Source organism: Ictidomys tridecemlineatus, chromosome 14, assembly GCF_052094955.1.
Source record: "Ictidomys tridecemlineatus isolate mIctTri1 chromosome 14, mIctTri1.hap1, whole genome shotgun sequence".
Classification (NCBI taxonomy): domain Eukaryota; kingdom Metazoa; phylum Chordata; class Mammalia; order Rodentia; family Sciuridae; genus Ictidomys; species Ictidomys tridecemlineatus.
In genome coordinates, this window is record NC_135490.1 from 16606273 (window position 1) to 16678361 (window position 72089).

The following is a 72089-nucleotide window of genomic DNA, read 5'->3' on the forward strand; positions in this document are numbered from 1 at the left end:
ATGAAAGAAACAAAAAACACATGGAAGTGAGAATATACAATGTTTGTCTTTCTGTATCTCGCTTATTTCACTTAGCATAACATTCTTCAATCCCATCCATGTTGTCACAAGTGACAGGAAGTCCTTCTTTCATAAGGCTGAATATGATTCCACCAGGTATATATGCCACATTTTCTTTATCCATTCAGATATTTATGAACACTTCAGTGGATTCTATAAATGGTTAACATGAATGGTTCTGAAATGAAGATGGACATTCAAACATTTCAACAAATTGATTTTAAATCTTTGGGGTAAACATCCAGAAGTAGGATTGTTGGATTACATAATTCCACTTTAATTTTTTAAGCAGGCTCCATCTGCTTACCCATAATAACTGTACTAATTCACCTCCCCACCCACAGTGTACAAAGCTTTCCTTTTCTCCACATTAATGCCTATTATCCTTCATATCTTCAATAATGGCCATTCTGACAGTCATGAGACAATGACTACATCATAATTTTAATTTGTTGTTCCCAAATAATGAGTGAAATAGAGAAATTCTCCTATGCCTACTGGTCATTTGTGTGTCTTCTTTTGAATAATGTCCATTTAGGTTACTATTTTTTTCTTTTGCTATTGAGTAGCTGGGGCTCCTTATATATTTTGGATATGAATACTAACTCCTTACTGGGCATATATCTTGCAAGTATATTCTCCCAATACATAGGGTGTCTCTGCACATTATTCATTGTCATGTAGAAGCTTTTTTTGGTTTGACGTAATCACATTTATCTATTTGTGTTGCTGCTGCCTGCCCGTTTGTAGTCAAATCCAAAAACCATTTCCCAGAGCAATGCCAATGTAGTATTTTCACAATGTTTTCTTCTATTAGTTTCGCAGTGTCTTGTCACATGTTTAAGTCTTTAATTCATTTGGGGTTGATTTTTTTATATGGTACAATATAGAAGTCTAGATTCATTTTTCGGCATGTGGGCATTGGGTTTTCCCAATATCTTTTATTGAAGGAACTATCCATTGCTTATTGTTGGCACCTTAGTCGATACATATAGGAGTCCATTTCTGGGCTCTTGATTTTATTCCATGGGTTGATATATCTGTTGTTGTTATTGTTTTTTTTTTTTTTTGACAGTACTCTGCTACTATAATTACTATGGTTTTTCAGTACAGTTGGAAATCAGGTGGTGTGATTTCCAACTTTGTTCTTTTTGCTCATGAAGGCTTTGACTCTTTAAAGTTTTTATGTGGTTTCATATAAATTTTAGGATTGCTTTTTATTTCTATAAAAATTGCTATTGGAATTTAGACAGAGATGGCATTAAATCTGTAGATCATTTTGAGTAGTATGGACACTTTTCATGAACATGGGATGTCTTTCCATTTGCTTTTTGTTTCTTTCATTAATATTTTATAGTTTCAGTGCGCAGATTTTTTTGTGTATTTGGTCAAATTTATTCCTAAGCATTTTATATTTTCTTTACCTATTCTCTTGATTTCTTTTCTGGATAGTGTCTTGCTATTGTATTGAAATGATAGTAATTTGGGGTTTATTTTGTGTACTGCAAATTTACTGTATTCATTTATTAGTTACAACAGATTTCTGGTGGACTCTTGTAAGGGTTTTTTATATATAAGAAAAAATGGAGACAATTTTGCTTTTTTGTTTTTCTATTGGGATAACTTTCATTTCTTTCTCTTGCCTGGTTGCTCAAATAACGACTTCCAATACAGTTGAGCACTGCCTAGCAATGTTTCTGTCAGTAACAGACTGTATATAGGGATGCTAGCTCCCTAAGATTATATTTTCTAGTGACATTGTATCTATCCTATCTTGTATAAGTACAAGCTATATTATTAACATAATGATGAAATCACCTAATAATGCATTTCTCATAATGTATCCCCATTATTGACACATGACTGTACTATTTTGAATAAAAGTGGTAAGAGGGGCATCCTTATTTTATTCCGAATCTGAAAGAATCACCATTGATTATGAAATCAGCTATGGGATTTTCATACATACCCTGTATTATGTTGAGTATGATAAGAATTTCTATCATAAAAGGATGTTGAAATTTGCCAAATGATTTTTAGGTATGTAATGAGATATTCATATTTTTAATTTCCATTTTGCTATAGTGATAATCACATTTATTGATTTGCCTGTGTTGAACCATCCTTGCATTTCAGGGATGACTCCTACTTGGTCATATTGAATGATCATTTTAATGTGCTGTTGAATTCAGTTTTTCAGTATTTTGTTGAGGATTTTGTATTTATGTTCATCAGGAATAATACCCTGTAATTTCCTTTTCTTGCAAAGTCCTAAATGGCTTTATCAGATTAATGTTGGTCTCACAGAGTTTGGAAGTGTTTCCTCCTTGCTTTTATTTTTCCCCAGAAGTCAAAGAAGGACTATTAGTTCTTTAAAATGTTTGATAGAATTCAGCAGTGAAACTAACAGGAATTAGGCTTTCCTTTGATGAAAGATTTTCTATTACTGATTCCTTCTGTTCAGATTTTCTACTTCTTCATGCCTTATTTTTGGTAGGTTGTAAATATGTAAGAATTCACCCATTTTTTTCTAGGTTATCCAATTTGTTGATGTACAGTTGTTTCTAGTAGTCTCATAATCTTTTTTTGTATTTCCATAATATTAATTGTAATGTTTTCCTTTTCATTTCTTAATTTTATTTAAATCATCACTCTTTTTTTTCTGTCTAGCTAAAAGTTCATAAATTGTTTCTTTTCAAAAACGTAGCCCTTCATAGTGTAGATCTATCCTACTGCTTTTCATACTGCTTGCTTTTGTTGTTATTATTTACTTCCTTCTGCTACCTTTGGGCTTGGCCTTTTCTTCTTTGCCGAGTTCCTTCTAGTGTAACACTAGGCTGCTTACTTGAGATCCTTCTTCTTTGTTATTATTATTTTTTATTTATATATGACAGTGGAATGCATTACAATTCTTATTACACATGTAGAGCACAATTTTTCATATCTCTGGTTGTATACATAGTATATTCACACCAATTCATGTCTTCATACCTGTACTTTGGATAATAATGATCATCACATTCCACCATCATTTATAACCCTCTGCCCCCTCCCTTCCCTTCCCACCCCTCTGCCCTATCTAGAATTTATCTATTCCTCCCATGCTCCCCCTCCCTACCCCACTATGAATCAGCCTCCTTATATCAGAGAAAACATTTGGCATTTGGCTTTTGGGGATTGGCTAACTTAAGCATTATCATCTCTAACTCCATCCATTTACCTGCAAATGCCATGATTTTATTCTCTTTCATTGCTGAGTAATATCCCATTGTGTATATATGCCATTTTTTTAATCCACTCATGTACCAAAGAGCATCTAGGTTGGTTCCACAGTTTAGCTATTGTGAATTGTGCTGCTATAAACATTATGTGGCTGTGTCCCTGTAGCATGCTGTTTTTAAATCCTTTGGGTATAGACCGAGGAGAGGGATAGCTGGGTCAAATGGTGGTTCCATTCTCAGTTTTCCAAGGAATCTCCATACTGCTTTCCATATTGGCTGCACCAATTTGCAGTCCCATCAGCAGTGTATGAGTGTGCCTTTTCCCCCACATCTTCGAACACTTCTTTTTGATGCAGCTGTTTATTGCTATGAACTTTCCTCTTAAAACTGCTTTTGTGTATCCCCTTAGTTATTATGTTTCCATTTTCAAATCCTTTCCATCTGGGGCTTTGCCAACACAGGGCAGAGAGAGAACAGCAACACAAGCAGGGTGAGACTCTTTCTCTTACCCTTTTAATTTCAATTTCATTCAGTTCTGCAGCCCACAAGAGAGTCTGAGGCTTGTCTTGGGAGTGCTTTGGTTTTGAAGAGGATGGTCTCCTCAGTGGGTAGCTGAAAACTGAACTTTCTGTGGGGAGGGAAGAGGAGCTGGAGAATTCCTACTCCACCACCTTGCTGAGGTTAGCTTAAACATTCAGCGGTTAAGTATATTATCTTACAGAAAAACACCTCTAAGTTGAACAACAACAAAAAAGACTAAATTAAAAAATCAGTGCCATTCTGATTTAACTTTTCTTCTTATTTGCCACATTTCTTTCAAGCTTCAAAGAAACACTTCTTTTCAAATGCTTCAGTTCTGATATATCAAGAGCTGACGAGCACTGATCTCTGCAATTTCCTTCCGAATAAACTCCTCAAGGTTTTATTTCATGCTGTAGGCTGTGATTTCAAACTCGGTTCATTCCTCTTTCATCGATCATAGGGTGAACTGCCAAAGAAAATAACTTCTCTCTTTTCTGATTGTAACTTCCTTTGACTTGACTTCCAATTTACGATTCAAAAAGAAGGACAGAGGGAAAAGAGAAAATAAGCTACAGCAATGTTTCAGCAGTAAAATGTCAAAAATCACTTAGGCCTAATCGCCTACAATTTAAAATGAGGCAATCATTCACAGGGAATTTATGTTTTTTTTTTCTTGTCAGTATTTCAGCTCACTTGAGTCCTTGTCAACCATTACATAAAAAGTGACAGCAGTTCTGCTTCATTTTGACTGAACTACACAAGTTGTGATTGCTAGAGTGGTTATGTATTTATTTGAAATGTTTGTTTCTTAACTATTTGTTTACAACTAAATTGTTGCTTGATGCAGATAAAGAATATACTTTCTGTCAAACTACTTTACATACAACGATAGGGGTACACATTGGGTGATTTCGAGTGATCCTTGGACAACATATAAATAAACATGTAGTTTAGGCTGCAGTTTCTACTAATGCAAACTCTGGTGCACTTAGCATCTCAAAAAAGTGAGTTTTCAAAAAAAAAACTGAATATACTTACTCAATGAAAAAAGATCCTACTGTAAAAGTGTCCATGAGCATAGCTAATATTTTACTATTTGCTGTTATATTTCATACATGTGATCTGATTTTTATTCCTCTTACTGATTTTATAACACAAACAAAACAGACCTAAGATGCTGATTTTCTTTCCTCCTCCTCCTCCTCTACCCCCCTTTCTTCCTGTGTGTGTGTGTGTGTGTGTGTGTGTGTGTGTGTGTGAGTGTGTGTGATTGGAACGCTGGGATACTCTACCACTGAGCTATATCCCCAGCTCTTTTAATTTACAGGGTCTTGCTAAGTTGCCAAGGCTGGCCTCCAATATGAGATCCTCTCCTGCTTCAGCCTCCAGAGTGGCTGGGATTACAGAAATGTGCCACTGCACCCAGAAGGATGTGGATATTTTTATTTCTAAATTTACTCAGCTGTGTTCCATTAACAAGGAGAGACACTTATATTTAAGGAGACTTACTCATCTCAGACTCTGAGCTCATGAATTTATTTGCCAGAGTTGTAATAAAAGATAACTAAGAAATAATTTACAACATGATGGAAATGCAATATTTCATTTTCTAAATAACCTCTGTGTAAGTGCTTCCCCTAAGAAGGCTGGCCGAGTCAAGCTTCAGCCTCAGGCCTTGTTGGTGGTGGCTGCAGGGTCCTTCAGGCTACATTTCCAAGATTCCCTCGCTAGCTGGTGTTTTATCCACGGGAGAATGAAAACAGGAGGGAGAGGCTGCTTCTTCTTCCGTTTCCAAATCCAGTCCTTCCACTTTGTATTCAGAAACAATTTGTATGCAATTCCCTACACTGAATCCCTTTCTGCTTGAAATACCCTGAGCTGTTTCTGTTTCCAAGAGAGACACACTGAGTCATCATTAAAGACAGGGAATGACAAGTCATATTTAAAATGGTATCGATGATTTCCATTTTAGAACAGCCAATCTCTGGTTGGATCTGATGCCTTTATCCTTCTTGCTACCTCATAGAGTGACTGACAAAGAGATCATTTTTGAAGCAAGAGAAGTATCAGTTCTTCCACATGTTATTCATATATATCTGATTTATTGGTATTATCTATGGTTCCTTCGTGAAACTCTTTTAAAGACATTTGCTCATTTTTGAGACTGAGTCTAGTTAATAAAAGGTATTATAACCTGTATATCTCAGAATTTAGTACCAAACACAAAAAGCTGACAACAAATAAAAATGTATGGGCAACACAGTTGAAAAAAAAAAAAAAAGAATACTGGCAGAGTGGATTTTCCAGTTTGAACAGTGAGCACTTGTTTTGTGAAATTCTGGATGACTTAGTATAAATGACCAGGAAAGCTATTTATGTTTAAGTCCAACTTAATGATATCCTCAGCTTAACAATTTGTTCTGTGCTTAGTCATGTGCTGGGAAATTACACGTCTCAAAAAACAAAACAACCCCCCCACACACACAAAAACCAGTAGCTGAGATTTTCATCTTTCTCCATCCCTGATATTAAAAGTTACTCTTGCAATATTATACCAAGACATTAGCATCCCGTCCTTTCTAATTGCTAGCTTTCAGGGTCCCTATTGTCCCTGACATGTGCTGTTATATGTCAGAAAATCCTTCAGAGGTAGTTGGTACAAAAGTCTCATGGGCTTGGGACTGAGTACAGCCTGATGCAGATGGTAACTCTTGCAATTTGCTGACTGTGTGAGCTTTGGTAAGCTTTGGTCAGTTGATCACTATGAGCTATCATGTATGCTATCATGTAGAAAATAATAGCTCTTATAACAAATCTATCAAATCTATCAAAATCTATCAAATTAGCACTTAATACTGTCTGATGTGTAGTTTTAAATGCTTAACTAGATGTGACCTACAACTGGATCACAAAGTGAAAATCGGAATAAAACATGGAACTGATCATTTTTATCTACTATATATAATCTCTATATATATAATCTATATATCTCACATATAATCATATTATCTATGATTCTTAACAATGTACTAGCTATTTAATATTAAACTAATTAATATTCTCATGTTGTCTCTAAAATTGAGAAGATATGCTGTCAGATTCTTTTGAAAGTGATAATATATATATATTTAAATTTGTTCTAATTAGTTACATCTGACAGTAAAATGCATTTTGACACATCATACATAAATGGAATATAACTTCTCATTCATCTGGTTGTATATGATGAAGAGTTACACAGGTCTTTTAATCATATATACACATAGGGTCATAATGTCCAATTCATTTTACTATTATTTCTGCCCCCATTCCCCCTCCCCTCCCTTCACTCCCCTCTGTCTAATCCAAAGTACCTCTATTCTTCCCCCACACCCTTATTGTGAATTAGCATATGCATATCTGAGAAAACATTCGGCCTTTGGTTTTTTGGTATTGGCTTATTTCGCTTAGCATAATATTCTCCAGCTCCATCCATTTACTGGCAAATACCATAATTTCATTCTTCTTTATGGCTGAGTAATATTTCATTGTATGTATATGTGTGTGTATATATATATGAAAATAGGAGGGAGGGTGATGTATTTATACACACACACACACACACACACACACACACACACACACACCACATTTTCTTTATCCATTCATCTGCTAAAGGACACCTAGGTTGGTTCCATAGTTTAGCTATTATGAATTGAGATGCTATAAACATTGATGTGGCTGAGTCACTACACTATACTGATTTTAACTCCTTTGGGCATAAACAAGGAGTGGGATGACTGGGTAAAATGGTGGTTCCATTCCAAGTTTTCTTAGGAATCTCCATACTGCTTGGAAATGATAATTTCTTAAGATAACAAATAAACTGGATTACATTTCACTTTTGTTATCAGCAAAATTTTATCCCACAAATAAAACATCTACTTCACATTTCCCAAAAGTGAAGTAACATAAAGTCTCTTTCCTTTGCAAGAGCTGGAGACGGCTAGGCCCCTGCTCACTCGCAGAGGCCGTCTCAGCCCATGCCTGCCCCTTTCCTTTGTGGGTGCAGGAACGCTGCGTTCTCCGTGTGCAATTTTCTCCCTGGGACAGAGCTTTCCCTGTTTCTGTTTCAGGTTCAGATGGTCTTGCAGGAACGACTGGACTTCAATTCCAATGAGAGTGACCTCACTTCAGCCTCAGATCTCAGCACATTCCATAAACAAGCTTTTACCTGAGAGTCCTGCTTTGGTTCAACCCTTTAAAAACTGGTCCCCACAGAGCTATTAGTTCTCTACAATTTGTTCCACTAGTCAGAACCTGGGAGAGGATGAAAATCTTCTATAAACTAAAAGCCAAATGTACAACAGTGTTTCCCAGCCCCTTTTGACATTGCTACTGCCCCTCCCAAGAGTCTTTATAGACTTTTTAAAAAATTCCCTCACCATAAAATTTAAATATTCTATGTATGCCGTATATATAATTACCATATGTATATCTCCGTTTAAAAAGAGTAAGAATTTTTCAGGAAGAATTAAAAATTATAAAACTTTATAACCCTGGGAGTAGTACTGCCTCCTTTGATAATGATTACCATATAGTAATTGAAAGATTAGATACTATTTTCAAGACCCTTTGCTAGATGTCTAGAAGATATCTAGATAAATGGTACATGGTACATTTTTAGTTTTCCAGTAGCCAATTTTTAAAACATATTAGTCAATTGTTTATACATATCTCTTTTGAAATCGCCTTTTTTGATAGTTGGCACCTGCAAAATATCTTTATTCCCTCAACCTCAATTATTAAAATCTCCCATCATTTCCTAAAAAGAAATTATTATTCAAATATTGAAGCACTGAATTCAATATGAGAAAGTCAGTCATACTTTCAAGTAATAATTGTTAAAAGATTTATACTAACCTGTGTTTTTTTCATTTAGTTGAACTTTTCTTCCTTCATATTAATTGATCAAGAAATCCTTATCCTATGCAGGGGTAGGCACATGCTTGTAATCTTAGTGACTCAGGAGGCTGAGACAGGAAGATCTCAAGTTGGAGGCCAGTCTCAGCAATTTAGCAAGACCCTCACTCAGTAACTTAGAGAAACCTGTCTCAAAGAAAAAAAAAAAAAGGACTAGAGATGTATAACTCAGAGGTGAAACACCCTTGGATTCAATCCCTAATACTAGAACAAAAAAGGAAAAGAAAAAAGTAATCTTTTAATTAAAGCAACTTATTTCATTATGCTTCATACAAGTAGTAAAAAAAAGGGGGGGGACTTAAAAGTGTCAAATAAAATATTACTAAGATAAATTCAATTAAATTAGCGCAGGCAACAATACACCCTTGCTGCAGCCCGGCTGGCTGGGCAAAATAACCAGGGGGTGATGAACAATTTGTGTACATTGACACAGCAGGAGTGGAAGCCATTTATTGTAGGACAACAGAGGTATTTATACATTCCACACAGTTTATCTAATTAACATAAACTAAATACATCAGTCAACCAATCAGGAATCTCCACACATAATGGCTCGCTGGCATTACTTCACAAACCACTCCCTCTGGCATTTTGCCAGGCGCCATCCAGACTTGTTTACAGACCTTAACATTTCCCCCTTTTGTTTAATTTAAATAACGACCACAGTGGTTTTTACACAAACACCATAAACAATCTGCTACAAGCGGAAGGGGAGGATACAAAATGCTACAATACCAAGCCAATTGATGGCTCCATGCAAGAAGCCCTTGGAAAAATTATACCAGCAATGACACCGTTTTAGCAAAGATACCAAGTTACAATTTGTTGCAGATTACAGTTTGTTGTCTCAGTCCAGGTAAAGCAGTGTCTCAATAGATTAACTCACAGTCCAGGTAAATCACAGTCCAGGTAAATTCTGCAGGCAGCTAGCTTAAATCACAGTCCAGGTAAGTTCTGCAGGCAGCTAGCTTGATCCGAAGTCTCGTCTGTTTGTCAGCCGAAATCTCCTCTGGTTTTCAGCAACACTGGAAATTCCTCCACCTTCGTCTTTACCGGCACTGGGACGAAGGCAGGAACTCTGGATGGCTAAAGAAAATCCTGTAGTATTCCACTAAGAAAACAAACTTCTGATCAATTTAGTACATTACCTCAAGGTTTTTTACATTTGAAATAGGCCTTAATGGCGCTCATTACTCATCAGCCTTCAGGTGTAGGAGAACCAATGTAGCTTAGTTATTGGCATTGAAAATGACAAAACATCAGGGACACTGCTAGCGTCCTCTGCCTGCTGTAGCATCCTGGGCAGCCCCAGATGGCCCCGGGGAGAGTCCGGGGAGTGTCCTGGACTCATACTGCCACTGGGCTCAGGAGACTGTGCTTCTGGGTCAGGTGTGGATTTGGGCTCTCAAAGTGGCGTCCCACTCCCTGGGTGGGGGATGGGGAAGAGCCTGCTGCCACCGCTTGGAAAGCCCTTGCTGCACCATGACCGGCTAGCGCACGTGGCAGCTGCCGCGCTGATTCATGCACCCTCCGGTAACAAAAAGTATTCAGTAATAGCCTTTTGCTGCAACTTTTTTCCTGATAATCCTTCTTCTTTTGAACTTTCCTTTTCTTTCTGACTAGAGTTCCTGGGCTTCCATCAACACATGCCCTAACTATTCTTGGTTCCACTGGGGTGCCTTCTTCCCTTAGTAATTTACTTCTCACCCCTTCCACATTCTCATCACAAAGACAATACAATACACTGAGACAAAACAAGACACAAACATACTGTGTCAATCTTCTCCATTTTCTCAAAATGGCCATTTTTCCTCTCTCCCTATCTGCCTAGGGACGAGCAGATTTGCTCCCGTCCTATCTATGGACGGGCAGCTTTTTTCGTCAACGTACCCCAGAGTGTCCTGGGACTCCCTGTACGGGCCACCATCTGCCACAGCCAGGCTGGCTGGGCAAAATAAGTGGGGGGTGATGAACAACTTGTGTACATTGATACAGCAGGAGTGGGAGCCATTTATTGCAGGACAACAGAGGTATTTATACATTCCACACAGTTTATCTAATTAACATAAACTAAATACATCAGTCAACCAATCAGGAATCTCCACACTTAATGGCTCGCTGGCATTACTTCACAAACCACTCCCTCTGGCATTTTGCCAGGCACCATCCAGACTTGTTTACACACCCTCTAATTTATTCTATCATTCATTCATTCATTCATTCATTTATTCAACAAATGCTCAATACTTAGACTCCCACATGCCAGACATTATGAGCCAGAGAAGTTGGTGCTAAGTGATCATTTCTGCCCATCTTTGTGTCCCCTCCTGTTCAGGTTAGCTCCTTACAAGAAAAGCCTTGGTGTTTTTTTTCTTTGATAAACTCCTTACTGAAAGACGGAAGACACGGCATTCCCTCCTTCCTCTCCCCAAATCTTTGCTATTATTGACAACAAACTATTAAAAACTCTCCATCTGTACCTTTTGCATTCCAAAGGATTTCTGTTTGGAGCACACACAAAGCTTCTCCTTGACACAACTCTAGCCACATTAAGATTTGGGGGCTTTCCTTCCCATATTTTTTTTTTCTTTTTTAAGTAGAGGCTTGGTCTTGCCAGGGATGAGAGAATACAGCTAGATTCAATTAGTTTGCTTCATATACCACTCAAGAATATTTCTTTCTTCTCTCTCCTCAATACCTTCTACTTGACATTGGTTATCATAACATAAAATTCATGAAGAATTTATAACATGAATTTCCTCAAGATGAGGTACCTAAAAGCTAATGTAGTTGAGCTAGAAGAAATCTGAAATCTTGGCCTACAATTGTTATTTGGGAAAGCAAGGAAAAACGTCTAACTTCCTAGCTTTCTAGTGTCTACACCATTGTGTCTAGAAAGAAAAAAAAATACTCTTATTATTATGAGGTTAATAATTGCTTAAAGTATTTATCTATGAATTAGTGAATAAAATACAGAAGGAGCCCAGGTGGGAACAAGAGAAGGTGATGTCACCCTAGGTCAGAGTCCAGAAGAAAGCCTAACACAACAGGTCCCCAGAGCTCACCTGGTGGAAGGGGAATTCCACGGGGTGGGCAGCCAAACCTGACATCCTTGTACATAGAAAAGTGTTTCTCAGAATCACCTCACACTCTGCAAGCTCTTGCCATCAAGAGGGGCCCCAAATAGCATCAGGTGAGGAGTGAAATAGCAACTAAATGTATCTGATCTTCTGATCCCAGAGGAAATGGAAACAAAATTTTTTACCACACCTGCACGCTCTTAGACTGCAGAGAGCAATCCTTATTTTTGCCTGTACTTACTGCAAATGGCATGTGAGGTGGCATCCTGCCTAGGTAGTAGGAACACAAGAAGATTACTAATTTCACAGGTAAGAATTCTTGTTTGCAAATACCAATATGTCAGCTTTAAAAGTAATTCGAATGTAAACGGATTTTGTCTACAATCCTCACTGCTCTGGAAACCTAAGGTTGAGCAAAAGTGGAACCTACGTATTTCAGTGCATTTCTATGGGGGCGGGAGGGGTGGGGAGGGTGGAAAGAATGTCAAGACAGATCTGCAGCTGCCTTGTATTTTGCCACCACCATGTCAAGACCTAGTATGGACTTTTGAAACCCAGAGTTGCTGCTCTTTAGCCACTTTATAACATAGATGTCTGTATTTTTAGTCCCAGGAATCAAGAACCACAATCTAAAGGGATTTATTCACAGTTAGAAGAACAGATTAAAGGCCTACATAAAAACTGATAGGGCTGCTTGAATTTGCTTTTCTCTCTACGATTACTAGGAGTTGAATCCCTTTAATATTAATTAAAAGAATTCCACATATTAAACCCAAGAAAAAAATTTTAAAGACATAAACCTTATTAATTATTTTTTGACAGTTCCTCAATAAACTCCTTACCTAAATGTATCTATCTGGCAAAAATTCCTTTTTAAAAAAGTAGATTTCTGGACATGACTCTCGTTGGTTGTATACCTACTCCTTCTTGTTTTTCCAAAGTGTCTTGTTGAGTATATTCCACTTATAAAGTTGAGAAATTGATTTGATGTTTAACAAAGAGATGAGTATTGGTCAAGTGAGGAAGAAAGGAATATCAGGGGAGAGAAGGTAGATGATAAGTTTGTAGTGACTTGATAGATTTCTGAGTTTGAAGTCTGGAAGAGATCTGTGCACAGAAAATACAGTTAGTCAAACACAAAGCCCTACAGCAACTCTTGCATTAAAAGGCAGGGAAAGGAGACGAGAAGTCGAGCCGCCTCACTGCATAATTCCGGGGCCACCATCTGTACTTTTGTGTAGGTCAGTGGCATCTCTTGGAATTGTGCCATTGGTAGCCCATTTTGAGAAAGAGCAATCAGTGAAATGAAGAAAAAAAACAAAAGACAGTCGATATAATAGAAACCAAGTGGGGAAAAAATGCAGAAATTAGAAAATTTTATCAACCATGCAAAATACTGAGTGTGATACTGAGTTCAGATCATCACAACTGATTTGCAGGTCACTGATGACATTGATGAGAGCAGTATCCATCAATCCGAGGGGGAAAAGGATGGGGTAGAATAAGCTAAAGAGAAAATGGAGAAGTGGAGACACAGTACAAATATTGTGAAAGTAATAAAGTGTTTTTTGTGTTTTTGTTTGTTTGTTTTCAAAAGAAAGCTGAGAAACAAGGTAGTAGCTGGTGATTAAATGATTAAAAATTGATTAAAATGATTAAAAAAATTATTAGAGAAATTTTCCAATAAGTGAAAATGATGATGTAGAAAGGAAGAAGGGAGAATTGCTAGAGTGACTCATATTAAACCAACCTTGAATTCCTGAAATAAACCCTACTTTTGGCAATGTTGTTGCACCTTCTCTTAAATACTTGCTGGATTTGTGTTGTTAATTCACTTCCTGAGGAGTATTTTTGTATCTATATTTGCAAGTGAGATCTTCCTGTAGTTTTTCTGTTTTGTAATTTCCTAGTCCGATGTGGGTGTCATGTTTATTCATGTCAGCCTGAGAAATAAGTGACCTTGTTTTTTGTTTGCCATTTTATAGAAAGATTTGTATGAAACTGCATATTTCTTACTAAAATATTTAATAGAATTCACTGCTAATCTACCTAAGCCTGGGGTATTCTCTGTTGATTTTTTTCCCCATTTGATTTGTATTTAAAAGTTAAGGGTCTTCTCTGTTATTTCTTTTTTCTTGTGTCAATTTTCATGTTTATTTTTCTAGAAAAGACTTTTAAATTGACATGAAATCATTTGTAACATCCTCTTATTTCCATATACATAGCATTATGCTTATTTTAATTACAAGAAAATATTTATCAAGTCGTTTTCCTTCATAATATCATCATAATATATAGCAAAAAGTAGAATTTCTAGGACCAAAGGTATGAAAAACTATACATTTTGCTGTTACTCTCCATAAAACTTAATACTAATAGTAGTGGAGAACAATGATAATTTTTGTAATTTCTGCCATACAAATGATATTTGTCTTTTTTGGCCAATTTAACATATTAAAAACTACTTAATTTTAATAGCATTTAAACATTTATTTGGAAGGCTAAGCATTTTTTGAAAATTTTTAGTTTGCCTACATTTTGTTGAAAGGCACATCCTATGGGTTTCATTTGATTTACATGCTTAAACACATAAAATTGTTTTTTCATTTGTTCTTTTTAAGATATACATGACTGGTATATTTTGACATATTATGCATACATGGCGTATAACTTACTCTAATTAGGATCCCATGTTTGTGACTGATTGCAAATGATGTGGTTTCAAAGGTTGTGTATTCATATATGAACATATGAAACTTATGTCTGATATGTTCTTTTTCCTATTTCCATCCTCCGCCCTTCCCTTCCCTTCATTCTCTTTTGTCTAATTTGATGAACTTCTATTCTCTGCACCCTTATTGTGTGTTATCATCCACATATTAGAGATAACATTCAGCTTTTGTTTTTTGTGGATTGGCTTACTTCACTTAGAATGATAATCTCCAGTTCCATCCATTTACTGGAAAATGCCATAATTTCATTCTTCTTCGTGGCTGAGTAACATTGCATTGTCCATATATGCTACATTTTCTTTATCCATTCATCTACTGAAAGGCACCTAGGTTGGTTCCAAAGCTTAGTTATAGTGAATTAACTGCTCAAAACATTGCTGTGGGTGAGTCACTGTAGTATGCTGATTTTAACTCCTTTGGATATGTATGGAGCAGTGGGATGACTGAGTCAAATGGTGGCTCCATTCCAAGTGTTCTGAGGAATCTCCATACTGCTTTCCAGAGTTTTTGTACCAATTTGCAGTCCCACCAGCAATGTATGAGTGAATACTTCCCCTGCATCCTCGCCAACATTTATTGTTACTTATATTCTTGATAACTGCCATTCTGACTGGAGTGAGATGAAATCTCAGTGTGGTTTTAATTTGCATTTCTCTAATTGCTAGAGATTTTGAACATTTTTTCATATATTTGTTGACCACTTGTATCTCTTCTTCTGTGAATTGCCTTGAACAGGTTAAAATCTGAAAAAAGGAAAAATGTCAAGTTCTTCAAATATGGCCACTGACCAAATAATGTTATTAATAGTGTGTGATATTCATTCTTATTTAAAACACTAAGTTGTACATTTTAAAATATGCATGAGTACAACAAAATTTTGCCATTGACTATTTTACATAACTCTTCCCTATCAACTTATTTGTAGAGATCTAATTGTATGAATGTTTTTTAAAGCAAAACAAAACACTACATGTAAATGTTTACCAAATCACAAGTAAAAATTGTTATATAAAATTGCCTCTTAAAGCAAAAATAGGCAAAATGAAGATGCAATAGATGCATACTAGTAAGTTTTGATGAAAAAATTCAAATAAATTCCTTAGAAGTCAAAGTTTTTGCTGAAAATTTTCAAAATAGATTCCTACAATAATTCAACACACCAACAACTACATCGTTAACAGTATGTGACTAATACTGGCGTTTGATCATTAACAACATGTACATGAATTTTTTATTAATTACATCTATTTTTGAAACCAGTAATTTACAAATTATTTTAAAAAACATTCTTTCTAACTAATTAATGGGTACCAGAACATGGAATTTTAACTCAATGGAGCACAGAAGAATGAAATACTTAATGATGAAATTAAACACTGAATGATGAAACTGCTATCAGAGATCCTTATTATGGAATTTTGAGAGCAACACGTAAAAATTGTAAGTGGATGAATAGAAAACTGTACTACTGAATTGGCCTTGAACTATTTAGTGTGTGATCTACACTAAGGTATGTAGGTATTGAATATGTCTCATAGAATTTCTTAACACCAGTGATTCTTTTTAATATATATTTAATAATTTTTATTTTACTAATCTTTTTGGTAACAGTTCTTTTTCTATTACTCAATTTAAACTTTTCAAAAATTTTGTAACTGATCATTGTCTTGTGAAGCAAATGCTGGTTAAGAGCTCAGATTCCAGAGTCAGACAACTCTGAGTTCAATATCATTTCATCAATTACTATCTGTAAAAAAATGGAGCAAAATTTCTTTTTTCCTTCTCTGTAAAATGGTGATAGCTATTTCCTATCTGACAAATTGCTGTTTAGGCTAAAATATTTAAAAGTGCAAAATACATCCCCTTTTCCTGAATGACAACTACCATAAGCCTACCATAAACCTACTCAAATCTGAGTCATTTCACATCTTTCTTTCTTTTCTTCTTCATACCTACCATTGTAAATCTTGTCAACTCCTGTTCCTCAACTCCCATCATCCACACTCATACATCCTCATCATCACCCCCCTGTCCTACTTTTATCAATAATTTCCAAATCTGCCTTCCTCCACCTTTGCCCCTCTAATTCATTCTCCAGGAGAGTAACATTTTCAAAACATAAAATAAAACATGTCAGTAAAGAAAAAAAACTTTAACAAAATTTAAAAAAAAAACATTTGAAATAAGAGAAAGTACATAAGTGGTGCTATGCTTGTGGCTCAGTGGTAGAGCACTTGCCTAGCATGTGTGAGGCACTGGGTTTGATCCTGAGCACCACATAAAAATTAATAAAATTCAGATCCCTTGATAATTAAAAAGTATTTTTTTTAAAAAAAGAAGTACATAAGTAATGAGACTCTCAAACCTCTACCAATTGTGACAATTACAATATAGTCAGATATAATTATGTTGATTCAAGTATCATGGATGACATCTCAATTGCATAATTTTCCAAAATGATGATCAGCACCTGGTAAAGTTCCAGACATTAACAGGGCAATTATTAATTAATTAGGTTATTACATTGTTAGAAAAAAATTAATGTATATTTAAACTGAAAAATCATCTGTTTACATATAAAATTAAATCAAATTTAAATTCAGATAATTGTAAATAAATTTTTATCTACATGTGCAAGGATAATTTCTTATTGTACAGAAATGTCCCTTCATTGTAGGATAAGAAATGCCAACATCATTTTCATCATTTTAATAAAAAAAAATGCCCTCCTTTGAAGCAAAAAAAAAAAAAACCAAAACATGTCGGTAAACAGTGTGGGACCTCGTGGATAGGGTTCTCCACTACTTCTAGAACAAAATACACTCCATAGTAAAGTCTCTAAAGAGGTCATCTGACTTTCAGTACCTTTCCAGTTTCAGGGACTGTTTTCTTCCATTCCATCTCCAAACCCCCTTCAGTCATACTTAACTGTCTGCTGGTTTCAAAATTTACTGAGCCATTTCGCAGTTCCACACCTGTCCTCAAGTTTATCTCAAAATTTTCTGTAATTCAGCCCAAGACATGTTCTTTGTGAATTATTTCCCTATCTTCTGTCATCTCTCACTTCTGTTCCCACTGTAGCCTAGACAAACGTATGTCTGTATGGTAGCACCTGGCATCTTTGTGTGTGTATTCCCTGATGTTGAACTCTAAGGATTGTATCATCTTTAACAAAGAGTCTGGTAGCCATATCTTGGAATCATCTAAAATCTGACTTCTTAAGAAATTTTATTATCCTGGGAAAAGACATTAATACTACTGTTCTAAAATGCTATGATTTCAAAATCAGAGTCGAAAAGGTCCTCCTACAACCTCTCCAGGAGGTCATCATATTAAATGGAATAAGCCAGGCACAGAAAGACAAATAGTGCATGATATTACTCAAGTGTGCAATATAAAATATGTTCATCTCATAGAAGTTGAGAGTGCAATGGTGGTCACCAGGGCCTGAGGAGAGTAGAAGATGAAGTGGGGAAAGGCTGATCAGTGGGTGCTAAGCTACAGTGAAATAGTGTCAAGAATTCTGGTGTGCATTGCAGAGTCGGGTGACTATAGATAACAATCATGTACTACGTATTTCAAAAAGCTAGAAGAAAGAATTCTGATATTTTTATTATAAAAATGATAAATGTTTCAGGAGATATATTTAATCTGATTTAAATATTACACAAAGCATACATATATTGAAACATCACATGGTACCCCATAAGCATGAACAATTTTTTATATTTTTGTGTCAGTCAAAAAATGCATTTTTAAAAATAAAGAATTCTGCCAAAATACATTCTACTGCTATGTATAATAACTAAAAATATTGTTTTAAAAAAAGTACATCTATTTCTACTGATCATTCGAAGTCATTTTGGGGAAATAAATGACATGGATTTCTATTGTAAAATAAGATTATGATACCCTAGAAATACTTTCAAGTCATTAACTGGAAAGACTTGTCTGTCACCAGTGTTTGCAGCAACCATATGATATCAGTAGACATAAACCATTCTACGTAGGCTCAAGAGGCTGAGGCATGAAGATTTGAAGTTCAAAGCCAGCCTCAGCAATGACCAGACGCTAAGCAACTCAAGTGAGACCCAGTCTCTAAATAAAATACAAAATAGGGGTGGGAAGGTAGCTCAGTGATCAAGTGCCCCTGAGTTCAATCCCCACCCAAGAAAAAAAAGAAACCCCCAAAATTGGCAAATTAGTATCTAGAAACAAGGTTTCAATGACTGTGTTTCTAATCATAGATAAGCTTGATTTGCTAGCCCATGAGAGAATACTCTTAATAAGGAAGACCAACATAAAGCAACCAATTATAATCAAGTGTTAGGACAATGATTGGAAGGAGAGCACTTTATGAGAACTATCTTCTGTTCTTATATCACATGCTGCATTCAGATAGAAATGAAGACTTTTTAAATGAGCTTTTGCAACAGGCCCAGGTACTTGTCCACACTGGGAATAACCATGAAAGTCTTCATGTTATTGACAGAGCTACATGTAAAAGTATCTGGAGATGTTGTCTAGAACTTTAGATAAATTAATAAAAGTATTAACTAGCGTGATTGAATCCACTTTTTTTGTAAGGGCTATCTATTACTTTTGCTTTTCTATGTAACTAGCAAACATAATTTATGCAGCTGTGGGAGTTGTATCTGCCAGGGCCTCTACCCAAGGACAGGAAAGGGAGAGCAGTGTTAGCCAGTTAGGCTGAAGGGCCTGATGGCATTCTGGTCTTGCCTATATTTCTCTTCTAAAATCTTTTCTGAATTATTTTCTGCATTTCACTACCTTTTTTCTTTTTAGTATTTGTAGAATGTCCTTAGATTTTGCGAACTTGTTGAAATTTCATTTGTGTCACAATATGGCTAGAATAAGTTCTGGAAAATGGAGACAATTCAATTTATTAAGCTGAAGTTAGTGCCTCTTGCTTTTTGTATAAGAATTTCTCTTCTACAGTCTGAACCTTAAATTTCCTTTCGGGCAGAAAAGGTATGCTAGAGATTGTCTAGATATCTAAGACCACTAATTATTTATCCTACTTATGGCTACCATCATTTGGAAGTTTTTCCTACAAAGCTATTGGAAACCTAACATTGTTTAGGCCAAGTTCTTTGAAGGCGTTCACACATAGGTTCTTACAGTTATGAAAATTCTACAAGAAATTGAAAAGACGTATTTATAGAATGGAATTTTGGTTTATTAACTTGATGTTTCCCAAACTGTGGTTTGTAGACATATTCTTGTGTGTCCATAACAAACATTAAGAAAAAAGATCTGTGTATCATCAAATTGGGAATATTTATATATGCTACCCATGCTCCAAAAGGGGGAAACCTTGAGAGGGATCCTCTGTGCATTTCAGCCCTTTTCTTTCTCTCCCTTCTGATATTACTAGAGACAAAATGAAAGCCAGACCCCCTCTGCCAGAAAAAAAAATGTGCATCTCACAGATTCGGGAACCAAAAAACTTCAGGTATGGAACCACAGACGTCACACTCAAGGACACAGGTTTCCCAATCTAAAACAAAAGACTGAGTATTTCTTCTGGGCCCGTGAGCCAATAATTGTCTTCTCAGCAAGATGAGGTATGTTTGAGATATGTATGCTACCATGAATTTCAGCCTGCTCCCCTCTATGAAAGCATTTCCCCAAGTGTGAGCTGTGGAATTATGGTACAGGAAGATGTTCCATTTGGAAAATAATATATCATAGTCTATACATTAGATTAAGCCATAAAAATAGTCCTTAATTCAAAAAAAACAATATTCAAAAGCATTAATTAAAGTAATGCCTAAAACTATTTTCTTCTCCCCTTAAATACTTTTCTGCCCATAATCTGATGAACAGATTTGAACTTACATTGTTGCCAACAAATATAGCAGCAATTACAGTCAAAAAACCAAAACCAAACCGTTGAAGAAAATTAATCATTTACTTTGAATGAATCAGACACTAAGACAGCTTCCATAATTGTGTCTGACAGTACCAAATCATGTCTGAGATAAAACACTGCATGACACATAATCAAACAAATAATTTGCAAGAGTTGTGGGAGGGGAGAGAACAAATGCTCCCCAGCTCTCTTGTACGTCATGGGAGCACATGACAAAGAGTGTTAAAGAGGTACAATAGGCTACTGGTACTGAGATCATTTTAGACCATCTTATCACTGGAATACTACAGAACACCATCGTCTATTTATCACATAGTAAGAAGGATTCTATGCTAATAGGATTTGTTTGTATTTGTTCTATTTTATTATTATTTGACTAACATCCTCTGTTAGAAACAATATTTAGCCCATTTATCCTCAATATAGAAAGCTTTTACCACATGAACAAAATCAATTTGTTCTGTTTGAAGGACAGAGTAATTTGATTAACTACAAAGTACTATAATGCAAAGTTTATTCCCATTTCATCAATCTAATATAAGCAGAAATGAAATGTAGTCAACAAGTAAAATATGCACAACAACCAGGCCTTTTTATACTAGCCTTCAAATGTATGTACATACAGATAGATATCATACATATAATGGTATACATATAATTTTGCAGAATATCCACAGCATTCAACATTTTTCTTCATTGTCAATTTTTTTTATTAAGTGTTTTACCATTTGATAAACAAATTTTATCCTCATTTCCAGGATCCTAAGTAATTGTACATGTTTAACCCAGTAATAACAATTTAGGTACCTAGTACACAAGATCAAAAATAAGAAGTCGTTGCTGGTAGTAGCTCAAAACAAGTACTTTGGTCCAATAAATAACATTATGAAAATGTTTTCAACTTTAATTTCAACTACAGTACAGAAAATGTTTTGTTTTTTTTCTAGAACATAATTCATATAATCCATATCCATAAGATATTTTTGACATTCATGATGTATTTTTCATATCCTAATTTGCATCCATATACATTCCAGATCAGACTAGGTGAAGAGTGAAAACAGACAGTAGAATATTTGCAATTTATCTGAAGAACACAAATGTGTAGGGGTTTTTTTTACACTGAATGTATTAAGTTATGAATAATGCAGTATTATCTGACAAGAATTCTCATAAATAACTACTTTTAAATTTCCCAGCTTGCATTCTACCAAAATTATTTTTCATATTTAGACCTCACAGCTTATCAACGCTGACAAATATGCAATGTCAAAATAAATCTTTTATAAACACATTGTATGAACACATAAATAATTCTATAAAATATTAATTTATCTTTTTGCCTCTTATTTAAAGACTGTAATACTATATGAACTTACTTTCCCTATACTTATGGAAGCATATGACTACAGATTTTTGAAAAATTCTAAAAACCCTGAGTACATAAGGATAGTGTCCTAAGTAAACAATCTTCTCAAGCCTTCCTTAGGTGCATTAGATTCACAGATTAGGAAAGAGTGAAAAGTAGACATGTTTTTAAGGATTTTTTCTCTTTTGCTCATATTCCCTGACTTGAGGCATCCAGTTGAGAGGGACTGCCATTTCTGTAACAGAAGCCAATAAAGGGAAATAGTGTAAAAGAACTAAAGACATTAAAATTAGTCTTAAATTTATAAATTGATAAAATCAAATAGAAATTCCAGCCATTATTATTAAAAGGAAATAAATAAAAATGACACTATGTCTGAGATGCTCCCTCAACAGCATCATTGCCATTTTAAGAAACCCTCCTTAAACATGCTAACATTTTTAGTGCCTGAAGATTTTAATATCACCTCTTTATAATTATTACATACCTTAAAGTTCCAGTGAATTGGAACTCAGAATTCTACTCATTTCTTACTCACCAAAATGACATATTAGTTTTTAAAAATATATGTCATCACCAGCTCTAACTAAGCTACATAAAGTAGCACAGGAAGAAGTAGGTGTGTATGTAGAGTGTAAAAATTACAACGTGGATGGGAAAAGCGAAAGAGAATGAGAAAGCGAGCTATACTTCTCATTGCCCCAAACAAGACTTCCATACAGACAACCTGCTGGGGCTTATGATTCACGTTACTCCCATGTCCCTTTAGTATTGATAACTTACGGTTATCACTACACAGACACATGACAATTTGACATAACCATACAAAATATTGCTTTTATAAAATGTACATGTTAGTCCCCTCCAAAGCTCACATTGAAATTGCCATTGTGGGAATGTTAAGAGGTGGGACTTCTAAGAGTTCTTAGCCTAAGAGGGTGTGCTCCACTTTCTGAATAAGATTGATGATGGTATAGATCAGCTTGTTTTTGCCACATGCTTATGTAGCAGTTAGCAGTAAGACCCTGGCTAGTTGTGAGCACCTTGATATGTTTCCCAGGCTCTGTAAATGTGAGCCAATACACTTCAGCTCATTGTAAATTACCCAGTCTGGGGTATTCGGTTACAGCAGCACAGAATGAAGTAAGATATGTCCTGTGGCTAAGTTCTAAAACTGCCTTACTATTTCTAGTAAGTTACTATGGGCCCATCTTTTCTAGAAAAAGGAAGGGAAGAAACAGTTATTCTTCTTTAAAAAAAAAAAAAAAACTAGCTTAGGTAGCCATTTTACAGTTGGAGTCTTCATGCTCCTCTAACAAAATCCAAACTCTGGGTAATTTATAAGCAATAGAAATTCAGTTTTCAGTTCTGGAAGCAGGGAGGCCAACATGAAGATATCAGCCTCTTTGGTGTCTGGTGAGGCCTGCTCTGCTTCCAAGGTGGTGTCTCACTGCCCCATCCTTGCCAGGGAAGAACATGGGGTCCTCACACAGTGGGAGAAATGGAAGAGCACAAGAGAACTAAGGCAGCCCTCAATCCTCCAGCCTTTTATAAGGCACTAATCCACTAATGAATGAAGCCTTCATGATACAATAGCATCCCCAAAGGTCTCATCTCTTAACACTCCTACGATGGGCATTAAGCTTAAACACATGCATTCTGGGAGGAAAACAATAAAATCATAGTAGTTGGATTCTTCTTTTTAAACTCCAAAGACAAATGTACTTGACAAAAGAGGACCAAAGATACAAATCCCCCCACCCACTGTGGTTTAAGTTTTTTTTTTTTTTTTTGCTGCCACAAACCCCACATCTCTACTACTAGCCAAACAGAACTCAATGAAGTTCCAGAATGAATGGGCACAAAGTTGAAGAAATTTATTTATCCTAAAATATTTGCAAACTAAGAACAAATTCAGGAGATAAAGTATAAGAATGTTATCTTTAACAAACTACTCAGGTATTTCTAGGTACCTCAAAGTTGCAAAAGCCCTGAATCAACTACAGGAAGAGAGGCATATTGGGCCTAAGTGGCTAAAGGTACCAAACTAAATGAAAACATGGGTTAATCTCATTTATTTCTATAACCAGACACATCTACCAACCAGAAAAAGGCAATGTCATAAATTAAAAAGCAAACTTCTAAAGAGAAGTTACAAAAACATTTTAGGAAGGAAAAATGAGGAAAATACAAATAGGATCAAGTCCAAGTATACCAAGGTGGCACTTCTCAACTTGTGTACTAAAAAATCCTGCAGAGTTCCCTTAGTTTACAGGGAAAGGTGGGATCTCAATGCAAGGTAAGTCCATGGGTTTGGGATAAGTGGCTTTCAGATCATGTGCCACACAAATATATATAAATATTTTCTAAGTATGTTAAGGAATGAAAATATTGTGAAGTATCAATTTAATGAAAGTGCTAACCTGAGGGAAAAACCTAGGTTCAACTTCTTGCTATCTCAGTAGCTAAATGACTTAAATTACTGAGCCTTTTGAAACCCTTAGTAAGGCTCATTTATTAAATGAAAAATAGTTTAGACTAATTTAGCTCTAAAATTCCATCATTTCCCATACATATACACTTGATGTAAAGTAACAGCCACACTTATTTAATTAAAAACTCTCAACTCCTTCAGTCATTCAATAAATATTTATCAAGCACCTAATCTGTGCCAGGTATGTGAAAATCTGGGAAAACATGGAAGACATAATTCCTAAATACATCTTAATGTGAAAGTGGTTAAATAGTAAATGCTTCTAAATAGAAACCTGCATATATAATGAAAGCTTACCTATGCATAATTAATAAATATTAACTTTAGTTATAGTCAGAGCTTCTGCCAGGATAATTTTCCTCCTCTATATACTCAATTGCTTTTAAAAAATTATTTATGTAAACAATTACTGCTAAACTGCATTTAAAATCAAAATCAATTCCAAAAGTATAAGTTTATAAAAATAGTTTATTTTTAAAGACTCTCAATAGGACTTCAACATCTTATTTTTAGATTATACCAAAAAAGGCAATTGAGTGTTCAGTATATTTTAATTCATGATGGAATCTGTTCCATATCGAAGACTATATATATATATGGTCTATTAGGTGGGGGAAAGCATGATTCAAAGTTTTAATTAAATATTACATAATTGGATTTCACCCCAAATATTTAAGCTGAAATTTTCCAATGAATACAATTTCACAAGTTACAAATATATATATCAACTTACAACTGAAACATTTAGTATTTTTACAGTGTTTTTAAAAATCTAGTTCCATAATCACTTTCTTTTCCTTAAAAAAAAATCCTCAGCATATGAGAAGTTTACATTTCGCTGGAAATGCATACATGCACCTAATAGTAAGATCCAAAATGAGAAGAATTACTATCTCCAGGAGTGGGTGGAGGAGGTAGTGGTGGAGGAGGGGGAGGCGGGGGCAAGGAGTATGGTAAGTTAAGCATTGGATGAGGTGCCATGTTAGGTGCAGCCCAACCCATGTTTACAGATGGAGGTGGTGGAGGGAGTGGAAAGTTATGCATGTCAAACACAGGCGGAGGAAAGGGGTATTGTGGCATAATAGGATTATCTTGTCTCTGAGGTGGAAATCCCAAAGTCTCTTGAGATACCATATGTTCTGAATTATAAAACTGCTGAGCTGGAGGCCTGCTGTGGCAAGATCGAGGGTATCTACCCCTAGAAAATCCTCGTGTGAATTCCCTGTTGCGATATCCTTTTGAATGTTCTGAAGAAGGGCTATAAGCATTCCAATTCTGATGAACTTCAGCAAAATCTTCACCTTTGAGTGGGGAAAAAAATATATACATAAAACCAAAATTAAAATACCAAAAAGCACGGTTTGAAATTTTAATAATGCCTTTTTAAAAAAATTACCAAAATACGGCAGTTAAAACAATGTTAAATTTGAAGTTGTCAATTTTAAATAAATTGAAAAAGTAAAACTTAAAGCCCAAGGATTGGGAGAAAGCAAGACAGAAAACACTGAAGACAGTGACTCCAGCCAAACACCACAGAAACAACCATAGCACCATGCCACTTATACTCTCAAAGGTGAGCAGACAGCCCGGACTTCTACCCTTGACCACCTGTAATGAAACACCCAATCATCCTGCCAGGACAGTGTCAGGGTCAGAGTGAGCATGGCCCTAGTAACAAAACCTCCTCAGAGTGATGGTGGAGAGCACACAGAGCCAAAACTTCCACCTTCACCAGCAGCAGCACTGTGTTCTTCCCTTTGTGCACTGAGGTGGTGTAGGAAAAGACTCAGCAGAGTCAGGACTTTCCCTCAGCCCAGTGGGAAAAGGTTATCCTTTACTGGTGTCAGTGACAACATAACTCCCTACTCCTACCAGGCACTGGAGAAGATCTAGTGGGGTGTCAGAACTTCACCCTTGTCTTACAGTAATGAGGCACCCCTTTCTACTTGAGTGTCAACAAAGGCTAAGAGGAAAACCTAGGCTCTGCTCTACTTCCTTTCCCTACTAGAACAGTATCTGAAAAACAGACAAATGTGAGCAAAACATATGATTTACATAAGATCCAAGTCTCATAAATACCCAACATACCCAAGCTTTAATAAAACATTAACTCACCATAAAAAAAAGGAAAATTTCACTCAAGAAAAAAAGGAAAAGCCAGCCAGAGCAATACAAAGATATTAGAATTAAGAAAGATAATGCCTTCACAGAAATGCTTCAACAAGAAATGTTATGCACACTTTTAAAAAATGAAAGTAAGAAAATCTCAGATAAAAAATAGAATAGAAATTTTAGATATGAACATTATAATAATCAAAATAAATAAAAGTGAACAATATTGAAGGAGAAGAACAATACTAGAGGATTAACACTACCCAACTTCAAGAGTTACTATGAACCTACAGTAGACACAACAATGTGCTATGGAGAAAGAACAAACAGATCAACAAGACAAAAGAGAGAGCCCAGAAATAGACCTATGCAAATATTTATAGTATATGAATTTATATACTCAGCTAATATTTGACAAAAGGTACTTTAATGGCCCAAAGGCGATTTTCAACAAATGGTGTTGAAACAGCTAGACATCTGTGAATGAAATAGAATCTGTGAAAGAAAGAAAAGACAGAAACCTTAACCCTTCATAAGATTTAATTCAACATGTACCACAGACCTAAATGTAAAAAAAAAAAAAAAATCACTGATAAGCTGAATTTCATTACAATTAAATTTTTCTGCTCTCTGAAAGACAATGTCAAGAAAATGATGTTAAAAAAACAACTTATAGACACAGTTGATTTTAAAAAACTATTATTAAAAATAGACAAAGAATTCTTAAAACTCAACAATAAGAATCTGATTAAAAAATAGGCCAAAGACCTTAACAGACACGAGACACCTAACCAAAGAAGATATACAGTTGGCAAATAAGCATATGAAAAGAGGCTGTTATACATCAACAGAGAAGTGCAAATTAAAACAATGAGATACCACTACACACTTATTAGAATTGTCAAAATCCAGAGCACTGAGAACATCAAATGTTGGCAAGGTTATGGAGTAACAGGAACTCCTATACATTGCTGACAGGAAAGCAAAATGGTACAGTCACTATGAAAGACAATTTGTAAGTTTTTCTCATAACTAAGCTTACTTTTAACATATGGTACAGCAATCTTGTTTCTTGGTATTTATTCAAATTAGTTGAAAACATATCCATCCACGCACAAACAACAACAACAAAAAAAAACTTGCACATGAATGTGTCTCTAGTCTTATTCACAAATCAATTTTATAATGAACCTAATACCGATATGTTAAAAAAAAAAGAAAGTCTTAAAAAATTGATGGATGAGTTCAAAAACAGAATACAGGGAACAAGGAAATATCAGAGAACTTGATGATAGATAAGTGCAAAACACTCAAGAAAATCAACTGGAAAAACGTTTTAGGGTTGTGTTCTGAAAACTACAAAATGCTAATGAAAAGAAATCAAACACCGTCTAAATAAACAAAACTGTGTACCATGTTCATGGAATGTCAGCGGAGCTTGGATGACAATTCTTTCAAAATTAATTAATATGTTTACTGCAATTGCTATTACAATTCCAGCAAGATTTTTTGTCAATACAGAGAAGATTATTTTAAAATTTGTAAGGATAGGCAAATGACCTAGAATAGCTAAAAATCATTCTAAAAAAGAGAAAGAAAGTAGGAGGTGTCACTCTAGCCAATTTCAAGACTTAGTATTAAGTACAATAATAAAGACTGTGGTATAGATACATAACAATGGAATAGAACAGAGAAGCCAGAAACAGATCAACACAATATAGCCAAATAATTTCTGATGAACCTCAAAAGGAATTCACTGGAGTAATCACAGTTTTTCAACAAATGATAAAGAAACAATTCGACATCTATAAGCAAAAGAACCAACATCAATCAAATCACTTATCCTATTCAAAATTTAACTCAAAATGGATCATGAATATAAAATGTGAAGCAGATGACTACAAAACTGTAGAGAAAAAAAGAAAAAATCTTTACTATGATTAGGCAAGAAGTTATTAGACTTTATAAAATGAAATCTGATATATTTGGCTTTCATAAAACTAAAGACTTTTGTTCTGTAAAAGACCCTTTTAAGAGGATGAAATGACAAGCTACAAACTGAAGAAATTATATATAAAGTACATATTTGCCAAAGGACTCAAATACAAAAATTTATTTTTAAAAACTTCAAATAATTCAAAAGGAAAATAACAGAAATACAATTAGAAAATAGAGAAAAACATGAATAAACATTACCATCAAAGAGGGTAAATAGTTAAAATTGACCACATGAAAAGACGGTCAATGTTATTAGCCATTAGAAAAGTGCAAATTGAAACCACAATTAAAGATCACTTACACCTAAAATTAAAAATGACAACACTAAATGTTGGTGAGAATGCAGAGAAGCTGAGTCACCAGTGTTACTACTGATGACAATATAAAATAGTACCACCAAACCAAAAAAAAAGGGCATGACAGTTTAAGAAACTAAGTATGTAATGCAACTATCATATAACTTAGCAATTACATTTTTGTGTATATGTCCCAGAAGAATGGAAATTTGTTTTCACACAAAAATCTATATACAAATATTTATAGCAGCTTTGCCCAAATGAACAAAAAATGCAAACAACTCAGATATCTTCAATTAGATGAATGTTTAAACAACCTGTGGTATAGTCCCAACATGGAATAGTACTATTCAATGAAAAGGAAAAAAATCTATTAAGTGTATCTATAATAATAACTATAACAACCTGGATGGATGCCAAGAAAATTACAGTCACTGGCAAAATCAAATCCCTAATTTTAACATGCTATATAGCTCCATTTACATAACATTCTTCACATGACACTTTTTTTTAGAGAAATGAATAACAGGTAAGTGGTATAAGCTAAGGAAGCAAGATAGCAGGAAATGGATATGACTATAAAAAGGAAACCTAGGGAGCTTGCTGGTGATGGAAATGTTATGTATGTTGACTGCATGAATGTCAAAAATCCTGGCTGTGATATTGTACTACCAAATTTTACAAGATGTCACAACTGGAGGAAACTGGGTAAAAAGTATGCAGCATGTCTCCTATTATTTCTTATATCACAAAAAGTTTAATTTTAAAAAGCTATCACTAACTATTCCCTTGTGACTCTCACCCACCCATATCCCATGTTGCACAATTTCTCCAATAATTCCTGGATGCCAGAAAGTAACACAGAACATAGAAATGTCTTTCAGCTTTATTACAGATAAACCTATATAGATCTAAATGAATGTAAATAAAGACTACATATTATATTCACTCACCTGGCTCATTAAATTCAGATTTGAGTTTTTTCCGGCCTTGAATCTGAGATTTTTTTCTCTGTTTGGCTTCTTTTTCTTTTTCATCATCACTGAAGTCTAAGGCCTTGCAGATGAAAGTAGATTTAAATCACACAGATTTGTCAATTCATACTTAGAGACTTAGAACAAACCTGTAAGACCTATTATTTAGCATAGCAACTGACCTTGACAAGTTTCTCCTTTCAGTACTTAATATTTTCCAGTAATATCTCAACTAATTAGAAATCTTAAAAAGTCAAGTTTCTTTGTTTTTGACAATTGCCTAAAGACTTCATTAATACAGGCCATTAATAAAGCTGCTTAATCATTAATCAAGCTGTTAAACCATCAATCAAGGTTTATTAATTCCTAGAAAGTTTTGGGTAGGTAACTTTACATCATCAGGTGTGGGTACTGCCTGGCCAGAAGACTGACCTCCAACTTACACTTAAGATTGATCATAATGCCAGTTGCCAAAGGATGTCAAAATAATAATTGATTAATTAAGATTAAGAAAATTTCACACACCATCAGATCCAATATAAAAATAAAACATTGCTTTGTGACTCATTTATTTAAAAACATTAATATAACCATTATATGCCAGTCTTATTCTACACTCTTAACAGGTTACAGTAAAACCAATAAATATAAAATAAGACAAAGTAAGGGCATAAAAAATCATGGGGATGTTATGTAGATCCACTCCCACCAGATGCAGCACTGTGTTCTTTCCCTTCCCTGGCTTTCAAAACCAGACACAGAACTATGTGATCTAAATTCTAAGAGGAAATTATTTCAAATTACTAGCGTAAAATTCACATTTTACGGGGAATTGGAATTCACCATTCTACACCTGTCAGAAAATCAAGATTTATGTCATGATATCTTTAGTTCAGGTATATTGCTTTTCTACTACCACTAGAAAACATGTAGGCGTATGTGCACACTTAAAGGAAGAAATATAATAGATGTAAATGTCTCTGTATGGCATTTTCAGTATGCTCTTGCTGAAATAATATAATATTTTCCAGATAAAATCCTCCATGAACCACTAAGACCATATACCTACCATTATCATTTTCAAACACATCAACTAAATTTTAGTACCTTCAAATATAAGATACATTTTTTTTTTATTACTGATCTTAATGTATTAAGATTTTAAAACTCAGGTTGAATCTGGCATCCATCAGACACCAGAAAGTACTAAGATCAGATGGAAGACGTTTATTTCTTTGAAACTATTTAGTCAAATGAGAAAACAAATAAACCAGCAATACAATGAGTAAGTATTATGGGGTTGGATAAAGAGGAAAAAAAGGAAGAAAGCCTTCTTGGTAAAAATAACCCAAGATAAACATCTCATGAGTTAGCTGGGAAAATAAGGGAAAGGAAATCTTCAGGAAGTGGGAATGATATGTGCAGAGGCACTGAAGTATATGGTGTGTAAAAAAAGTCAAAAGGATTCTGTAAGGCAAAGTGAAAGCTTCTTATACAGCAAAATCAAAGAGACAAGGTTGGAGAAGTTAATAACATTATTGTGCCATTTTAAATATCCATGCATCATCTCAAAGCAAGAGGGAAGAAATAAAGAATTTTAATTTGGAATAGTTTATTTTAGAGAGATTACGTTGGTAAAATTTTGCTAAGATTTACTTTTCCTTGTTTTCAAATCTGCATTCATTAAACATTTATTCAGTTACAAATTTCATATGTTTATGTTAGAAATGGATATAAAATAAGATGTATTCCTGAGTGATTTTTAGGACCTTAATGCATCTCCAACATTTTCATAGTACATTATCTCTCAAATTTTCTTTTATATGTTAAAGCTTCCTATTTTCAGGGCACATAATTTATTTTAGGCCTCACAAATTCTAATCAACCATCAATATCAGGCAATAATTCGGAACTACAAAATGTCATCAACAAATACTACAAAATCCAATCCCAACACAGTTCATGATCCAGCCTGCCACCTGGAAAAAATAAACATCATGAAGCACGTGGGATTTCATTTTGTCATTAATCTTTTATGAAACCAATTTCATAAACACTTTACATTATCACAATTAGTAACTTCCATGTTTAGTGTGGAAATAATAGGCATGTATTAGAATATCTGAATTTCACAAGAGATATATTTCAAGATCTGATTCAATCTCCAAAACACTTTTGAAACAGAATTTGAGAAACAAAATGCTCTAAACCTACCAGAGAATGTTAAGTGAGTATACAGAGCATTACATGTGTACATGTTAACTAGAAAACATAATCCCATTTCAATGTGGATAATAAGCTAAGATCCCTCCCTGGTCAAGTGACTCATACCTGTATAAAATTCTCTATGTGGGTATAAAACTACCTCAAAACAAAATTAGAAGTTAATACACACCATGAGTCTGGCATTACTTGAGAATATCTAAAATGATTATCTGAATCTTCAAATACCAAAAATCAATAATACTGAAAAAATTTTACAGAACTGAGTACAAGAAAATCTGCTTTAATATCTCCATGGAGAGTTAAACCAAATAACTCTACTAAATAATTAATTCATTTACATATTACCCCCAAATTAATTTCACATCTCTAAACAGACTAGAGTATCAACCCATCGTTCCATGCCTTGTTGGAATAGATATAAAAATATAAATCAAGGAGATCTTGTTTCGGAAAGGTAATTATGCTATAAAAAATGGGGAGGTAGGTAAGTCTCTAATGATTTTATATGAAGGGTGCATATTATCAAAAGCTTCACAATAATGTTTTCATGTCCCATTTGAAGAATTTACTAAAACAATGAAAAACTTACTAAAAATAAAAACTTTCAAAATAAAATAAAATAATGCCTTTACCAGTTACCAACAAAGTTAATACAACAGGAAACACAAGGTAAATGAGGGGATATTTTTTAAAAATGTATTAGACTTAAGTCATGCCTACTTTATAAAACATTCAGTAATAAGCTTAATACTTACATCTGGTGGTGGTTCCTGATCATTCTTCCATGATGCATCTGACCCCCTATCCCTGAAAAAAGAATTTTAATAAACAAATTTAAAAAGTACTTATCAAAAATATGCTGTTAGCAGTGCTTATATAACATTAATAGTATGGAAAATAAAGAAGATGAGCGCAACTGGCAATTTCGCAATACATGAAAATAGCAAAAAACAAAAGACCATTTATGTGTCCTTTACCTTATTTCAGATAATATGAGAATCTCATAAGAAAACTACAAAATTTGGACCCATTTAAGTATTAGAATTAGGGAATTAAGAAGAGAAACCAAGATTGTGGTGTGCAGATAAACATGGTTTTACTTTTGTGATACCTGAAGTTTGCATAAACTCTGTTCAGGAAATGTTTGTTCAACATCAATTACAAATCAGAAGTCACTCAAGCAGCTACAGATGCAAAGATATGAAGTGTTCCCTTTTCTAGCATTTTACAGATCTAATGCTAGAGCTATTGATTTAAATCCTTCTCTCCTCATTCTGACTGACTGTAAGTAACCCAGACTTATTTCAACAATTATTAAGTGGCCTAGACTTATTTCAACAGGGATTCTCAAAGTGAAAGAAAGACTAATTTGAGGAGGATGAGAAGAAACACTGAAAATTCAGAAGGACAGAATAATCAGAGGTGTATGTGGAAGGAGTAAATGGAGCTGAAACTTAATTACTCCTGGTGGAAAAGTTTCACATTCTATAAAACCAAGAAAAGTACATATAATGAATATGATTATAATTTCTTAAACCTCACTTTTAAATCTTACCTTTTTAATCTTATTACTTCCATGACTTCAGGCAATATAGTTATTCAAATGCACTAAAATATTATAAAGTACTGTGACTGGATGTTCTTTCTCATTGCTTTAAACTAGACAATGAGTGAGGGTCTCAGGAATTAATGCCACTAAAATCAATGCACAGATGTCAGTATGGTGGCACAAAATAAACATCAAGTTTGCTTTAAATATTTGACTTGAATCTTTGACATTATATATGATGTATTTTTTATCAGTTAAATAAGGTACTTATTTATTCAATTGTCATTTTACAATCTGTGCATTTAACACAGCTCCAATATTCCTTTTGGAATATATGACATCTCATGACCTGAAATGGCTTAGCCTGGAGTTCAAATATGTAATTGGGAAAAATTCCCCAACTAGTACATCTACCACAGGAAATCAAAAAGCCACTAAAGGAAAAATCAGACAACATTTCTGAAAGCACTTTTAACAGACAGTATATGGAAAGCTTAAATTAAATTAGCCTTTGTTAGGCTGGTAAGTTAAGTAGTGCACAGAGTTCCCATGAGAGACACCAAAGTGCACCATCAATGGGGTTTATGCAGGACGATCTAATTTCCAATTCTATAGTTTATTCCTATTTAATAAACATTTTCAGAAAACATTCCAACAACCTGTGTTAAGCTAAAATATTTATTGTTAAAGGCTAAGAATATCGTATAAACACAGCAGCATCTTGATATCCATAGCAGATGGAAATGTTAATTATTTAAAGCATTATTTTAAAACATATTAAAACCTTTATGACTTAATGTCTATTTAATTCATCTTTCCTGCTAGCAGTTATTTAGGGAAATTAACCTTACACAATCTGAAGAGATTGAACAAAATTATCTTTCAGATAATTATGATCTTCTTAAACATGAGTTTAATCAATTAAAGACTACAAATTTCACCTCTGAAATAACTAAAGAAATTCAGTGACTTAATTTAACTTGGAAGTGGAATAGAGACCTTAAGCTTTGCAGCATGTACTAATACTTTGGAGGAAGACCCAACGTTACCCACGGACTAAATTTCCTTGAAAAACTACATCTAAAAATACATAGCCTGTATTTCAGATTTCCTATAACAGGAGAGCTAAAACTTACAAATCTGTGTCAAAGTGCAAAGTCTTTTTGGATTTAAAACCCTCTCTGCCTCCCTCTTCTGTGGTCTTCTTCCATTCCTAATTTGACTATATTTTTGTAGTTAATTACAGCTTTCTCAAAGCACTCAACTTATTTTTATAGAAAAACCTATCCTACTTGAACTCATATACCATGTTTAGATAAAAAATTAAATTATGAGCTGGGCTTGCTGGCACATGCTGTAATCATAGACACGTAGGAAGCTGAGGCAGGAGGATTTCAATTTGACATGGGCCTGGGCAACTTAGTGAGATCTTTTCTCAAAATAAAAGTTAAAATAGGGTGGGCACAGTGGGAACCCCCTGAAGTTCAATCCTTATACCACCACTCTTCCAAAAAAAAGAGAAAATAAAAGAAGAGATTAAATTATATAATTATCACAGTAAGTTCTACTGATATAAATCAGCTATACAGCTAACACTTGCCAACACAATACTTGCAAAATAGACAATAAACCAGAAAGAGTACAATTAGGCAAAAATTTTGTGACTCACATACTACAGGGATCATTCTGCATATATATAGACAAAATGGAGGCCACTAATTTGTTGGAGAGGTCAATCTTTTTACCACAGCTTTACATTCAACTTCGCATTGACATATTTTAATTGTCTCTCTCCATAAATTTACAAATTATAAGCAATCTAAAATTTAGTCACTTTTTTTCTTGGTGAATATTTTAGTTTTATTAAATAGTTAACCCTATGAATGTAAACCAAACAGAATTTTATTTAAAATCTAAAGAAACATTTTAAAATCAAAATACCAATGTTGAAGTAGTTACATACAGAACATAATGAAAAAACAATGAACTAGAATTCATAAAATTTACACAATACAAATGTTCTCCCAGTGGGCTATCATTACATCTGGAACAAAAGATACAAACGATTTCTACCTATAAAATGTGATAACAAATCGTAGAATTATTCTTAAATGTTAGATAAATAAAGAACTAATATGTCAATAAAGTACTTACTGTTTTAGTTTTTCTGTGAATATATATTGGGTGAAATCTTTCATTGATGGAGCAAAATACATAGTCTCCCTGATTTTAATACCTTTACTTTCAATGTGATCTGAAGAATTAAATCGTAACACATAAAACGGATGTGCAACAGGTCCAAATATTTCAAATATCTACAAAATAGAAGAAGCATAAAGGTCCGTTTTAACATGGAAAATGATTTGAAATGTTAGCAATATTTCTTTTGAAAAATGCCACTTGTAGCTGCTAAAATAAGATAATTTTGAAAATGTTAGGGCAATGAACTTACCCTTATACTGTTTATATACTCAGTCTTCATATTTTGATTATAAATGCAGCTTATCCCAAATTTACTTATAAAAATTTTTTCTAAGCTTGTTTCTTAACAAATTAAAATCATTATAGTGGTTACCTTATAGATGTAAATAATGAAATTTAAAAAGTATTGTCCATTTAAGTTGTAAGGTACAAATATTATAACTGGTAACTTTTGAATTTAAGATGCTATCTGCATTTGTACTTTTATAATTGGGAAACTAAAGTAAGCTTCTGCAGATCAACTCTTCTGTTTCCATAGAGTGTTAGACATTTTAAAAAATTAAACCATGACTTTTTAAAAAGCAGTTAAGTATATAATTTTAATGGCTATATAGCACAATTTATTAATGTCTCATTACTATATCTTCAGGCAGCTTCCAAGTTGTCCAATAGAAGACATGATGCCATGATGGACGTCTTCATATGTACATCTCTCTCTAATTTTGAAAAACTTCTAAAAACTGATTTGGAAGAAGCTGAATTATCAGAACGAAATATGATAATTATTAAAGCTATTGATGTAAATTACTAAACAAATATGATAATTATTAAAACTACTGATGTGAATTACTAAATCCTTGGGCAATTTATACCAACTGGAAAGTGTCTATTTTATCAAATCTTTGATTCTGATATTAAGTCTTCTCATTTTGTAATACACAGTATAGTATTCCAGCTTTTGTTCATTTTCACTAAGGCATAAAACATCTAACACAGCAAGGTACACCATTCTGAAGGTTATTATACCCTAAAAACAAGTAGTAGCATTAAAAGCAATTAAAATGCCAATGTATTCTGAATTAACATAATTTAGAACTGATAAAAAATTTTAAAAGTAAAACAAATGATCTAATAAAACAACAAATCATCTTTGAGAGGTTTATATAAATACAAAAGACCTCTAGCTGACACAGTGGCACATGCCTATCTATAAAAAAAATTATGTCAACAGGGTTATAAAGAGTCTGGTTTGAACTAAAATGTAAATGACATTCAAATTCTTAGACAATGAAGTGCTTATGAGCCACAACTATAGTGAAATCATCATAAAGTTTTTAAGTGAAATAATACCACATTCAAGAGGAAACCGAAAGTTGAACTGTGAAATTGATATGTGGCATGCACCAATATTGACCTGTACCCCTACCTCAATCAGTCACAGGAAATTTGGCCAAGTCTACTTAAGCAATTTAGCAAACAGTTATTAAAAAAAAAAAAAAGAATTTGATAATATTTTAAGTAACTGTCAACTGCAAAATATAGATATATCTGATTGCTAAACTATGAGGAGAAACTTTAAACACAGCAGAGCTCAGACCAGCCCATGTCTTCTCATATAGTTCTACAATGAGTAATTTATATCCCTCCTTAGTAATTCCACTCAACTTTGGGAACTTTGTAATTTCCAAAAAACTTAATTTGAAATAAAAGCAAAACAAGTAACACACTGCAAGGAGAGTGTGAAAAGAAAAATTTAGGATAGTAACAATGGAGACATTTACTTTGAGGTGGTTGAGCAGCTTTATACCTTAATCAATAGTACATATTCTGTAGTAGAAGTGCTCATACAAAGGATTTCTGTCACACAGAGGTTAACATATACCACTACCACAACATGGTACAAATATAACATGGAATCTGCTGGGGAAAAACTGAGGAACACAGTATTAATGAAGTGTATGCAGTCCCTCAAATTCTCATTCCACAGGATAGACTGGGCTTAGACATTTTGTATACAGCATGGCCAAAGTCCCAGCAAGTGTATGTGCTGGGCCTGCCTGAGCCAGCAGACTGACAGGCACAGAAAACACTCTAGTAGGGAGAATGAACACCACCCTATTCTCCCTCTCTACAAACACACCATGTCACACACATAAAAGTCAGTCTAAGAGGGACTAGTAAGTCACAGATTCTCTAAGTAACAAGAAATACATCCAGCAATCTCCAGGACCAGGAATAGCACTGGAAGACTGTGCATGTAGAAGGCCAAGCCTTCTAATATGCTGCTGGCCTGTTCTACTGAGCCAATTTTTTACTACACTATGAGAAGGTGAATGAAAGTGAGGAAAATTAATCTCCACACCCTTTCAGGATTGTCTTATATCAATCATTTTGTGATTTTTTTTAAACATTAACAAAAATGAAAGAATGTAGACAGGCAGGGTATCCCAAGTCACTGGTCAAATCAAGTGATAACTTCAATCATTGTGTGTATCAGATCACAAGTTAACATGAAGTATCCATGAGAACTGAGAGAGGCAAAAAAAAAAAAAAAAAAAAAAACAACACTGCATCCATATAACATGGAGACCTTCAGGAACCCATCATATCCTACCTACAAAGACTGTCAATATAAACTGATCTTTTTAAAAAAAAAATCAGTAAAAGTTCCTTAGCCAATGGTATTTGAGAGGGAAATAGATCCCAATACTTACCAAAGAGAATCAATCATTACGGGAATCAAAGGGCAAATCTAGAAATAGTAATCTGAGATTGTCCTCCTGACATTAGTGGGGATGGAAGTGGGAGGTGGGAAGGAAATGAAATTGAGTTCTCAGGTCAATTTTGCTCAAATTTATCAAGTTTTCTCTCAGTTTTAAAATGTACTGAAGGAAAAAATATCCTTGCTTCTGAACTGCAGTGCAATGGATGGATTAATTGTGATAATTCCTTGTGACTTTTTTGGTAAATACCCAAAAAGTCTGGTTAAGAAATATTTCAATGATCAGGGAACTTGATAATTATCAAAATACAAAATTCTTTCTGGGAACAAAAAAGATCCCAGACAAGCTAAATGCAAAAAATAAATATTTATGATGTGGGTGTCAGTGAATTTTAAAAAGATAAAGAAGCTGGGTATAGTGGCACATGCCTGTAATCCTAGGGACTTGGGAGGATGAGTCAGGAGAATCTCAGATTTAAGGCCAGTCTGGGCAAGTTAGTGAGACCCTGTCTCAAAATAAAAAAATAAGGAGGGCTGGGGATGTGTTCAGTGATAGAGCACTTGCCTAGTATGCATAAAGTTATGGGTTCAATCTCCAATACAGGGTGGGGATGGGCTACAAAGAACATAAAATATCACTGTGGCTGATTAATTTTGTTGTTATTGAAGAGCAGAGGACAAAGAAAGCATGAGCAATGGCTCATGTTATGTATCTAGATAAGATAGCTAACAAGATTAAAGCACATCCATTTCATATCTTGGTCACTGGTTTGTTTTATATTCTAACCCTTCCTATCACCACCACTACTTTGGGGAATCATTTCAAGGTGCTCAGATTTATAATTGAATATTTTTTAATGATTTGTCATTTCTCAAATTTACAAAGCTTCCTGGGCATATTTAAAGATAGATTGAATTTTTGCTTGAAGCCTTATGCCAGCTAACTAAAGTTAGTGACCTAACTATTATATTTTTACACTGCTCCTTTCAAAAACAAATGACACAAGCTGATTATTATTAATCCCACTTAAAGGTCTGAAAATTCAAATATATCGGGGATATAAAATGTCAGTTTAGAGGGTTTAATTAGCAAAGTGTTTGGGTATTTTGAAATTAAAATTAGCTAGTAAGAGAGAAAGGCAACCATCATGAATATCATAATAAAAGAAATTAAGAAGTGCTCAGCTTCAATAATGTCCTATTCAGAAAATTAAGAAATATGTTTCCCTTGCCTCTTCTCCCCTCTTTTTACGGCTCTTCTTTTTCCTTTTCTTCCTCTCTAGAGCAGAAAGAAAACTTTGATTTTTGCCAGGGAAGAAAATAGGTTTCTCCTACAAAAGGGGACCAATGGGCATGGATAGCCTTTCCCATCATGATCATCTGTCAGGGGCTAGAAGGAAAGAATAGCCTGACAGCCCCCTGGGAGACATCCTGCCTGGGAGACATCCTGCAGCTACCTATCTCCCTGGAACATCCTGCGGTTATCAGGATCGTCAGACATCTTGCAGCTGGCAGTTTTACCACCCACATCCAGCAATTGCTGATTAGAGAGCTTCCCCATCCCCAGCATATAAATACCCCTGTGTGAACAATAAAAGTTTGCAGCTTGATCAGAATTTCTGTCTTGCTGTCATCCTTCCGTGTCTCTTGTCCCTTCATTCCTCCCCATCTAGGTTCCTTGCCCACGTTGATGTGTCCTGCTGGTGGGGACAATCATCTGCTCATTTCCCATTGCTTTTCTCTCTCAATCCACCCAGAGGTCAGTCTATCTCCAATCTTTTACAAAGGCATTGGCAGTAAGCAGAGTTTGTACTATATACTTCAGTACTTCTTTCTAAATTTGAAAATTCTGAGACCCATTTTCAAAAATAAAAGCCACACCACCATCCTTTAGACACTAACAAGTCCTCTTTCCCCTCACAAACTTTCTCAAAAAATGCCAAAAATATTAGTTCCTCACTCCAATTACTTCTTCTACCAACTGCTTTGCAATTGAGTGACTCACTGCTTCGGTTAACTGGCCAGTCAACCTAAAAAACACATTTAGGTGGTGAAAGGCAGCAGGATACTGATAAAAACCTGACCACTTTCTAAGTTGTGTTAGAATGGACAACAGAAAAAGTTACTGAAAACAAAAAGGCTGTGTAAGTTAAAAGCTTAAAATATTTGGTTTTTCTTGATTTAAAGTAAACTAAGTATAACTCCTGGAACAGAAAAAAAAAAAGAAGAAAAAGAATCCGCCAATTATTGCGCATTTGGGAAACCCCAATAAGTTATTTCACCAGAAAACAGCTGGTTACTTATCCCCCTCCCTCCCAAGTCAATACACATTTACTTATTAGCACATACACTTAGAAAGAACTATTATATTCATTGAAATATTGAGGTGAATAAAAAACTCTGTCCCTACTGTCACATAAAAAATGAACACTTGGTTAGTACTTACATTTTTCTTCCCGGTGCTGGGAACTGATCTCAGGGGTACATTCCCAGCCATTCTATAATTTTGAAACAGGATTTCAGTAAGTTAGTGAGGCTAGCAATGAACTTTGGATGCTCCTGCCTCAGCTTTCTGGACCACTGGGATTATAAGCATGTGCCACTATGCCTGATAGTACTTATATGCTTAATTTTATTAGATTTTATATCTTATGCTTATTGTCAAAACTGCCTATATGCTTAGTGAAGTATGTGGTTTTTCACATTAAGGATGAACATGCAGGTTGTTCCACTACTTAGATGTTAAAAGGCCTGGGCGTGATGGCACATGCCTGTAATCCTAGTGACTAGGAGGCCGAGATGGGAAGATCCCAAGTCAAGACCAGCCTCAGCAACTTAGAAAGGCCCTAAGCAACTTAGTTGGAACCTGTCTCAAAATAAAAAATAAAAAGAGCTGGGAACATACCTCATTGGTAAAATGCCCTGGGTTACATACTCTGTTCAAAAAAAGAAAAATGTTTAAAGGGACCGAACCTTATGGTGGCATTGAAAATACACATATTCATAGTTCCCTAGAGGGTACTTACAGTGACACTTCACTGCTGTCCCTGAAATCTTTTCCACTTGAAACAGACTCTGCTCTTGGCTTCTACCTGAGAAGGCCAAAATCTAAAAACTTTAAAAGAGTCACAAACTCACTGGGACTCACAAACCAAAATTGATTGAGAACTAATACCCTAAGGAAAGTCTTCCTCACTCAGCTCTGCAAACTAGGAGGGCAGGGAATTGTGTCTTATTCAGTATGTATACCTATAGCCTAGCAAAGTACCTGGTAAGAATGCTATGTGTGTGTCTTCGGTGACTCATGGAGCAAAGATAGCAGTATAAAACCAATTTACAGATTTATAAAGGACTGAAGGAAATCAAGAATATATTAAACATGAGAGCTCTAGATTGCTCATCTACTAAAATTAATAAACTCTTCTTAGCTCCAATAGGGGAAGTAAAAAAAAAAAAAAAGACACACAATAATTTGTAGGAATTGAATTTTACAAACCTTTCCTGCTGCTTGTCGATCACTTTTAAAAATCACAGTTTCCTCATTAACTGGAGGTAGGTTATTCATAGACTCAATTATTACTGAAAAACATAAAAAAAATTATTTCAAGATTTAATCCAAAGATAATGTAGAATTTTGGTGAGAATTTATGCTTTAATTACAACATAATTTAAAATAAAACTTAAGGTGGGATAACATACACATTAGCAACTATTTCTCTTCAGTAAACAAAATATAATCACAAAACACAGGCAGCTAACCTGTGATATTTAACACAAAACTTATAATTCCAAAAAGAAAAATATAATGGAAAATTCGAATAACTCATTAAGAAGTCAAAAAATCCAAGAGTAAATTTTGTCAATTTTTGCCAAAAATAGTAAAATCACATGTAGTAACAGAAGAAATCAGTGAGGTTTCTCACTCTGGAATTATTTCCTACAAAGCATTGATTATTTACTGATAAATAAAAATAAAAATGTTAAATTAAGTGGTTAACAAAACATTTTCCCTTGAACAGATGAAAAAAGGGCAAAAGAGTTCACAGTAATTTTTATCATTACATTTAAGTTCCCTTATCAAAAAAAAAAAAAAGCATTATCCCATTGGCCTATTCTTACTTGTTGCTCTAATCTTAAAGATTTGTCTCGTGTTTATTTTTCTTTTTGTGGTTGTATGTCAGTTATTTAACATTTTTGACAGTGATATTTCTCTGCTTCTATCTAGATGGATAATATCTAATTAGTCCCTATTTTTAAAATTCAAACAGAAAAACCCAGCATGGCTTTTAGAACTACACGGTACAATGTCAAATCCCTTTCTTTTCATCTAAGGTCTTACTTGAATTCATAGATTAATTTGCCTAATGTATTAATAGTTTTCCTTTTTTAAATTTGGTCAAAATTATGTTAGATATTTTAGGCTTTCAAAACAGGTTGGTATACAATAATAGCATGTGTTGATTTTGATTTCTTCACTCTTTATTACCCAGTAAAGTTGAAAATTTTATTAGTATATTTCATTGTGTTGGTCATATACATTAACAAAGCATTATTCCATGCACATCATACAGTTGACTTTTCCTTGAGGATCAACGCTATGACCTATAATATGTCTGCAAACATTAAAACTAATAAATGCTCGCCTGATACTATAAGAAATTAATTATCTACTTGATTTATCTATATATATTATTAAGAACCACAAGGTAAACTTAAAAACTAGTACATGTGATGGCGTGGGAACAATGAATAGAGTTTTAGTAACCCAAATTTTGATTAATAAATTGAAAACTATAAAATTAATTTTTAAAAACACTGACTGATACGGACACTGTAAGAAAGATCAAAAGATGGAGTCCTATTTCAACCAATGACTTAAGACAACTGATCTTAAGAGTAAGTGACTTGAATATATCTGTGATCCTTAGATTCTCTAAACTAAGAGGGCTCTTGGGCAATTTACTGCCTTCTCACAATTCAAAAATTCTATGATTTCATTAGCGTTGCATTCTACTCTCAGGTGTGTCTCATCATGAGAATTAATGATACCCACATGAACCTCAAGACTCTTACACGCCTTCCTCACATCTTTGAGCCAAACATATCTAAACTATCCCATTCTTTTCATATTTCATGTCATAAATATCCATTTTTTTAAAAGAGAGAGTGAGAGTAAGAGAGAGTGAGTGAGTGAGAGAGAGAGAGAGAGAGAGAGAGAGAGAGAGAGAATTTTTTAATATTTATTTTTTAGTTTTCGGCGGACACAACATCTTTGTTTGTATGTGGTGCTGAGGATCGAAACCAGGCCGCATGCCAGGCGAGTGCACTACCGCTTGAGCCACATCCCCAGCCCCATAAATATCCATTTTAAATCATAGAATTTCAAATTTACATGTTTGTGAGATAAAAATTTTGAGGTACTAGAAAGAATGGCTCCCCAAAGATATCCCCATGTTCCAATTTCTGAACTTAGAAATATGCTCCTTAAATTTAAAACAGAGACTTTGCAGATGTCATTAAATTTAAGGACCTTGTGATGGGGGTAGAATGCCATGGATTACAAAGGTAAGCCCAATCCAAGGAGTCCTTAAAAGAAGATAACCTTCCTGGAGTGTGGTCAGAAAGAGAGGTAATGATGGAAGAAGGGTCAAAAAAGGATGCTATTACTTTAAGCATGATGGAAGATAGCCCATGGGCTAAGAAATGTGGCCTGCACTAGTCCAAAAGAAACAAAGAAATGGATTCTCCCCAAGAGCCTACAGAAAGCAGCTCAGTCCTGCTGGACAATCTGATTTTAGCCCATTAAGACTCAAAGTCTCATAATAGATGTGTGGTCATGAGTGGTCTACAAGAACTGTAAGATAATAAATCTGAGCCGGGCATGGCAGCACACACCTGTAATTCCAGCTATTCTAGAGGCGAAGGCAGGAGGATAGCAAGTTTGAGACCAGCCTAAACAACTTAGCAAGACCCTGCTCAAAATAAAAGAATAAAAAGAACTGAATGTAGCTCAGTGATAGAGTTTGCGGAGCAAGCTTGGGGATCCAGAGTTCAACCCCCAGTTCTTTGAAAAACATATAATTAATAACAATAAAAAATTTATATGGTTGTAAGTCACTACATTTGTAGCAATGTTAGAATGGCAATATAAAACTAATAGAGGAAATTCTGAAGAGAGTATGTCAGTAAATGCAGACTTTAAATTTTTACAGAAAAAATGTACTTCTCTATCATTTAAGTAAAAACTGAATTTTGTACCTCAAACTTAATATAAACACAAGAGTTTATTAGTTACAAAGCCCTTGATTTAATTATTAGTATATGCTTGTGAACACAAGTAATTTTGTTAATAAAATTACTTACATACCTAATTGTTCAATTATACTTGAAACCATCCCAAGAGGTTTTAATTCAATATCTTCAGGCAGAATAATAGTGAGTTCTTCAACAGAAGGCAGCTCCTATAATAATATTTAAAGAGAGCATTAATCTTACTCCAACTTCAACAACTTAAACATTTTCCATTTAAAATGTTATACACATTTCTGAAGATGTAATATTAAGCACTTAAAACATCTCTATTGTGTTATCCTTTTTACTGGCTGCATGGACTTCTGATAGCACTTCTCCCATTTAAGTGACAAAGTATCTCCACAGGTCTACAATATACTCTCTACATCCAATCCGGTTAGAGTATAGAAATAAATATTCCAGACTTTCTCCAATCACATTTCAACAAGAGACACACAAACAAAGCCATTATCATTAAGGACCCCCGAGACATTCCATTAGAAGAGAAATAACTCTACTAGCAACTATAATTGCTCCAAAAAGAGTTCTCTCTGAGTTATCTTATCAACTTGATTAATTAACCTAGTGGTGACTAAACAGCAGACTATACAGCAGTCTTTTGGGGGCTATATGGAGAAGAGGTGAACATCTGGCCTCTTCAGGAAAAAAGCAATGAAAACTGTCAGGCAAACACAGAATTCCTGGAAACAGAATGTAGCCTGAGAAAGCTGTGAAAGTGTTACCTGGTATTTTCTCTAAATTACAAAATAAATTTCTTATTTTTAAAAAATAAAATAAATTTAAAAAATTTCTCTTCTTTGATAAGCTAAAACCTACAAAAATTCAGTTGCTAATCGAATAGAGATGAAGTTGAAGAGAAATCTACAAATAAAACTGACATTAGCCATTAAATTTAAAAAACAGAGCTTTTTGGTCTTGACCCTTGCCAAACTATATTAACTCTTGGAAGGAAGTTGTTCCTAAAGAAGTCTTGTTTGTTTGTTTTTTGGGGTATCAGGGATTGAACTCAGAGACACTCAACCACTGAGCCACATCCCCAGCCCTGTTTGATATTTTATTTTGAGATAAGGGTACAAAAACACTTCAGAGACAAGTAAATAAAACCAGCTTTGTACAATTTCAAGTTGCGAGTTTGCCTTTGAAAGTCCTAGTAAGTCAAGTAGTATGTATCTGCTTTGAAAACGGCAGATATTTTGGGAACTGAATTAAAGGAAAACAGATCTATTTTACTATAAATGAGCATGCTAGGAGAGGAGAAGTAGAGAAAAATATTCCAAGTTCCATCAATAGGAATTCAATCAAGAGAGATACTTTCAAGGAGATTTTTGGCAGATCCAAACATATAAAGCTTTAGAAGATGCAGAGGGTTCAAATCTCTCTGCAAGATTCGCTTGGATTACCACATCAGATAGGAATGAAAAAAAGACCTAAACCCTACCTTTTCAAAAATAAAATTAAAAAGGCAGATCTTCCAAGGAACATTAACTACCTAGGATGTATGCATGGATACCTCTGGTTTGCAGCAGCAAATATTACTATAATTATTAGATTAACACGTGGCTCCCTGATAACACAGCAGCTTCCCCTGGTACAATGTCAAGTAAATCTCTCAGCCATATAATCTCCTTTAATGGAAATAAAACTCACTTTGCTTTTCCATGTATCAGAAAAGAAGGTATATATGTGACAGAGAAGAGAACCACAGATACAATAATAAGAAAAACTGGCCAGAACACATACGGAGGGGCACTATGATTTTGACATTGCAGAGATGATGAGGGAACCCTGGGATAGAAAGACCTTCATTATTTAATAAGCAAAAAACCAAGTATGCTCAAAATGAGATAAGAAAGCTATCTCCCTAATGAAGGTCAGGGAGATTAAAGTATTTACCTAGATTACCCTACTAGCCTTGTGAAAAGAAGGATAAATGAGTGGAAAAGTCCCCTTTTAGTAAAATAAAAGGGGACTTAATATACAATTCTAGACACTTAACTACATTTGTAAATTTAATTAATTAAAATTCAGTCTCCAGTCACATTTGCCACATTTAAAGTGCTCAATAGCGGTAGTATTAATATAATAGAACATGGACATAAAACATTTCCATCTCTGCAGAAAGATCTATTAGCACTGCTACACACTCTCACACAACAAGAATCCTTCATTACAAAACATGTAGCAAAGTATCAACAGCATCAATATATTTCCTGCCATTAATACAGGTATAATTTTAAGATAACACTATAACAGCATGTATCCTAAGTCTTAATGCGATTCTAAATACTCCATTTGGGAAATAAAGATTTGTGATAAATCTGCATTATTATCTTGTTTTTGAAAATTAAAATACAACTAAACACTTGTCTTACATGTTCATTATCTGCAATTAGAATAAATGTTAATACTATCATTTAAAATTAGTATAAGTTGTTTACTGGCTCAATGTCAAAGAACAGTAAAAAATTTTTTCTGGACATAATCATCCACTACTTTTACATGTAATAACAAAAAGTAGTCATGGAAAGGAAGAAAAATATTCCATTGACATTGTCAACAAAAAGAAAAGACACATGGAAATAAAAATTGCCAGACATACCACATCACTTGGTAACTGAAATACCAAAATTATACATACTAAAGAAATTCATTTATTTCCTACACAGTCCAAATCAAAAGGTATTTTAAGAGGCAATCTAATCCACACAAATAAAATTTAAGAAAGCTGACATTAGATGATAAATGCATCCTTCATCTTGACAAAATATGCTACATTATTGTTATTCAAAAACTAAATAATCAGAAAGTTCAAGCGAACAGAATCCAATGTTGGTATAAACATTGCTAATAAAACCATGGAAATCTTTAGTATTATTCCCTATGAATCTGCTCCTCCCAACTGCTGTGTCCTCAGGCAAGTGACTTAATTTCTGATACCAGTTTTCTTATCCAAAAATAATGAAGAAATTCAGTAAAAGTTCTACATAGTACAAATGCTGATACAATTTTTAAAATGTTGAAGTGCAGGAATAGAAAAGACAGTACAATTAATAAAGAAATTATATACCAGACTTGAACAAAATAATTACTATAATCCTGTGATAAGACATCATAACTATGGCAGCCAAAAAAAGAAAAAAAAGCAAAATCTTAAACCACACTTTTGAAACATACATGAAAGCAATCATTGTCTGTGTCGTAAGAATATTATTAAATTCTCATTCTCTAAATATTTGTATGAGCTACAAGATTACTCTGTGAAGTAAAATATTCAAATAAGTAGTATACAACATTAAAAATCTATCCTATTGAAAAGTAAATTATAGACATGCCAGTCAAAAATGAGTATCTAAAACTTCCAGCACAAAAATGGAAGGAGCTATTATGTACAAAAAGGCCCTCTAGAAAATGACATTCATGCTTTATAATTTGGCCTTGACTTCCCTAGCTCTTCTGAAGGCTTACCAATTGGGCGGGGAGTGGGGGGGGGGGGCAATCAGTAATTTGGGTATCTTCTAAAGCAAAATTATCTAAAGAACATGAATTTAGATTTTTACTCATGAAAGCAGAATAAAGGCAGCACAGGGTGGTGTGTAAAGGAATCAAACATTCGAAATGGAAACTAATTCTTTTTGGTATTCATTTGGGAAGAATTGAGAAAAGTGGGGAAGATAGAATAAAATTATTTGACCACTTTTTCTCCTATTACCCAAGAATAGAGGACATGCACATGGCAGCCAATTACCTGATGCTACTGGGTGAGCCTTCACTTTTCAGATATGGTTGGAAAGTAGGATCCCATCCCTGGAGTATTGAGAGCCATGATTGGATTTTTTCCCTATAGCTGGTAAGACATATTGGAAAAAAGAATGGATTAGGTCTGTATACTTTGTGCAAAGTCTGACCACATTTTATATTTAATTTCTAACTAATCAACTTCTCCAGGGAAGAGTAATTTTACAAGTTTCCATGGATTGCAGCTATTTTTGTAGCTATCACCAACAGCATTAATTTTGCCCTCATTTATTACCCTATTGTTTCTGACACTAACTGTAAGCTGGTCCATTAAATATTATCACCTAAAAAATTAAAATCAACAATTCTTTGAAACGTCTTTATATTTTTCATTTAATGAATATGTTTCTACCCTGTTCTTCTCCAAAATTACAGTCATAGAAACAAAGTTTATAAAAATATCTTCAAAAAGCTGAAATAAAATTATAGTCCATTTCAATAAGAAAAAAAATCCAACTGTAAATGTAACTCAAAGTCTATCTTTTATGTTAAATGAGGAGTCTATATTTCATGAACTACAAAATTCCATAGTCCAAATTTCTTAAAAAGTTGAAAGATGAAAAAAGTGCTTGTTTAGAACTAAAAACATTAATTGTATGGATGATAAATGAATGAACAATAAACATTTCCTGGCTCCTACAATGTTAAATGACATTGAGAATAAAACTGTCATGTAACACACTTGTTCTTTTCCTTTTAAGTCCACATGCTCTTCATTGTCACTTTCCCAACCACAGCCATCTTTCAATCTCGGTCGTGCCTTCCTTAATCACTGCAATGCAAATCATCTCCCCTTCCACTCAATCCTATGGCTTCTTCCACCCTTCTGACATTCTGCATTAACTCTGATGTTACTTTTCTCTCAGCCTAATTATGGAGGCTCACCCTTCAGCTACATTCTCTTTTAATTTACATTTGTCTTTATCCAGTACAGTAATCAGGAGAAATCACTTATTAAAATCTACTGGGGAATGGAGGAATCTAAAATATAGAATGTTTTTGTATAGTAATAATCCCATATATATATATACACAGGACATATGTGGACATTACAGTGAATAAAACAGTATGTATTTGAGACTTAAAGACATCATCCATGCTTCCCATAAACTCTTTAGAAAGTGTTGTACAGTGAAAAACAAAATTTCATTTTGTAAAAAATATGAATATTGAAGAGCACAAAGTATTAATAAAAATAATCTCAAGTATATATGCAATTCCCTAAATTTCAGGCATTTTGAGAAGAATATTAGTAAGTACCATCACATTCTAGGATAGAATGTAATTCCTAATTTATCTACAGTCATAAAAGGCTTAAATTTAAAGAGGCCTGCATTTAGGACAAAACTTACAAAAAAGATATCTGTCCTTGAAAACAACACATTCAATTAATCTTAGGTGCAGAGCGAAGTATAATACAATTTCATAGCACTGGGAGATCAAGTAGATACAAAATATTTCAATAAAACTTCTAACCACGAAAGGTGACCCAAGACATTTCCTAATATCCATTATCAGGATGTTTTAGAATGTGTGTCTATGCTGCAACATCAGCAAGAGAATATATTATATAAATAATATAAATTATATAAATATTATATAAATATATAAAGTGTACTTTTTTGATATAACACAAGTAATCTATAAATTACGAAAATTTCTCACAAATTGTTTATCAGGATTAAATTTTTTCTTCACTATACTACATTATATGCATAAATATACATTATCATCATTATTATACTTTTTTTAAACTCCCATAAGCACTGGGTCATAATTTAAAAATATTAGGTACAGGCTTTCAGAAAAGAAAACAATAGACATGATTTATAAAATTCATTTCTGGTTAAGACTTCAGAAAAACACAAACCCAAATGCTTTTATGATTCAAAATTTTCAGTTACATTTGATATATTCGAATAAAGAGTTCAGGGCATAAACTGCTGAGAAAAACTTGAAAAAGGACCTAATTTTCTAATTCATCGAAACATCAATAAATTCTATGTAGTTTAATATAAGTCCAAAGCTATAGTATGTGCTGCCTTACAGTTACACTCTGAGTTATATATAAACCTCAGTATTAAAGAAAAGTTTATGTTTAAAAGAATAGTTCCACTTGGTTAAATTAAGACCACATTACATAATTGAAGAAAGCCAATTAAGACTCCATTTTCAAGGTCTTTGTGGCTCACCAATCCCTCTCGAAGCCCCCATTCCCCTCACCACTTCCTCACACTGTTTTTTTTTTTTTTTTGGTTTGTTTGTTTTAATTGGGTTAAAATCAGATCTTCTTGAGAAGACAAGATTTAGTTATAAGCCAATACAGGGTGAGGGATTATATTTTGTAAGGTTTAATCTTAAAAGAACAATCTTAATGTTACTTCACTGTAACTCCTATGCATCTATAACTAAAGATCTGCACAATTAGTACAGAATAAGTACCTCTTATCTGAAATGACTGGTACCAGAAACGTTTCAGATTTTTCTTTTCAGATTTTGGAATATTTGCATATACATAATAAGATATTTTGGGGATGGAAACTAAGCCCAAAGATTAAATTCATTTGTTTCATTCATACCTTATACAAGTAGCTTAAAGAAAATTTTCTACAATATTTTCAATAATTTTGTATGTGAACCAAAGTTTCATGATGTAGAATTTTGACATTCAAAGTCTCATTACGGTGGTGTGTCTCGTTGACATTCAAAAAGTCTCAGACTGACTATCTATCTATACCTTCAGATTAAGGATAATTAATTCTAAGTGCAATCAGATTGCTAGACTCTAACTTTCTAAGAATGAAAAAGCTATAAAGAGACAGGCCCTCAAAGGCAATTCCTGCTGGATGAGCAGACTAAACAAAGGTAAAAATGAGGCTCAGAATCTCTAAATAACTACAGAAAAATGCCTAGAACACTGCAGAAAGACATGGCATGAAACAGTTAAATTGGGCATGTCAAAGTTCTAAAGATCCCTGAAGGTCTAACACAAACTCTAAAATTGCTATTAACTATTTGGAGCATTTTAATTCATGTGTACCTTTTTGCAAAAACAACACAGCTAGGAGAGTTCATTAATTTTCTTCAGAATTTCATAAGGTTATTAAATTAATAAGACTGTACAGAGCAAGCAGTTCCCAAAAGCCAAGTGCTACATCAAGAGTTCTGAACACAACAGCACACACTACACTAAGTAGAGCTAGTTGTAGCAAAAGAGGGGGTTGTCATTTTTCTATAAGAACAAATCTAAGTTGGAGCTGGGGATGTGGCTCAAGCAGTAGCGCGCTCGCCTGGCATGCGAGGGGCGCTGGGTTTGATCCTCAGCACCACATAAAATAAAATAAAGATGTTGTGTCCACCGAAAACTGAAAAATAAATATTAAAAAACTCTCTCTCTCTAAAAAAAAAAAAAAAAGAAAAAAAAAAAAAAGAAAAGAACAAGACTGTACCAAAGCAGGCAAAGAAATATAAAACTAATCAGTTCATGGGAAAGTTGAAAGTAAAATATGCCTTATTTAGAACCAGGGACACTGAAATCCAGAAAGCTAATATTTAAAAAAGTCAACCTACAGGTAAATAGAGGAAGCTAGTCAATAAAAAAAGAATAACACTGAACAAGAATGTTCAAGAGGCACTGAAAAGAAACAGTGTGGCCAGCACTAATAGCTGCCTTAGTTCTCAGGGCTTTCTCACCCAAGCAAGTTTGCTATAATTCTGTTCTCTTGAAGTAATTTGAGTCTCTTCCTCACAAATATAAACACTTCTAAGTATTCCCTCTATAGAGTAGAACTAATATGCTGACTACCCAGCCTCCCCTAAAATGGATATAAGCCTTCCTTTTCCTGCAAGAAAGAAACCATTCCATATGGTTTATATGGGGCTGGTAACACGCACCCCCATCCTCCTCAAAATACACACATTCACACTCCCTTCCTGTCAACTGGCTCTTAGACATTCCCACCCTCTCTCACTAGCCCATGAGTTCTTTTAATCTTCTACTCTCCTACACAGGCTCTCACACTCTCTCCTACACACTAACCTACACAAACAGATTTATACTCAAGCAATCCAAATACTCATTCCACTGGCCTCAATGCTTTGTTCAAGGCTGTGTACCAGGTCCCCAGGAAGCTAGAAAAAGTCCTCCCCATGACTTGCCCATACTAACATTACTGGCCAAACTGCCAGCCCTACAGAGCAACACAAAAAGAGGTAGTAGAGTCCTAAAGACCCGGAGAACTTGTAGGCATACATACCACTCTTGGTATTCAGGACCAAATCCTCTTCCCTTGAACTTTGGAGCTGAAATCCTGAAGGAGTCCTGATACATCCTTTCAGGGCTCTAAGTCAGAGATTTTACAGCATCCCCAGGAACTCATCATACCTCTACCTGTTTCTACCAGCAGAAAGGACTAAAAACTTTGTAGTAAGTGTCCTTCCTAATTTTTGTAAACATAAAGTGAACAGCTAATTAAGAATTCAACATTAAAAACTGAAATTGTTTCTTCCATCCTACTCAAAAATTCTCTGAGTAGCACAAAAAGGAACAGACCAGTTCACTGTTCCAAGTTTTAAAATCTAACAAAACATTTTCTTAGTAAAGATGGAATTTTCTGATGAGGTGAACACATACACACAAAATTCAACAGCACTCTGGCAATTAAAATTTGTCTGTGTCAGAATCCATTAGATATTACAAAAGTAGAAATTGAACTAGTCTTATTTACAGCCTCTGGCACATGGCAGGTGTGCTACAATTTCTTAAACGAATGAATAAATGTACCATGCCTATTCAGACACTCATTCTATAATCATTGCTAGTTTTCACTTAGATACCATTATCTGTAAAGCACTTTACTGGGCACAGAGAAAATGCAAAGATCAGATAGGAACTCAGTTCTCAAAGAACATCCAAGCATTTTTGTGGCCAAAGACCCTTTATGAATTTTGGTGAAAATATGAGCACTCTATTCAGCAAAATACCTAAGCAGATACAATAAGATTCTGCATAAATTTCTAGGGATTCCCACAGTAAGAATTCCAGACTTAGTAAGATAAATAACACAATGATATAAATGCATTCACAAAACACTGTGGTTTTTTATTTGTTGGTTTTTATACACTAAGAAGAAACTTCTGAAAGATGAAACAATACTTTCAGAAATTAATTATATAAATTGGGAGCCTTTGTATAAGAAATATTAACATGCTGTGTAGCATGAAAATATGAACAACTATATACAAATGCAAAGGTTTTCTTTCAACACATAAAGCATAAATGAGATTAGAAACTTTTTATTATGAGAAAAAAATAACAAATATTGGCAGAATCCAGTCATGAGAAAGACACTGACTGCCCTTAGGTTTTACAGATTTTGAAGTCTAACATTTTAACTATCTTTATTGATTTAAGTATTACATAATTAGGACTAGTGATCGTTAAACTTTTAAATAGCATCAATAATAACTAAAATATATGGATGAATGGAGTAAGAACATGCAGCAATGTAATCTACATTTTGAAATTCTGAGACAAAATTTCCTCTTGGGTTACAGGTTTCAATTAGATGACTAGCATACTCCTCAGCTTAAGAGGACATAATCTCACAAGACTAACTTTGCTACCCAAATTTATCAAGCACCAAAATATACCATTCTACAATAAACAAGTTTTCTCCAACTATAATTTTAGAAAAACTTTACAATTTCAAGTGAATAGAAATCCTAAAAAGCTTAAGCTATTGAATTTTGTTACTACCTCTCTAAAAACAACCAATTAAAAATAAGTCAATTACTATTAAGAAAAATTTTCAGACTTGTGGACAAAACACAAAGCAAGCCTATAAACCTGCATCAGTAATATCTTTTTTTTCCTTTTTCTTAAGTGCTTTACCACTGAGTTATACTCTCACACAGAAATATTTTCCAAAGCAAGTGAAAAAAACAAAAATCACCAGAATGAAGTTGATGTCCCAACAAGATCAATCGACAAATGTCAAAGTTAGAAGCAACCTCAGAAATTACCCAAACCATTCCTCTCTTTTATGTATGAAAGTCAAAGCACAGCAAAAGCATGCTCAATAAATTAAGAACAGATTCCAAATTTATGGAAAGACATAGGCCAAACATAACCAATAAGTACCACAATAATGTATTTTAAAACATGAAAATTAAATTTAACAAATCTAAGTACTTACATTAAGAAGTAATTCATCTTTTGTTTTAAGAGGAAAATTCTTATTTTCTTTTTCAACTTGTAAATCATCATCTCCATCAGACAACACTGGAGGAAGTGATATATGAGAGGAAGAGGAAGATGAGGAAGAAGATGAGGAAGAAGAGGAGCTTGAACTATCTGAATCTGTTTCACTGTTGGAGGAAAAAAGTTGAAAATTTGGTCAGTATTATTATAATGCTATCAAAATAAGATCATTCATCTACTTTACCCTGCTTACTACTCCAAGTCTAATTCAAAAGCTAGCATTTCAAAGCTTATTATAATATTGAGAAAGTAGTCTTTATTCTACCAATAACATTTTTCAAAATCTCTGCTATAATTCAGACCCTTACTGCCATAGTTTCACACATTACATGTCTATCTAAGTATAGTTAAGTAAGTGACAATCACTGCCTAAAGGATGCTCTAGGCAGGGCACCTTTCTTGGTCACCAATGAAAGAGTTTCTTCTGTCTTTAGACTACTGGGGAACCTTGTCTTCTCTAGTAGCTGAACAGCCTCTCCCCACAGTAATCACCCCTTCATCCCACTGCTGTTATTTTCAGAATTTTATGACCCTCCATCCTAATCAGTTCATGCTCTTGCTTTTAAAGAATTGTTTGAGTACACATTAGATAAGAGGGAATTATTAATTTTATATAAACAGTATTTATGTATTAGTATTTTATAACAGTATTGTGTTTATGAGAATGTTTCCCTTCAAGAACATATGCTGAAATATTTAAAATTTCATGATGTCTATTAATAAAATTAAAATGGTTCAGCGACATATTAAACAGTTAAAAAATGTTAAAACTGTTAAATCAATGTGATGGCTATACTGGTTTGTACTAGTGTATGTGTGTGTGTTTGTGTATACACGCATGCACACATGTGCGTATTGGGGATTAAACCCATGGGCACTGAATTGCATCCCCATCCCTTATTTTGAGACAGGGTGTTAAGTGGCCCATACTGGCCTTGAACTTGTGATCAGGACTCCTGTCTCAGTCTTCCAAGTAGCTGGGATTATAATAAGCATGCATCATTGTGCCCAGCTTCTTCCACTTTTCACTAGAAAATATTCAATCATATAGAAAAGTTTTAAAAGTTTTTCTATAAATTTATACTACATCCAAGATAAAAATCAATGACATTCTTCACAGGACAGTCCTAAAATTCATTTAGAAGAATAAAAGACAGAGAATAGCCAAAATCAATTCTAAGCCAAAAAAGCAATACTAGAGACATCATAATACCTGACTTCAAATTACACTGCAGAGCTATGGTAACAAATGCATGATACTGGCATGAAAAGACACATAGACCAATGGTACAGAATAGAAGACACACAGACCATTGGTACAGAATAAAAGACACAGAAACAAACCCACATATCTATAGCCCAAAACATACACTGGGAGAAAAGATAGTCTTTTTTCCAAATGATGCTGGGAAAACTGATTATCCATATGTTAAAAAAAAAAAAAGGAAGAAAGAGAGAAAAAAGAAACTATATCCTTATCTCTCACCCTGCATAAAAATCAACTCAAAATGGATCAGACCTTGGAATTAGACCAGAAACTAAGCAACTCCTAGAAGAAAACACAGGGTCAACACTCCAGCAAATAGGCACAGGCAACTATTTTCTCAATAGGACCCCTAAAGCACAGGAAATAATTCCAAGGATTAATAAGTGGATGGCATCAAATTTAAAAGCTTCTGCACACCAAGGGACACAATTATGAATATGATGAGAGAACCTACAGAATTGGAGAATCTTTGTACTCTTCTGACAGAGGATTAATATCTAGAATACATAAAAGAACTCAAAAAACTTCACAGCAAAAAAGCAAATAACCCAATTAATAAATGACAGACTCAAATTAAAAACAGACAGTTCTCAAAAGAAATACAAATGGCCAACAAACACATGAAAAAATGTTCAACATTGTTAGTCATTAGGGAAATGCAAATCAAAATGAGATTTTATCTTATACTAGTCAGAATGACAGTCACCAAGTACACAAATAATAATAAATGCTGGAGAAGATATGGAGAAAAAAGGAACACTTTCACACTGTTGGTGTGATACTGTAAAATAGTAAGAACATCAGTATGGAGGTTCCTCAAAAGACTAGGCATGGAACCACCATATGACCCAGTTGTAACATTTCTCATTATTTATCCTTAAGAATTAAAGTCATGATACTAGCATAATACATGCATATCCATGTTTATAGCAGCATAATTTACAACAATGAACCTATGGAACCAGCCTAGGTGTCCATCAACGATGAAAAGATAAAGAAAATGTTGTATATATACACAATGGAGTTTTATTCAGCCATAATGAAAAATGAAATTATGTCACTTGCAGGAAAATGGATAGAACTAAAGACCATTATGATAAGCGAAATAAATCAAAACTCAGAAGGTTGTTTTCTCTCATATGTGGAAGCTAGGGAGGAAAAAAAGGGGGGGGGTCTCATGAAAAGGAAAGGGAAATCAGTAGAGGAAAAGGGCCAAGAGGTGGGAGATGGGGTGGGATGGGCAAAGTGCTTGGGAGTGATATTGGACAAATTATAGTGTATTAAGTGCATGTACAAATATAAAAAACAAATTCTATCAGTATGTACAACTATAACGTGCCGAAAAAAATGTAGGAAAAAAAAAGTTTTCCTGTAAATTTATACTGTATCCAATATGAAAGTCATGCTCCTTAGCATGAGATCTTAAGAGTCCTAACAATCAGGTTCCTGGTAAACTCCACAATCCCATCTCCCACCACTTCTCACATGGATCCCATATCTAGCAGACAAACTCATATAACTTTCCATAGCCCCTAACATTTTCACAACACACCACTGCTTGCGCTATTTTCCTTGCCTTCAATGCCCTCAACCCAGAAAAATTCTCTTTATAGTTTCAACTCAAATATTATCTCCTATGAAACCACCCCCCACTCACCAAATTTACTTCCTTCCCTAATTCCCACAGCATTTCTCAAATTGCTACTATATTCTATTAGTACTCTAACATAATTCTTTGAAAACCATGGTTACCAAAAATCTGATACCAAAGACCATGTATATGTATCAAAACGTTGTGTAACTAGTACAGGGCAATGGTTGTACCACTTTTCATTTTTTCAAATATTTGGTACCCCCTTCCATCATCCGCATATGGTCAGTAGTGTCCCAACATTGTTCTGTTTATTGGAATGACATACCCCAATGCCTGCCTTCAAAACTTATCCCCAGATCATCTAGCACTTACTTCACTTTCCTAATGACATGGACTCTGAAATCCCATAAGATGATTATAATCTTAGAACTGCCAAAATATCCTGCCTTGTTTATAAATGGCTTACTTGCCCCTCTCCTCTATACATTCCTTCTTGCTGTATTTAAATTCTTCATCCTTCTCCATACCCTCTACTCTTAGTTGATATTTCCCTGAAAAACTCCTTTTCTCCTACCCTCAGTACCTGCCCCCACCCCCAATTATTCAAATATTTGTAGGTAATGTTCAATGAGGTTTTATAACTATCCATATACTGGAGCCTTCTCTCACAAGACACAGGGAGGGATTGTTTTATAAAACGTACTTAGAGCATAAAAAACTAAATAACTGTTTAGCTAATTTCATGAACTTGTACTCCCTACAAGGATTCTAAAATTAACATAATTTTCAAGAACTAATTTCAGAACACACAAAATAATACTTATGATCCTCATTTCATCTGATAAAAAAAAAACCCAGGACTACACTCTAGACTTAACACACACAATAATAATAATAATAATAATAATAATAATAATAATAATAATAATTAAACCTGTAACTCAGATCTGACCCAAAAAGTTATAGCCACAAGGTTATATACCAAACTGAATAGTTAAAAGACAAAAAAAACAGACTTCTAATTGAAAATTACACTCCCCATACATAAAACCACTTTGGCTATCAAATTTAGAAAAGTAGCGCGCAGGGCAAGAGCTGAGCAATGGGCAGGGCAAACTCGAGGTCAACACGTGCGCCCCGAGTACCAGCTACCTCACCGCCCTCTAAGCCCACCCCGGCACCTTCTGGGCTCATAGGTGCCGCTCCCCGCGCGGGTCACACAAGCCCCATCCCCGCAGCTCCGGGGCTCCTAGGCACTCCACCTGTCAGAGTCCGAGTCTGAGTCCGAGTCCGAGTCCGAGGTCTCCGAGGAGAGCGGGGTCTGCGCCAGCCCGGTGGCGGCCGGGCCGGTGATGCAGGCCCCGCAGCGCTGCAGTTCTGGCGCAGGATGGGGCGCAGGGCTCGGGGAAGGCGGTGGTGGTTGCTCCCCTGCAGGCTTAGCCTCCACGGCCTGCTGACGGTCTGGGCAACCCTCTTCCGACTGCAGCGGCGGCTGCGACCCCGGCGCGGGAACTGAGTCCGGAGACGGCACCTCTGCACCATGGTCAACCCCAGAGCCAGGGCCACTGAATTTCAGGGTTTCCAGCTGAGCGGCGGCAGCCTCCACTACCTCCATCGCGCCGCGCCAGACACCCCGAGACGGCCTCACGTTCCGGACCTGCAGACAATCTCTCGTCTCCCGCCAAAGAAAGTAAAACTGCCTCTGCAAGGGACACAACCGCGCCAGAAGCAAAGGTCCCGCGTTCCACAGGTACCTACACGCGGAAAAGCCTGAAGACACGCCCCCGGCGTTATTCAGCGGCACTTCCGGGAGAGCGTGTGACGTAACGTGACGCGACGGCGCGACGCCGTTCACTGGAGGCGGGCCTACCCGGGCCCTTGGGAAGTAGGCCACAATCCATAGATTGCTTTGCTGCTTGAGAACTTTCTCACACAGAAAGGCCGGAAAGCAGGGCTTTCTGTACCTGAGTCTCGGCGACTTTTACTCGGAGCGCCGATTTGAAGCCTGATTAGGGAACCGGAGAGGTGCCCGAGGAGTGCTAGGTTCTGTACAGCAGAATCTTAAGCCAGTTGTTTTTGTATTTGTCCCCTCCGCTCCCACCCCAACTCCGGGAACTAGGCATTGAACCCAGGCACATTAAGGCACATCCTCAGCCTTTTTTGAGATGGGATTTCGCCAGATTTTTAGGGCCTCGCTAAATTGCTGAGTCTGGCCTCGAACTTTAGACCCTCCTGCTTCAGCCTCCCCAGTCGCTTTGATTACAGGTGGTTGTCATCCGATTTAAAGCAGGACATCTTGAAAAGATCTTTCTGGTAATTTAATTGAAGTTACATTGGTGGACCTACAGATAGAAAGCACATTTATCAAACATCTCAAAAAAAAAAAAAAGCTGGGCACAGTGATGCATGCTTGTAATGGCAGGGACTGAGGCCAGAGGATCACAATTTCAAATTCAGCCTCAACAATTTAGCAAGACCCTGTCTCAAAAAACAAAACAAAACAAGGACTGGGGATGTGGGTTAGCGTTGAAGTGTCCCTGGATTCAACTCCCAGTGCTGGAAACAAACAAAACACCAAACCTACAATTATTCTGTTTCTCTTTTCCCCAAAGTACTCCCAAAATAGCAGTAACAGCGAGATTTTGCTGCTTGTTGATGTTATGTGGATGTCCGTATTGTAGTTGACTCTGCTTCTTAGAAAGGATGGGATGACACTAACCTGGGAAACCTTTGGGTTCCTGCGTTTCCTGAGAAACCTTTAGTTTGGATTGTAAAGAGGGTAAGAAAAAGTTCTTATCACAGAGGAAGATAGACTTCTCTGTTTTCCTATTAGATCTTCATTGTGATGTATCAGTTACTCGAGTAATAATCATTAGTACAATTTGCTAAGCATGCATATATTATCAAGGACTGTGCTAAAGATTTTATAAATTATTCATTGAGAATTTATTATAGACTGTCCATAGAAGTAGAACCTTCACACAAATTTAAGGCAAATATAATCAATCACTCTTCAGTATCCAAGGGGAATTGGTCTTCAGGGCCTGCAAATATCAAATTTTAAGGATTTTGATGTAATAGTTAAAATGATCTAATAGTTATATATAATCTATACACATCTTCCTGTCTGTATACTTTAAATATCTTTAGATTATTTAGATATTTACAATATCAAAAACAATATAAACAGTATGTAAATTATTATAGTATGTTTTAGGAAATCACAATAAACATTCAGTGTTAACAAAATTTTAAGAACTATTTTCAAACATTTGTTGGTTGAATTTATGGATGTGGAACCTACTGACCGGGTCAACGGAAGAAGGCACATAATCATAATTTTAAGGAATTTACAATCTAGTAGAAGTAAAAAAAAAAAAAAAAAAAAAAGGTAAATGTATAGGAGATAACCAGAAAGAAATTTAATAGAAGATGCAAGTGTTGCAGCAAAGGGAAGGTAAGTAGGGCTGGTGAGCTGTATCATGGAAATCCTCCCAAATGAAACAGGAATTTAAATTTGAAATAGTATGTAGTATTGTAGTGATTTAGTAGAGCTCCGAGTTTCCAGACAAATATAACTTCAAATATCACTTTTACCATTGTGTTCAACTTTCAGTTTTACTACTGTTGTGTTGGTCTAACTCACCTTGAGAAGTAAGTTATATACCTAAACATCAACTTCCTTATCTGTAAAATGGAAAAGAAAAATACTATCTCATTTAGTTCTTGGCATATTAAATAAGTTTGTATAGAGGAGAATGGCATGTTGTGTAATTTTAGTGTGAAAAATTGAACAATGCATGCATAAACCTATGAATCAAATAACATATCATTGACAATGACAAAATGTCTGTTGCATTTTTCCAGGAATTAATTGGTAGAAGTCTGAATCAAGGGATGACCCCATGAAATAGAGGAAAGGTAATTCTAAACATCTGGACTGAATCAGCACACTCTAAAATTCCTGACCAATGGAACTAGAAAGTTGATATTACCAATAAAAATGAAGTAGTTGGAAAGAGATAATAAGCACATGAATTTGAGTGAAAACTGGTCAGTCATTTGTGCCATTGGGCATTGAAGAACAGATTGGAATTCAATAGAAGGGTTAAGACCAGAAACAAATTCAAGAATAATTCAAGTACTATGAACTGTGAATACAGGCAGGTAAATAAATCATAGTCTTGCCCTTAAGAAACTAAGCTGGTTTCTTGGTTTTATAAAAAAACAAGTTGGAAAACAAGTAATATGTACTATATTAGAGGCATAAAGAGAATGTACATATGGGAAAAATGAAAAAGAAGGTACTGGGAAAGCTAGGGAAGGTATTGAATACTACTAGAGATATGTCATGTCTGTAAGATTAATGACAGTCATAAAGCCACTTAAGCATCTAACAGGCCCATAGTACACAACACACAGAAGTATGATTACAATCTTGCCCCAGGGACTTCTAGGAGATAAAGGTACCCCCATACAGATGAAACTTCCATGAACCTTAAGAAAAAGTTTATCCTTAAGCGAATAGCTTAAACTCCCTTTATGAAAGAAATACCTTGTAACTGATATTTTCCAAAATATAGGAATAAGAGGAGAAAAGGAGCACCAAAACCTGAGAGTGGTCATGGTGAAGGACATATGTAAGTTGGTCATCTGACACCCTTATTGTTACCTGGCCCATGCTCCCACTTTCCACCTTGGAAGACCATAATAAACTGTTTGAGAATCACAGCCACTAAGACTCAACTTTGACTCAAATGGAACCAAAGGGAAGAAGGGGCCGCTGGCAAAGTAAACTAGGATCACCCTGTCCTCTACCCCCTGCCTCTGCAACAGAAGGCTTTACAATGAATGTGATATTTGTGCTGGGACTTTAAAGAGAACCATTAATTTGTTAATCAGAGAAAGTAGGAGAACTTCACACAGGAAAATAAATAGGATCATTTAATTTCTTGCTTCAAACCCTGAATATTTGATAACACTTGAAATAAAATCCAGACTCCCAGCTTTGATTTTCAAAACTCTATCTGAGGTGAAGGCTACTTCCGCTTCTATATTTTACCATCTCGCCCTCCTTTATTGCCACAAATTTCTGGTCTTGATCACCCTTCATCTCACCAAGTTTATTCTTTGCATGTGGCATTTTCACTTAGTTTTTCCTCTCCCCATAATACCATGGCTTATTTACTCTTATCTCAATTTTATTTTATGTCTACTCAAATATAACACTCTAGAGAGAGTTTTCCAGAATATCCAATCTAAGAGTCCTTCAATATCAGTCACCCTCTAAATTATTGCTCATTATTTCCTTTAAATAGTACTTATCTTCAAGTTGTTGTATTTGTTTACATCTTCCTTGTCTCTGTTTTCCCATAAATTAAAGTCTCATGAACCCAGGAATTTTGTCTAAATTCACAGCTATTTCTTCAGCTCTAGAATCATAGTAAATCCTATAAAGGTTTCTGAATAGAAGAATGAAAGAAAGAAAACAAATAATAGAGCTTTATGGGACAATTGCAGTAAGGAAGATGCTTCACATATAAAGGTACAGAGAACATTAAGTTTATCTGTTCAATTTAAATTAATATGATTATATAAGGAATGCTACAGTTGCAGATAAAAATTTTTGTTTATGAAATGGGGGGATGGTCTCTGGGTTGCAGAATAAGAATAACTGTACCTATGCCTAGCTTCAAAATAGGTCACTCTTTCACAATGGGTATTTTTTCTAAGTGCCTGAATGTTCCAAAATGTCCTGAATTTACCTCCAGCACTTCAGAGCCTGCCTGTCTACTGCATTATTTCTAACAGCTGCTAAACTTAGCCTGAAGTCTTTAGCCTAAGGCTAAATCTAACAAAACTCATTGAAAGACTGAGGAGCTTACAGGATCACTAAAATTAAAAGAGAATTTACAGTGAATTAAATTTTGAGTTAAAGGCCAGTCACATTTTAAAGTGAACATGTAAAATAGTCTTTAAAGTTCATGAGAGCATACATTTGAGTTTACCAATCTCTGTGTATTCTAAATATTGAAAAATTTTATGAAAAAAGACCCAATAACTTCTTAAAGCCATTTTTTTCACTGTTTTGGAGTGCTTTCGCTACTTAGAAATGCTGTGGCAGATAAGCAGCTTTGAATCATATGGAAATATGATGTAGAATCTTAGGCCTTAATCACTAGACCTTTGACATCAGAATCTGCATTTAATGAGACCTCCCATGTGATGTGCATGCATGCTAAAGTTTAAGAAACTCAGTGGCTGTGTCAGGGAGAGAACATCCCTAGACTAGCATACTGCTTGAAAATAAAATGAAGTAAACCCTTTTGTAAAAGAGTAGTTAAAGTGCCGAGCCACTGAAACTAAGCTGAAGAGATTGAATATCTGTCTATTGATACCTGTAACTTGGACGCCCTATGAGTGAGATACATAAATACATAAATAACATTTGTGTGTGTGTGTGTGTGTGTGTGTGTGTGTGCGCGCGCGCGCGCGCGCGCATGCATGGTGCATGCATCAGGTACAGTTTTTCTAAGCACTCTGTAAATTTAAGACTTCTTTCCACAAAACTTTAAAGTAGATATAATTATTATCCCCATTTTCCAGTTCAGGAAGTTGAGGCTCAAAGAGGTCAGTTTTGCATTGGTGTGACCAAAAGACCTGACAGGAACAACTTAGAGGAGTAAACATTTTATTTTGGCTCATGGTTTAAGAGGTTCAGCCCATGGTTGGCCGAACCTAGAGCTGTCTGGGCCCAAGGTGAGGCAAATCATCATGGTAGAAGATCATGGTAGAGGAAAGCAGCTCAGGACATGGCAACTAGGGATCAGAGAGAGAGAGAGAGAGAGAGAGAGAGAGAGAGAGAGCGTGCACGTGCTCCATTCACAAAGACAAACTATAAACTCCATAGACATATCCCCAGTGACATACTTCCTCTAGCTACACCTTACCTAACTACCCACAGTTACCACACAGTTAATCCACTGATTATGTTACAGCTGTCATAATTATTTCACCTATAAGCATTCCTGCATTATCTTACACATGAGCTTTTGGAGGACATCTCACCTAAACCAAAACAGAGATTGAATGAATTTTCCAAGGTTATACAGCTGGTAAATATTTTTTATGTTCCTCCAGAGGAAGCATGAAGATTCTAGCTGATACAGTTAATGGAAAGGCAAGACTGTCTAATTATAAATGTCCATTTTGCTACAGATTCAAAGCCAGACTCTCTAATCAATTTTATCAGTAATTAAGATAAATTTTTTCCCATCCAACTATATCTTGAGTCATATTTCCAGACTGCTCTGTACTCAGGAGGAGAATAAAGGAATGTTATTTATTGGCTAACCAAAAGTCCATCATTTAAGACCAGGGACTAGAAAAAGCAAAATATATAGAAAATAAGTTTTCAGTAGTAAATAACAATATTCCACCTCTTCAAAAACAAATAGCCCACATAAGGTAACATTCTCCAAATGATAATTTCCAAATTAGTGTTGTCCAGTTGAAAATCTGCAATCATGGGAATGCTATATATATTAATTGCCCAGTGTAGTGTTCACTAGCCATATTAACTAGTAAGATCTTGAAATATGACTAAAGCAATTGAGAAACTAAATTCTACTTATATTTAATGTTAATTATTTTAAATTTTAGTGTTTCTACAGATGAGGTCTGAAGATTCTAACTAATAAGAGACCAAACAGAAAAATATATCTAGACTGTTTCAGCAGCTACCATATTGGACTGTTCCATTTGAAACCTTTAACATCCTTTGCAAAAACTGTCAAAAGTTTCTGTTAAGGTCATCACCCTTTAGAGTTTGCTGTGGATAGTCCTATGGTCTACAGCTATTATGTTTTTCATCCCTGTGTGATCATGGCTTTAGCAATGATTTTCAAATGTGTCCCATGTTGGATACTAAACTTTGAGGTCAGAATGTTTTGGGCTTTGTGTCCCATGGAAGCTAGTCAGTTTTCAGAATGGCCCATGCATTGGAACCAAATGTCCAGTCGCCAATTTGTCCTTTTGTTTTTAACTCTAATTTTATTTCATTGATTTTCATTTTATTTTCACAAAAGCCATAGAGTATGTTTCACTTGTCCTACCCCCCTCGCCAAAAAAAGATCACCAAAATAAGAGGGATCAAGTTTTCACAAATAAAGAGTGCTCCCATTGGACAGACTTAATGGAATAGTGGAAGACAAAAGCTGTTTTTCAATTACATGGCATGAGTCCATATTCAAAGTGCCAATTACACAGTTATAGCCTCCAGACATTCCTGACCATCTGCCCATTAAAACCTGGAATAGGTCCCACAGCAGCATACCCTTATAGCAAAGCCAAGAACCTACAAAACTTTGCTGAGAAGCATGCTTCTCTGAGAGCAGGAGATGATTCAAACAAAGGCACAAATTAGTGCAAAGTGACCCCCAACAGTGATGGAGTGTTAAGGATCTCATCACTTTCTTGCTTAAAACCTTCTGTTTTGTATATTGATCTTATTTTTCTCACCTTATACTTTGCATTTTGGTTTGGATATTAGGTGTATCCTGGAAAGCACAAAACCAGAATGTTCAGAGGTAGGTAAAATGATTAGATCTTGAGAGCTGTAATCCAATCAGAAAATTAATTCATTTGCTAGATTAATATTTTTCTGTGTGTGTGGTGCTAGGTATTGAACCCAGGGCCTTGAGCATGCAAATCAAGGACTCTGCCAACTGAGCTATATTCCCATCCTGTATTAATAATTTGAATGGCCCATTGGGTAGTAACTGAGATATGAATTTAGGATACAGACAGAAAAATACTAAGTCTAAAAGGAAATGTCACTGAACCATCAAGAGGAAGAAGACATACTTGTAATCTTGAGCAATAGGCTCTTGGCCCATACCCTTGTAAAATGAGGGAAATACAAATGTGCAAGGAAGGGGGCCGGGGTTGTGGCTCAGCAATAGAGTGGTTGCCTAGCATGTGGGAGGCCCTGGGTTCAATCCTCAGCATCACATATAAATAAAGGTATTGTGTCCAACTATAACTAAAAAATAAAAATAAATAAATAAAAGTGCAGGGAAAACTGATACAGAATTGTTCAGCTCTATCCTGGCTCCAGTCCTGCTCTTAATACAATCCTTCTATAAATACTGGACCCCCAGCCCAAGGCAGGCTTCTCACTCTTGAGATAGCCCTCATTCTCCCTTAAATGTGTATCTACTTTTCTAAATAAACATCTGTCTATGTCTTTGACTGTCACATACTGAATTTCTTTTTCAACTTGTATGCCAAGATCCCTGTTGTTTCTGGATTGAATTCCTCCTTCTCTCTAGGAACTCCTTGGACCATTCTCCAAAGCCAGCTCTTCTGCTGTGATAGTAACTATAGGCAGGTAGGACATGGCTGGAGGAAGAGCAGTGGAGTCCACCAACCATGAACTGGTCTTCTGAAACTGTGGGCTCAAAATTACTTTTCCTCTTCAAAGTTGTTCTTCTCAGGCAGTTCACAAGGATGAAAACCTGACTGACACATTATGAATGTTTTCAAAATTGCCTCATATGTTCTATCCCAGGCCAGTCCTAAAACTCAAATTCAATGCCTTTAGCAGCACACCAAGGACTTACTCCTCTCCCCAGTCACACACCAGACCAATCACGTCAATGGCTACTATGGAGGGATCAAGTAATTGAGGGGAGAGTGTGTGCCTTGCATGTCAGTAAATAGAGGAAGAGATCTGGTTAAAAGGACTCTCAGAGACATGCTGAACTGCTACACCCAAATCATACTCTGTAGTCTTCTTTGTTTCTTCTAGCAACCTCTTATAATTTTTTTTCCAATTATATATCTCCTCAGATTTTGCATTCATGTGCATATATCTTTTAACCCTTTTGTTACTTGTCCTTATTAAATATTGTCTTTTTACTCAACCTGTACATCTCAGAACTATCTTGGCTAATACTGCTTCAGAATTTCTTCTTAATGTTAAGCATCCTCTAACCCACCAGTGCATCACTGCGAGCAGGGCTGCCACCCACTTGGCTCACCCATGCTGAACTGAGACAGGAATAGCAGGCACAAAGGCATAAGAGAAGACGGCATTAAGACACTGAGGTTTTTAATTGGGACTGCTTTAACAGAGGGTAGATTCAAAGGTAATGCATTCAACACGTTTTTTACTCTTGATTTTTGTTTATTTTCAATCCTGTCTGAAGCCAGGGTTAATGTCCCCCTTTTTCTAAATTGTAGTTTACAGGCCAATTTTGGTATTTCTATTTGCTGTCTATAATTCAATCTTGGGGACACTAAAATTGATTTTGCTCTTCCAAGAAAAAATATTTTCTTTTGAATGAAGCAATATCAAAGTTAAACAGAGGTCAATCAATCAGTGAATAGTTTCATGAAATAGCCAATTAGAATGTAGCAGCTGTCAACCCTTCCAATTTGGGAAAGAAACTATAAAACAGATGTTTGTGCTTTGTTTGCTGGATGAGAGAAAATTATTTTCACCCTGCTTTGTTGAGATTTCTGGATGATTGAGGGAAAGTTCTTATAGGAAATATTTTATTTTTCCTCTATATTCTAAATTCAAATATGTCAAGGTCACTGAATTAAGGATGATGGCAATCATCGGATTATTTACTGTAAGCATCATTGGAAAGGTAATACTTGAATGATAGAGTAAGGAGGTGGTACTTTGGCCTAATTGGCTCTGCAATCTATTTGTCAAGGAAAGTCTGGTGCTCTGATAAAATTAGACAAGAGCATTTCGCATTTTTCAGGGATCATGCGATTAACTCCTTCATACTTCCCAGTCATGCTTGAATATGAGAGTAGTTTATCCATTTTTCACTGTTCATCAGGGTGTGCCAGTTTAAAGAATGGTTGCTCCTTTGGTTGTTTACTGCAGGCAACATAATTCAACAATGTAACCAGATTCTTTTAAACTCACAACAAGGTGAGTTTAAAACAGCACTAGAATATTTCTCAACAGAAGCTGAAAGAATATTGACAAGAACTTGATATTGCATTGCATGGTGAATTAATAACTTCTAGAGTAGTGATCTCCAGTTTTGTTTTGTTTTTGAATGTGTGGACCTCATCAGAAAATTATTTGCAAGCATGTACCCCCAAAACATGCAGATTCAGTTACTTGTTATATTGCATTAAAATTATATTAAGTGAATTAAAATTCGCACAAAAGTGAAAATGAGAACACGATAAATTTCTTTTTTAATTCTTTTTCATTTTGTAAGATAATGATAAATTTTAAGTGAAACTTTAGGTGAAATAAAACATACTATTAATATAGTACAAATTTTAAAACAATGCAAAAATTTTAATTAGTGGTAAAAAACAATTTTGCTTCTTCTGAACACATTAAGGGTATTTTCACTTTTGAAAATATTTAGTCAATTTGATAAGCACTTTACAAATACAGTTCAAAGAAACTATTTTCATAGCAATATGAGAATTTCCAAGTACTTGTAACTGCAATAAAAAAATTGATTGCTAATAAACTCTGTTCTGAAATCTAATGCAGAATTACATGTCACAATTTCTTTAGACAAAAATTTTCTAAGTTTTTTTCTTTGTACTGGGGATTGAACCCAGGGGCACTTAATCACTGAGCCACATCACAAGTCCAGATAGATAGATAGATAGATAGATAGATAGATAGATAGATAGATAGATAGATAGATATTGATTGATATTTATATATATGTATATATATTGGGATGTGTGGGGGGGGGAGGGGTGTCTGGCTGAGTTGCTTAGGGTCTCGCTAAATTGCTAAAGCTGACTTTGAACTCAAGATCTTCCAGTCTCAGTCTGCTGAATCTCTGGGATTATATGAGTAACATCTGGCTTGTTTTCTAATTTTTAAATTGATAAATAAATGTTGTATATATTTATCATGTGCACATCATGTTTTGATATGTATACATTGTGAAATAGCTAAATGAGATAGTTAACATAAAATATCTCTCTGCTTACTAATTTAATGAGAGCAATGCTATTGAATGTGCTTTATTACTTTGAAAATACTGTGTCAACACTGTGATACAGTAAACTAAAGATGAGATTAATACCCACTTATTAATGTTTTTACCTGTTGTGATATGAAAAATTTAATAGAAAAATAGAGCAAGTACTAGAATAAGACCTTCTGTACTCTTCATGAACAAGCTGAAGTGAAATGCCTTTTCCCTGGTAGTATAATTCTCTCCTAAGTTATTTCCTCTGTAAAATGGCTCTTTGTTATAGAGAGGGCTCTGGGCATTTTTCACAATTATTGCTCTACCTCTCCCTCTGCCAAAGTCACAAAAGGATCTCTTTCAACTCTTCATCCTGAGAGCCAGTTTTGGAAGAAAAATCTCAGGCATTATCTCTTCAAGTGTTGATTCTGTTCCATGGCTTCTCTCTTCTCTTTCTAGGACTCCAATTACACATATAATAGATATATTTTGCTGTCATATATTTCTTACTTTCATTTATATATTTTCTATCTTTTTTGTCTCTCATACTTCAATCTGGACATTTTTATTTGTATCTATATTTCAACTCACTTATTCTCTCTTCAGTTTTGCTCAACCTGTTGCTAAGCCTATTCATTGAGTTCTTTAACTTGGCTACTATATTTTTCAGTGCAAAATTTCCTTTTGGTTCTTTGTAATTTACGTTTCTCTGCCAAGACAGCTATACTGTCCTTTAACATCATGAACATATTAATCATAGTTATTTACAAATTCATCTCTAATCCTTATATTACTGGATCTCCTCCCTCAATTTTTGATTAATTATTGTCTTCTAAAATGCCTGATGATTTTTCATTTAATGTTAGAAACTATATATGGGGATTATAGATATTTTGAATCTCAAGATTATGTTATTTTCCCATAAAGAGATTTTACTGTTGCTTCTTTAAGAAGTACTGTTGCTAGGAATCCCAAATCATTTCCATCCTATCTGCAACTGACCTGATTCTAATTTGCATCTTATTTCTGATTTACTCTTAATTCTTAGTTTGGGACCCTTCAGGTTCCTAGCAGTGTTTACTCCAGTTTTCTGTCCCTGGAACTTCGTATGTGTCTAAAGTTATACAGCCTCAGTAGTCACTTTGGAATTCGCAGATCCTGGGTTCACCCCTCAAAACTTCCATTCTCTCTGGAATCTTGGTCTTAACAAATCTGCCATTTGGCAGCTTTCTTGCAGCTTCAAATAGATCTTATTTTATTTTTGTCCAGAACTTCTAGTTCTAAGTCAGGATTGGAATTACTGAAAATACTAATTTTTTTCTTTTCCAATAGGACCACAGGGAGTTATAACATTTGTTAGTTTCTGTATCTTAGTAATCAGAAATTTTGGTGCCATAGCAATTAAAGTATCAAATAAACTATGACCCAGCAATGGAATACTTGCCCTTTCCACCTTCCCCCATAATACTGGGGATCTAAATCACTTAGTTTTTTTATGATATAGTCTTTAAATTTTTACCAGAAGTCAGTGTCATATGCATGAAATTTCTTTTTGTAATTTTCCTTGCAAACACCAGTTCTGGCTAAGGCAACAGAATTTTATGGCATCTAACAACTGCAAAGTAGCCTGTGAAGTTAAATATAGCTGTCTGTGGTTAAGCAAGCTCTATAGGTGATAGTTTCTTCTTTAAAGCTCTAGAGCTAGTTTGTTTAATTTCATGATTCCACAAACTCTAGTAATAACTCTAATGATTTTTACATATTTGGAGGTCATCTCAGTGGAAAACTAGTGAACTTTCCAAAATTGCATTAAATAGATTCCAAACTCCTAAGGAAGATGTCTCCTCACCTTAATTAATGCCTTTTATGCTTCCTGGCCCATGTAAATTCTCAGTAAGTATTTGACATATGCATGAGTGAGTGGATACATGCAAACAAAATTTATTCTCCAGATTTTCAATGTTCTTTTGAAAATATTAAACCTCAAACTGAGTACAATATTCCCATCTGTATTCTTACCAATACCAAGTGGAGAAAGGGAATCATCTCGGAAATTTTGAGACAATTTTAATTGGAGGAAAAAAATTAAAAAGAACAGAATGCAAATAACACAGTAGCTCAAGTTTAAAGTCAGACTTGATTGATTTTGGTTATGGCAATTATTTGCCTTCAGGGTTTAAAATAATTTCCAAAGGTTTATGTATCTGAAATCTATTACAAATTAAACTGTAATATTCTCATCATAACTTATTTTTCTCTAGAAAAATATATTGCATTCTCTGACATTATTACCCTATATACACATATGAGTACATGACCAGCATGATTCTACATCATGTACAAATTCAAGAATGAGAAATTACACTCCATATATATATGATGTGTCAAAGTGCACTCTACTGTCAAGTATAACTAAAAAGAATAAATTTTAAAAGTGCAAAAAAAGTTGCTAAAATGAAATTAGCCTTT

General features: G+C 34.8%; 1 protein-coding gene across 1 annotated transcript; it reads right to left on the reverse strand.

Moving 5' to 3' along the window:
- Positions 1 to 20970: 20970 nt before the first annotated feature.
- Positions 20971 to 59459, reverse strand: Naf1 (nuclear assembly factor 1 ribonucleoprotein). Its single transcript, XM_005329279.5, has 8 exons — positions 58908 to 59459; positions 54720 to 54891; positions 44783 to 44876; positions 41912 to 41994; positions 35646 to 35806; positions 32698 to 32749; positions 29696 to 29798; positions 20971 to 25637 (listed from the first exon to the last, which is right to left on the reverse strand). The coding sequence occupies exons 1-8, from the start codon at positions 59258 to 59260 to the stop codon at positions 25195 to 25197; spliced, it is 1461 nt and encodes a 486-aa protein (XP_005329336.2). The 5' UTR covers positions 59261 to 59459; the 3' UTR covers positions 20971 to 25194.
- Positions 59460 to 72089: the final 12630 nt, after the last annotated feature.

Coding starts and splice junctions, on each gene's coding strand:
- Naf1 (XM_005329279.5), bottom strand. CDS start 59,260: ATGGAGGTAGTGGAGGCTGCCGCCGCTCAGCTGGAAACCCTGAAATTC. Junction 41,995..44,782: donor AAGTATAATTGAACAATTAG/GTATGTAAGTAA, acceptor TATGTTTTTCAG/TAATAATTGAGTCTATGAAT. Junction 35,807..41,911: donor ATCGACAAGCAGCAGGAAAG/GTTTGTAAAATT, acceptor TCTATTTTGTAG/ATATTTGAAATATTTGGACC.